This window comes from Triticum dicoccoides, chromosome 2A, assembly GCF_002162155.2.
Source record: "Triticum dicoccoides isolate Atlit2015 ecotype Zavitan chromosome 2A, WEW_v2.0, whole genome shotgun sequence".
NCBI classification, from domain to species: Eukaryota; Viridiplantae; Streptophyta; class Magnoliopsida; order Poales; family Poaceae; genus Triticum; species Triticum dicoccoides.
The window spans coordinates 443,385,886-443,457,974 of record NC_041382.1 but is presented as its reverse complement, the minus strand read 5'-3'; the positions used below and the strand labels follow the sequence as shown (position 1 = coordinate 443,457,974).

The 72,089-nt window shown below is 44.9% G+C and overlaps 2 protein-coding genes across 3 annotated transcripts; one reads left to right on the top strand and one right to left on the bottom strand.

The window, feature by feature from the left end:
* Positions 1–53,979: 53,979 nt before the first annotated feature.
* Positions 53,980–55,471, top strand: LOC119354833 (protein phosphatase 1 regulatory subunit INH3-like). The gene is made up of 2 exons (XM_037621580.1): positions 53,980–54,513; positions 55,082–55,471. The coding sequence occupies exon 1, from the start codon at positions 54,115–54,117 to the stop codon at positions 54,496–54,498; it is 384 nt and encodes a 127-aa protein (XP_037477477.1). The 5' UTR covers positions 53,980–54,114; the 3' UTR covers positions 54,499–54,513; positions 55,082–55,471.
* Positions 55,472–59,794: 4,323 nt separating this feature from the next.
* Positions 59,795–62,337, bottom strand: LOC119359446 (probable ribonuclease P/MRP protein subunit POP5). 2 transcript variants are annotated; one of them, XM_037625634.1, is made up of 4 exons: positions 62,056–62,335; positions 60,890–61,096; positions 60,631–60,768; positions 59,795–60,168 (listed from the first exon to the last, which is right to left on the bottom strand). In XM_037625634.1, exons 2-4 carry the CDS (start codon positions 61,059–61,061, stop codon positions 60,020–60,022), a joined length of 459 nt encoding a protein of 152 aa, XP_037481531.1. In that variant the 5' UTR covers positions 61,062–61,096; positions 62,056–62,335; the 3' UTR covers positions 59,795–60,019. The 2 variants fall into 2 exon arrangements, with proteins under 2 accessions (XP_037481531.1, XP_037481532.1); XM_037625635.1 differs by having other exon boundaries at positions 60,062–60,168; positions 60,638–60,768; positions 62,056–62,337.
* Between the last annotated feature and the right edge of the window lie 9,752 nt (positions 62,338–72,089).

Below are 72,089 nucleotides of genomic sequence, written 5' to 3'. Positions count from 1 at the left end.
AGTCATGGCAAGACAAGCATACACCCATCAAGAAGGCACAAAATTCAAGCTAGACATGGCAAGAACAATAGCATAGCATGCATGGATCAACTACAACATCACCGGCAAAATTGCAAACAAGTTGACAATCTGCCCAGATTCACAAAGTAGCAAAAGTAGAGCTCGAATTACTCAAGCTAGGGTGCTCCATAATTGCAAACAAATACATGGATGGATAGAGCACTATAAGATTAACAAAACATCCTTACTGATCATCCTCTAAAGAGGCACGGATCACTAGGAAACAACATGAACATATGGCAACATGAGATAAACAGCTCCAGGACTTAGGGAAATCACTAAGTCCCTGAAAACAGACTTAGCAAGTGCACCACTTTGCAAGCTTGCACAAGTCACCACACACATCACAAAAATACATGGGTTGCACCTCTGGAAAGATGACAAAACCCTTAACAAAACACATGTAGAGCATCAGGGCATATCATGCACACATTAATCATGGCAAAAATGACAAAAACCTAAACGGAGTAACAGATCTGACAATTATCTCAAGTAGCCCTCTTCTAACATCATTTCGGGCATCAAGATGAGCTCAAATGAAAATGATGCAATGGAATGAAATGATGTACTCTCTGAAGTGAACATTTTGATATGCTATATGCATGAATCGGAGTTACGGATGCAAAGTTACGGAGCCGTGAACATGAGCACTTGAACTAAAATTATCAGGGACTTAGACGAAATTTTACCCTCCAGATCTAGGGTTTCAGCGGGCACACGAACCGAGGTTCGCCGGCGTGAGCTAGAGGTCGCCGGCGAGGTGGGTTTGTTGGCAGGGAGAAGAGGGGAGGCGAGGCCGGGGCCGGATCCGGCGAAGGAGGGAGAAGGCGGCGCCGGGCGCGGGCGGCGGCCGGTGAGGCGGCGCGGTCGAGGCGGGAGGAGCCGGGCGGAGCGGCGTCCGTCGGTGGCGTGGCTCGCCGGCGGCGCGCGAGCGGCGAGGTAGGAGAAGGCGGCGGGGCGCAGGCGAGGCGGCTCGGGCCCAGTCGCTGGCCGCGAGGGCCGACCGTGGGCCGGGAGGGCCGCGGCGGCGGAGGGACAGGTGGCGAGGCCTCAGTGGCCGCGGGCGGCGGCGGCGGCTGTCCGGACTGGGACGGACATGTCCAGCACGTCGGAGGGGAAAAATTAGGGTTTCGGGGGAAGAGGAAGATCCGGATTCGGAGGGGTGTATATATAGGCATAGAGGGAGCTAGGAGAGTCCAAATGAGGTGCGGTTTTTGGCCACGCGATCATGATCGAACGCTCTAGATGATGGAGAGGGTTTTGGTGGGTTTTGGGCCAAATTGGAGGGGTGTTGGGCTGCAACACACACGAGGCCTTTTCGGTCCCTCGGTTAACCGTTGGAGTATCAAACGAAGTCCAAATGATACGAAACTTGACAGGCGGTCTACCGATAGTAAACCAAGGCCGCTTGGCAAGTCTCGGTCCAATCCGGAAATGTTTAATCCCCACACACAAAAGAAAGCTAGAAACGACCACCAGAGGAGAACGAAGCGCCGGAATGCAAAACGGACAACGGGGAAAATGCTCGAATGCATGAGACGAACACGTATGCAAATGCAGTGCACATGATGACATGATATGAGATGCATGACAACGAGAACAACACACGGAGACAAAAACCCGAACCCGAGAAAATAAAATAACTTAACGCCGGAAACAGCAAGAGTTGGAATACAAATTGGGAAAGTTACATCCGGGGTGTTACAGGAACGTGGTAGCAGCATCTACGATATGACATAAAGTTTTGCGAAATACATAAGGATCTGAATATGGCAAGACCCGTTGACTACAACCTCTCTCACAAGCATAACATGACCAAACCCAGAACTCTTTGAGTGTTTATCACATAGTGATGTGAACTAGATCATTGAGTCTAGTAGACTCTTGGATGTTGGTCACATGGCGATGTGACCTGTGAGTATTAATCACATGGCGATGTGAACTAGATTATTGACTCTAGTGAAAGTGGGAGACTGTTGGAAATATGCCCTAGAGGCAATAATAAATTAGTTATTATTATATCATATTTCATTGTTCATGATAATCGTTTATTATCCATGCTAGAATTGTATTGATAGGAAACTCAGATACATGTGTGGATAAATAGACAACACCATGTCCCTAGTAAGCCTCTAGTTGACTAGCTCGTTAATCAATAAGATGGTTACGGTTTCCTGACCATGGACATTGGATGTCGTTGATAACGGGATCACATCATTAGGAGAATGATGTGATGGACAAGACCCAATCCTAAGCCTAGCACAAAGATCATGTAGTTCGTATGCTAAAGCTTTTCTATTGTCAAGTATCATTTCCTTAGACCATGAGATTGTGCAACTCCCGGATACCGTAGGAGTGCTTTGGGTGTGCCAAACGTCACAACGTAACTGGGTGGCTATAAAGGTACACTACAGGTATCTCCGAAAGTGTCTGTTGGGTTGGCACGAATCAAGACTGGGATTTGTCACTCCGTGTAAACGGAGAGGTATCTCTGGGCCCACTCGGTAGGACATCATCATAATGTGCACAATGTGACCAAGGAGTTGATCACGGGATGATGTGTTACGGAACGAGTAAAAAGACTTCCGGTAACGAGATTGAACAAGGTATCGGGATACCGACGATCGAATCTCGGGCAAGTATCGTACCGCTAGACAAAGGGAATTGAATACGGGATTGATTGAATCCTCGACATCGTGGTTCATCCAATGAGATCATCGTGGAACATGTGGGAGCCAACATGGGTATCCAGATCCCGCTGTTGGTTATTGGCCGGAGAGTTGTCTCGGTCATGTCTGCATGGTTCCCGAACCCGTAGGGTCTACACACTTAAGGTTCGATGACGCTAGGGTTATTAGGAAGACTTGTATGTGATTACCGAATGTTGTTCGGAGTCCCGGATGAGATCCCGGACGTCACGAGGAGTTCCGGAATGGTCCCAAGGTAAAGATTTATATATGAAAAGTTGTTGTTTGGGTTCCGGGAAAAGTTCGGTTTTTTTCGGTATTGTACCGGGAAGCTTTCGGAAGGTTTCGGAGGATTCCGGAGGGGTCCGGAGGTCCGGAAAATGTTCCACCACGTCCAATACAGCAGCATGGGATGTAGGGGGGCGCCCTAACCTTAATGGGCCAAGGGCACCAGCCCCCCCAAGGCCCATGCGCATGGGAGAGGGGAAACCCTAAGGGGGAGGGCCTCCACTTGACTTGGGAGGCACTCCTCCCCCCCTTGGCCGCCGCCCCCAACCCTAGATGGGATCTAGGGGGGCCGGCCCCCTCTCTCCCCACCTATAAATAGTGGAGGGGTGGGAGGGCGGCCACACCCTGGAACCTGGCGCAGCCCTCCCTCCTCCTACCTTCTCCTCCTCCTCCATGGTGCTTGGCGAAGCCCTGCCAGAGAACCACAAGCTCCTCCACCACCACGTTGTCGTGCTGTTGGACTTCTTCCTCAACCTCTCCCTCCTCCTTGATGGATCAAGGCGTGGGAGACGTCTCCGTTCCGTACGTGTGTTGAATGCGGAGGTGCCGTCCGTTCGGCGCTAGGATCATCGGTGATTTGGATCACGACGAGTACGACTCCATCAACCCCGTTCACTTGAACGCTTCCGCTTAGCGATCTACAAGGGTATGTAGATGCACTCTCCTTCCCCTCGTTGCTAAATTACTCCATAGATTGATCTTGGTGATGCGTAGAAAATTTTAAATTTCTGCTTCAATCCCCAACACCATCATCGTAGGTGCTTCATGTCGTGCTAGCACTGCTCCTCAAGACCTCAACCCAAAGCTTACATGTTGAAATACGAATCTGATATGATGCTCATATCACTAAAACAGAGAGTGTTTAATTGGTCACCTAATGTTCCTATATTCGTTTCGAAAAGCATGTGCGCCACCCACTGGTCCAGATAGTTCCACTTTCCTGATTTTTCTCTTGATGCTTAGGGTTTTCCCCTTTTATCTACTCTACTATGATCTGCGTAGGTGCTTTCCGTCGTACTAGCATTACTCCACCTTTCAAGCTAAACAACACAACACTCAGAATTTGAAAGCTTAGTTGTTCAAATATGATTGTGATATGATACTGATATTAGTTAACCGACACATTTAATTGGTTAGCTAAAGGTCCCACTTGAGTTTCCAAATGCATGTCGCGACATATAGAGAGACATCATAATTGCATTTCTTTGTCACTTGTTGACTGTACTTTCTTGTCCATACCAAATCTTAGTTGTTATTTCAAAGCAAACATTGGTTGCTAACTACCCTTTGCGCGGTTTGCAGCTTCAGATCTACCATCCCACTGCCACGGTCAACACTGTACTCATCATGCTTATGTTTTCCCCATTTTATGATGACCACAATCAGCCTACGTGGTTCGTGTCGTAATAGCATTGCTCCACCCATCGAGCTAAACAAGCTTAGTTGTACAAATTCATATCTGATATTATTGCTGATATTAGTAAAACTGAGAGATGTTTAATTGGTTAGCTAAATGTTCCTACTTTAGTTTCGAAATGCATGTGAGCCACATATGGAGATATCGGAAAGAATAGTATTTCTCTATGCGCTCTGGTTCATCATGGGTGGCCAACCGACATTGTATTGAAAGACTTGTAATATCTTCAATCTGCTTGCTCTTCTGCTCTTCTTTAAGATGATACTCTTCTCTTGCGGTCGATTGGTCAGGTCGAGTTGTTCTCCCTTAGTATATTTTGAATCTGTCAGGTCAGGTCGACTTGTTCTTATTTACTATATGTTGAAGCTATCATCTGCGAAGTGTCATCACTTCTGGAGCTCTCACATTTTGAGTAGTAGGCCGCATTATATTAATGCATACAACAAATTACAGCATGCATGGCATCTTTTAAAAGAATTGCAGAGATAGCACAAAGGGGTTTACAGGGAGGCAGTATTGGATTAGAATCACTTCTGCATTACAAAGAAAATCTCACTTGTTTTTATGTTTTCATGCATGTCAGATATTGAACATTATCAAAATGAATATGAGAATGGGCACACGAGAGTAATATTGCGGAACGATCCACTGGCTAACAAACTTGGCATGGTGGAGGATGGCATATCTTATTCACCCATCAAGGTGCTTGCTCTAACTTTGCAAAGTTGTATTGGTCGCACATATTTTGCATCTGACCTCTTGCACTACTTCTACTTTGTTACACCATCTGCTTAGTTTAAGCATCATATATGAGTATATGCCATACCTATCCATTTTCTGTACCTATTCCATGTGTCGTCACACTATGTTTTTCCAATCAAATATTGTTCTTTCGTAATAGATGTCCAAAAGGAAGAGGGTGAGTGCAGATCCTCAAGGAGTACAAACTAGGTATTTGGAAAAGGTAGTGATACCTGTTAAATCAGATAGATCAGCAGCCACAGAAAACACAGGCCCAACTGTACCACACTTTACCCCCACTCCAGTGGCCAAACCCCTATTAGAACTATTGGGAGCCCGGCGTCAGGTATTGTCTATGATATCAATTCAAAATTTGAACTCCTAAATTTATGCTTGTGCCTTACCTTCTCTCTTGTATGAAAACTAATTTCAGATGAATCTCCTTGCTCAAAGGATCATACGGTCTCAAAAAATAATGGGCTCTGCATTGCTCTTGTCAGTACCTCTCTCCCTTTTGCCTTGTAACGCTGTACTTAATTAATTGCTATTTGATTATGTATCATCAGTCTGCACCTGAGCTTCATTATCCTCTGTTTCTTCCAATATTATTTGATCTATATTTACTCTTTGCAAAATGTAGAATAATGGCAATGCTTATAAAGAATTTTCTTTGGGGAATTTATTGAATTATCCTTCCATCAACATGGAGAAGGGCTTTGTCCAGCCCGTGTTAACATGTAATGTAAGTTCATCCTTCTCAAGCCTTCAAACTTTGTTCTAGTATAGATTTGGATAGGCACCATTTCCTCCATGTTGTTTGCTTTGCTGTTTACATCTGATTGGATGTTTGCAACAACTACCAGTTTCAAATTGTAGTTGTAAAAACATGTTACTTATGCAGAACAGATCCATTTATTTGCTTATATAATTGTGAAACCTGTTACATGTCTCCTTGTTTCTCTTTCAGACTCACATCTCTTATGCCAGGCAGAACTTCAGGGAAGATAGTGAGCCAAACCATCTTGAGGATAGTGAGATGACCCCAAGGTCCTGTCTTGATGAAGACAGTGAGTTGAAGCTACTCACCAGCAGGTGTGAGACAACCTCTGTGCAGTCGTTGCCTCAATCAGTTCGAATTCTTCAGTCTCAACTTAAAGCGGAAAGGCTTGCTTCAGCTCAGCTCCGACTTGAAGTCAGAGATGCAATGAAGATGTCAGAGGACTGTCGTGCGCACCATCATGCCTTAAATCTAGTGTTGATGCATCTATCGTTGACACAACTGAGGTATACTCAGCTTCTTCAGCTGTTTGGGGGGCCCGACCTGGCCAGGCCTAGTGCCTTCTGAAGTGCTCTCAGTTTTGTATATTCTTTTGTCGGTGCGTTTATTTGCACTGGTGGCAAACTTTGATGCCCAGTGGATGTAATATGTGTGATAGCCGTGATAGCCTAGCGTAAGTTGCTTGCTTATTTATTTCCTTGTTGTCTTGTTTATTTGTTTGCTTGTAGTCATTGCAGTTCTTTTTCTGCGGTTTGCTAGTGGCTGCAATAACCTATTTTTTAAAACTAGGCCACAATAACCATGGGCTAATATTTACTATAGTGACGTTGGGCCTCCTACGGGTCGTAGAAACAGTGGGCCTCCTACGGGCCGTAGAAACAGTGGGCCTTCTACGGGCCATAGAAACAATGGGCCTTCTACGGGTCGTAGTAACAATGGGCCTTCTACGGGCCGTATCATCAATGGGCCTTATACGGGCAGTATGATCGATTGGCCAAACATGGGCCAATAACAGGCCGCATTATGGTCATAAACGGGCTAGAGTTGGAATCGTCCGTTTATGGGCCGACCATAACGGGCCATCATTAATAGGCCGTATTGGATGACGCTATGAAAATGGCCCAACGTATTAACGGACCACAAACGGGCCGACTGTAACCACGGGCTGAATTTGGCCCACAAGCAGAAAATGACAGTAACGGGCCGTAAGTAAACGAATGCTGGAAATGAGCCCAAGAATAAATGGGCTCTGAGAAGGCCGAAAGATAACATGGGCTAGAAACGGCCCAACGGAATAACGGGCCGTTAATGGGTATAAAGTGATACACTGTTCATTATGGGCCAGTTTCACCACGGGCCGTTAATGGGTGTAAAGTGATACATTGTTCATTACGGGCCAGTTTCACCACGGGCCGTTAATAGGCCAAGAGTTACATAGGGCCTCATATGGGCCGAAAGATGTCATGGGCCATACATGGGCCAGAAGTGAAAATGGGCTGGAATCATATTGGGTGGCCCAGATGACGCTACTGGGCCTAATTCGGATAGGGCGTAACAGGCCTTGGGTTAGCGGGCTGTAAATGGGCTATATGCGAACAGGCCGTTAACATGCTTTACATGGGCCGGCCCGCCACCTTTTGACCAGGTCAAACGGGCCGGCCTTTTCACGGGAATGGGGCTCTGTTGGGCCATGCCATGTGTCGACGTATCATAGGCGCCTTCTATCCAATGAGTGGAGGACATCTGTCCCAATGATGAGCCGACACGTGTTTCCTCCAGCCAATGATGATTTTACATGTGGAAAATCCCCATTGGTCGGGGCTGTTAACGGGTTATCGGATCCAAAACCCGACCTGATAGCTTAACGGCGTTCCGTTACGGTGGATGCCACGTGTCGGTCACCCTTGACGAAAGCACTTCTGTGATGCGGGATTTATCGTCATGGAAGTGGACACTTCCATGATGATAATTTTGGTAATGTCATGGAACACTTCTACGACAGCACATGTATTATTATCTTGATTCTGTCATAAAATCATCATGGATGTACATGCATGATAGAAAATGCGACCTACTGTGACAAACACGTATCATCACGGAAGTGTATTTTTTTGTAGTGTAGGGCGCTGGACCGCCACTTCATCACATGACGTATACATGGTGGATACACCCAGAGAGGGCAATGGCAAAGAGATAGCGGAGGATGCCCCCTCCAAGCAACCCCGGCGCCGGTGTCAGCGGCGCCGCTCTAAGTCCCGCCATAGCAAAAACAGTGATAACAGCGCAAGAGGAAATAATAGTCCAGTCGACTCTAGAAGATACGACAACTGCACCACCCCGGTGGCAGAGCACGATCAAGATGCAAACTGCAAACATAGTACGGATCCGACGTCCGACCACGCCGCCGTCAAGGATAAGCCTCATCAAACCCCGTCTGGGGAAGAAAACAGTCCGGAGAAGATGCACACATCATCCTGGAAACGCACTTGGAGCAAGAAAACCTCCGTAGAAGGCTTATTGCCACAGCGAGGAGCCTGAAGAAACAGAAGCAAAGGCTCAAGGTCGCACAAGATACGCTCAACAGCAAGTGGAACAAAGTAACAAAGTATGGTGGAAGTTACCATAAAAATACCTATCCAAAGCGCGAGCTATTACCAGAATTCGACGATGAGGCCTTAGAGCCCATACAGCCGAAAAGTGATACGGCCAACCGGCCGGATCCACCACCTTGTGAACGCGATAGAGCGGCTAACAACGTCGCACATAAGTCAACACACGATCTACGTGAGAACCTGCATCAAAAATCCGGCGCGACCAGATCTATCTATGGATCTAGGAAGCGCGCTACAGTACAAAACCAACACCGAATACTACAGCCGTCCAAACACCATGGCGCATCCCATTACAGGGGTGCCGCACACCCCTTATGTTTCACTGATGAGGTGCTAGATCACAAATTCCCAGAGGGATTCAAACCGGTGAACATAGAGGCGTACGACGAAACCACAGACCCTGGAGTCTGGATAGAGGACTTCATCCTCCATATTCATATGGCTCGTGGAGATGATGTCCATGCCATTAAATACTTGCCCCTCAAGCTTAAAGGGCCAGCTTGGCACTGGCTGAAAAGCCTCCCCGAAAACTCAATTGGAAGTTGGGAGGAGCTCGAGGACGCTTTTCGGGCCAATTTTCAAGGGACTTATGTCCGACCTCCGGATGCAGACGATTTAAGTCATATAATCCAATAGTCCGGAGAGTCCGCCCGAAAGCTTTGGAACAGGTTCCTCACCAAGAAGAACCAAATCGTCGACTGTCCGGACGCCGAAGCCTTAGCAGCTTTTAAACACAGCGTCCGAGACGAATGGCTCGCCAGACACCTCGGTCAAGAAAAACCGAGAACAATGGCAGCCCTAACAAGCCTCATGACCCGCTTTTGTGCAGGCGAGGACAGCTGGTTGGCCCGTAGCAGCACCAGCGACCCAAGCACATCCGAAGTCAGGGATGGCAATGATAAACCACGACACAACAAAAACAAGCGTCAAATTAAAGAAGGTAGCCCAGATAACACGGCGGTAAACGCCAGATTCAGGGGCTCCCGACCAGGTCAGCGGAAAAATCCTTTCAAGGGCAGCAGAGAAGGACAATCTGGCCTAAACAAAATTCTTGACAAACTCTGTCAGATTCATGGCACCGCAGAAAAACCTGCAAATCATACCCACCGAGAATGTTGGGTCTTCAAGCAGGCCGGTAAGCTAAACGCCAGACACAAAGGGGAAGAGACACCAAGCAAAGACGAGGATGAGCCTCGCCAGCAAAGCGTCGGAGGACAAAAAAAAGTTCCCAGCAGAGGTTAAAACAGTAAACATGATCCATGTGACAAAGAGGAGAAGCAAGCATGCACTCCGGGGCACACGCGCCATAGAGCCCGTCACCCCTAGGTTCAACCCCTGGTTGGCCTGCCCGATCACTTTTGATCATAGGGATCACAAGACAAATATCCGGCATGAAGGACTGATGGCCTTGGTGTTAGACCCAATAATAAATGGGTACCATTTCACACGAGTCCTCATGGACGGCGGCAGTGATCTAAATCTGATATATCAAGACATAGTCCGCAAAATGGGGATAGGCCTGACACAAATAAGCCACAGTAATACTACCTTCAAGGGAGTAATACCAGGCCAAGAGGCCCGCTATACGGGCTCCTTACTACTAGAGGTGGCATTCGGTTCTCCCGATAACTTCTGAAGCGAAAGGTTAACTTTTCACATTGCTCCATTCCGAAGTGGCTATCAAGCACTCCTAGGAAGAACGGCTTTCGCTCGTTTTAACGCAATACCGCATTATGCTTTTCTCAAGCTTAAGACGCCCAGTCCACGTGGCATCATCTCAGTTAGCGGAAATACCGAATGTTTTCAACATACGGAAGAGTATGCGGCGGATCTAGCAGCCGCAAACTAGACGGCCTCACCAACCAAAAAAATGGCAGGTCGTCAAGACCACGGACACGGTCAAATGAATCCGGCGTTCCACCGTATATACATGAGATTGGTTTGGTGATCAAATCCTCATAAATGATATCAAGGGCTTCCCGCGTGTAATCAGGGCCAGCCCGGCTCAACTTGGCTTCTCTTGAATATTGATAGTTCATTGATAATACCAACTCTTCTTTTTTTGGCACGACAACTTTCACCTAAGTTCTTTCCTTTTGCAAATGACAATTGTGCTACACCCGTCCAAGACACGGCACAACGGAGACACAGGCGCAGACGTGCAGCAGGGACCCGCCCAAAGGTTTCTTTTTAGATTAAGACCCTATGTAAACCTTTTTTACTGTCTCTTGTTGCTCACATCCTCCGGATACTCCACACAACCAAGAAGGATGTTGGAGTTATTGGCATGTGGCCACGCCAGGATTTTGCACGTACCTGGACACATGGGGTTTCTTATTAAGGGCATTGTTTAGCCCGGTATATGTTATAAAGACCGAACACCTTAGGGAGTGTTCGGCGTCGTGAGTTTGGCCCTATATGCATCAGCTCCGAATCATGTCTTTGGTCAAATGTTGGGTTTGCCCGGCTCCCAAGTTTTGGTACCTTACGTTCCGTTATATCGGCTAGCACTGGGAGAACTACTGCGATTGTGCCCTGGTTCATCCGGATGAGCACCTTAGTAGAGAAAGTCGAAAACTTACTGTCATGATATAGCGAGAGACTGGTCAACCACTCGATGACTCATCGGAATCTTCGGGATTCCTCCACATTAACGATGGGCCGTTTCCTGGTCATATACATACGCGCCCCGTATTCAGACGAGCGTAGAAGTACCAGGGGCTATATAGTAGCCCCACTGTCAAACTCCTATGGCTAGGTGAAAGTGTTAAAGCAATATAGTCTGATTGCCTCGTTTGCTACGCTATCACCTCCTTAACGGACCAAGGCGTTGGATCAAGTGTGGATATGCGTCTTTTGCGAACACCCCCGCATTATATGCGTGGGGGCGGAAGCCGACGACTGCAAACTTTCAGGTTATACACATATATACATAAACGGCCGCACAGGAGGCACCATAGTACTTTCGGGCAAAAGTATAAATACTGCCTTGATAATTCAATAAAACATTGTTTTTACAATGGGAATACATGTCACTTGAACATAACATTCTTCGAGCACTGAGCCTCTATCGAACGAGCGCCTTCAAGAACTTCTTCAAAGTAGTGCTCGATAGCCACTCGGCCTACGGCCGAACCCTGTGTCGCGACAGTGGTGGCCTCCATCTTCGCCCAGTATGTCTTGACACGGGCGAAGGCCATCCGCGCACCCTCTATGCACGCTGATCTCTTTACAGCATCGATGCGCGGCACAGCACCAAGGAATTGTTGCACTAAGCTAAAGTAGCTATTCGGCCTTGGCCCTCCCGGCCACAGGTGATCCACAACGGACCTCATGGCAAGTCTGGACAACCTATGGAGCTCGGCCCACTCGGCCAATCGCTCATTTAACAGTAGCGGACGGACTGGAGCGTGAAACTGTGACCAGAACAACTTTTCCACTTCGGGACCTTTCTGATCCTTGAAGTACTCGGCCGCATCAGCAGCACTTGCAGCCAAATCCATGTACGCATCCGCAGAACCCCATAGCCGGTCCATAGGAGCATACTTCGGATATCCGAACTTAGTCCGCAATGAGAAGGGTTTCCCAGACACGATATCTGCAGCTTGATTCAGCTCCTGAAAGTGCTAGTGATCGACTAGAGGGGGGTGAATAGGTGATTTTTATGAAAGTCTTCAAAACATGGAAGTTTCAAAGACAAGCGGTAGAAATAAACATATTACCATACAGCGGGAGGTAGACTACACTAGGCAAGCCATAGTCAAGTATTCAATGAAGTGAAAGCACAAAGACTAATAGCAACTAGGCAGTATGGACCAGGATGGAAGATAGTATGAAGCCAATCAGAACAAGCAGTCGCTCAGTGAAGATAGAAGATAATGCAGACAGGCAATGACTTCACAAGGACCAACTGTAAATAAAGAGATGGGAAGGATAGAACCAGTAGCTCGTTGAAGACAATGATTTGTTGGACCAGTTCCAGTTGATGTGACAATTGTACGTCTTGTTAGGGAGGCTGAGATTTAACTCAGAAGACCGTGTCTTCACCTTATTCCCCTTGAGCTAAGGACACCCAGTCCTCGCCCAATCACTCTGGTAAGTCTTCAAGGTAGACTTCCAAACCTTCACAGACTTCGTTCACCGGCGATTCACAATGACTCTTGGATGCTCAGAACGCGACGCCTAACCAGCTGGAGGATTCACAATCCTCAAGTGTAATAAGTCTTCAGATCACACAGACAGGAAGACTTAAGTGATGCCTAACACTCTTTGGCTCTGGGTGTTTAGGGCTTTGTCCTCGCAAGGATTTCTCTCTCAAAGGCTTCGAGGTGGGTTGCTCTCAAACGACAAAAGCCGTGCACTAACTCTGAGCAGCCAACCAATTTATGGTGTAAGGGGTGGGCTATTTATAGCGACTAGGCAACCCAACCTGATTTGTCCAAAATGACCCTGGGTCACTAAGGAACTGACACGTGTTCCAATGGTCAGATTTCAAACACACACGGCAACTTTACTTGAGCTACAAGCAAAGCTGACTTATCCAGCTCTGGATAAGATTTCCTATCATAGTCTTCGCTCGAAAACATAGGATTTTGGTTAAGCATCACTTCAGTCATTCTGACTGGTTCACTTAGACCCCACTTAACAGTACGGTAGTTCCTATGACTCAACAAAGAAGAAAAAGAACGACGAAACAACTAAGTCTTCGCGCTCCATAGTCTTCACGCGATGTCTTCTCTTGTCATAATCTTCAATGTGAATGTCTTCACATACCACCTTTGACTTCAATGTCTTCATACATTTTTAGGGGTCATCTTCGGTAGGAAAACCGAATCAACGAGGGACTTCTACCTGTGTTATGCTGCAATTCTCACAAACACATTAGTCCCTCAACTAGGTTTGTCGTCAATACTCCAAAACCAACTAGGGGTGGCACTAGATGCACTTACAGCTCCTCCTTCATTGCTCTAATTTTGGAGCGGGAAGGATAGAACTAGTAGCTCGTTGCAGACAATGATTTGTTGGACCAGTTCCAGTTGCTGTGACAACTGTACGTCTGATTAGGGAGGCTGAGATTTAACTCAGAAGACCGTGTCTTCACCTTATTCCCCTTGAGCTAAGGACACCCAGTCCTCACCCAATCACTCTAGTAAATCTTCAAGGTAGACTTCCAAACCTTCACAGACTTCGTTCACCAGCGATCCACAATGACTCTTGGATGCTCAGAACGCGACGCCTAACCGGCTGGAGGATTCACAGTCCTCAAGTGTAATAAGTCTTCAGATTACACAGACAGGAAGACTTAAGTGATGCCTAACACTCTTTGGCTCTGGGTGTTTAGGGCTTTGTCCTTGCAAGGATTTCTCTCTCAAAGGCTTCGAGGTGGGTTGCTCTCAAATGACAAAAGTCGTGCACTAACTCTGAGCAGCCAACTAATTTATGGTGAAAGGGGTGGGCTATTTATAGCCACTAGGCAACCCGACCTGATTTGTCCGAAATGACCCTGGGTCACTAAGGAACTGACACGTGTTCCAACGGTCAGATTTCAAACACACATGGCAACTTTACTTGAGCTACAAGCAAAGCTGACTTATCCAGCTCTGGATAAGATTTGCTCTCATAGTCTTTGCTCGAAGACATAGGATTTTGGTTAAGCATCACTTCAGTCATTCTGACTGGTTCACTTGGACCCCACTTAACAGTACGGTGGTTCCTATGACTCAACAAAGAAGAAAAAGAACGATGAAACAACTAAGTCTTCGCGCTCCATAGTCTTCACGTGATGTCTTTTCTTGTCATAGTCTTCAATGTGAATGTCTTCACATACCACCTTTGACTTCAATGTCTTCATACATTTTTAGGGGTCGTCTCCGGTAGGAAAACCGAATCAATGAGGGACTTCTACCTGTGTTATCCTGCAATTCTCACAAACACATTAGTCCCTCAACCATGTTTATCGTCAATACTCCAAAACCAACTAGGGGTGGCACTAGATGCACTTACAATCTCCCCCTTTTTGGTGATTGATGACAAACTGGTTGAAGTTTTCAACGGGGATAAAAGTATGTGAAATTGTAAAGGATTTAAGTATTGTCTTCATAAGTAGCAGAAGGGCTCCCCCTGAAGATGTGCATATACGTATTTTGCTTTTGAATGCAAATGCACATGGCAGGTTGTGCTTGCAGAGCTCCTCTTCTACTTATGAAGACAATTCATCATGCATGAAATGATATAACGAAGATAATGACATGCATAATGAAAAATGGATGTCTGCAAAATGACTTCATGCGGAATTTATCGTCGCACATGCGGAATTTATCATCGCATCACATAGTGTCAAAAAAGGTAGCAGACGACCATCAATTTTAAGTGTTACAACTCAAAACAAACCAAATGTTTCAAAAGCGAGAGTTGTAAGCACTTGGCAAAAGTATCAGAAAGTAAAGCAACCACCCATATGGACCCGCTTGAAGACTATCAACTCATATGCTTCTCCCCCTTTTGTCAGTAGTGACCAAAAATGTTTGAAGACATAGAGCTTCTACTCGTTCCCATGAGGAGTAGGCGAAGCAGCAGGGTCGTTGTTGAGGTCCGGTGGTGCAGAAGAACTTGGTGCAGTGTCGAGACGCGCTGAAGGTGGAGGTGGTGAAGTGGCATCATCTTGATCATCGATAACTCTGGCATTCACCGTTGCAGCTGAGGAAGAATAGTCAGAGTCTTCAAGGGAGGGAGTCCGACGCAAGTGAGCATTCCTTGGAGGAGTGGAGTCAAACTTGAATCTTTCTGTGAAGCCATCGTCTTGAAGATCTTCTTCAGCAGTGAGCAAAGTCAAACTCTTCCAGGACCTTCGACATGTTTCATGTGTAACAAAGGCATTCTTGGTGGCAAGATTGCGAATGCGATTGACGTCCACCAAGAGGCTTTGCATCTGACGCTAAAGCCAGTCATGATGCTTATCCTGTTTCTGATGTAGAGCGACGAGAAGCTCTCGGTCGTTGAGAACACAAGATCGCTTCCGAGGCCGTTGGGCAATGGTGCTTTCAGTGGCTTCAGTTTGGGCGCGAGGGGCACGTGTGTTGCCAGCCAAGGGATAAACACGAGAGACTGCCTGAACTCCTTCAATGGGCTGGGTGAAGCTTTAACGATCAACATTGTGAAGATAAATTTGATCCTTTGCATGCTCTGGGTAAATAGCTTCAACAGACAGATCAACCTCTGGCAAGAATACAAGATGATTGTGCGCAGACGGCTGATAGTTGAAGGCAGAGTGAAGCTTGATAAGACACATTACCCATGGAGCATAGAACTTCAGACCAAAGATGTCGGAGCCAAATGCAGCCAACTGCCTGATGAAGAAGTCTTGAGCATTGAAGCTTATGCCATTGAAGATATAGGAAACCAAAGTCTTCAGTGCTCCTTCAAGCTTCGCTGCAGATGAATGTGCTTTGACAGGCCATATAGTCTTTCTGATGATATGGTAAATGGTGCGGGGCAGATACTCTAGGTCTTCAACAAAGAATTCGGTTGGGTATTCAGCGTCGCGTGGCAAAGGCTTCATCATGCTCAGCATTTAAGTCATGTTGGGTTCTGGCTTCTGGAAAATGCTCTCCAAAGCATTCTGGTGTTGTTGACAACCTGGTTCATAATATTCGCCAGGAGTGGGAAGGGTTGTAAGATCAATGATGTCTTGGGCTTTAGCTTCATGATGAACATCTCCTGTCATCCACTCAGGGATCCAAGTCTTCGGTTCCCTGTCGTATCCACGAATGTGGAGGGTAGCATAGAATTGAAGCAGACGTTCTTCATTCCAGTGTTACTTGGCAGTCACAAAGTTGAGCAGACCCGCATCATGAAAGCAGTCAAGGGCTTCTTCAAGGCATGGCAGACCAGTAATGGCTTCACAATCAAGATGCATATGAGGGAAGATGCGTCCCTGATTGTACAAGATGCATGGATAATAGCTTCGCTGCTGATAACTCCAGAACCGGTCCAAAGAGATTCTTGGCCTTCTGTAGGGGTTTTTGTCACTGTCGAAGAATGTGTTGTCTGCCTTGAATCCATTCAGATTAAATGATCCTAGTGAAGTTGCAGTACCTAGAAACCGTGGTAGCCTTGGCTTTGGCTTCTGGACCTGAGGCCTGTGCTCCACATGATAGGTAAACTAAGGTCCGGGAGCAGGCGGAGGAACCAGGATTGGCCATCGGACGGTAACAAGCTGTCCAGGATCATATGCTTGCTCGATGGTGTGTGGCCTTGGAGGAGGTACAGGATCAGAGGTATTGTCTTCAGGCAGCGGATTTGCTTCGGGCGCTGCATTGGCTTCAGGTGCATTCACTTCTGGCACCACATTAGCTTCAGGCGCCACATTAGCTTTAGCCATGACAACGTCATTGGCTTCAGTGTTGATGTTGGTGGCCGCCTCAGTATTGGTAACCTCCACTTCAGGAGCTGGAGGGTCGGACACGTTCTCCTCGAGAACAACTTCAGGGTTGGACGGGGGTGTACCAACACGTTCTTCTTCTCTTGGTTCTTCTTCATGGTCATCGGCTGATGCAGCCGGAATATCTTCAGCCGTTTTGGCTTCAGATTCAGAGATGTTCGTAGTAGGAGAGGCTTCAGGAAAGACTTCGCGTGAAATGGATTGGCACTCTTCTCCTTCTAGAACACTTGACAATGTGACGTGGGGCCTTGGTCCTTTGCGAAGCCTACGAAATGCTGGCGATGCCTGTGGAGATGGAGTTGGTTGGGCCTCAAAGTCTTCATTGTCAATCACCGGAGTGGTGACCTGTGGTGGGGGAGTGACTGGTGTTTCTTCATCACGAGAGGATTCTTGAGGGTGATCATCCCATGAGTCATCCTGAGCAATTGGCGTCAATGGACGACCAATGTTGATGAGTTCAATGTTCGTGAGAACAGGTGATGATACCAAATTGTGCTCGATCTGAGGAAGGACTTCATTATCTTCAACATTGTCGTGAGGACTAATGTCTTCAGCTGTGGTGGGGTCAACAGCTGGATTCTCTTCAGCTTCAGGAGCCTCTGTGGAAGCAGGCTCATGAACTACCAAACGACGTTCTCGATGTGCAGAGGAAGGACCAGCAACAGAAATTGGCTCGACAACAAGGGGCTCTGTGGAAGCAGCCCGATCTCTCTTCTTTGTTTTTCTTTTCTTGGTTGGGGGAGCATCATCAGTGGTGGCTTTGGTCTTGCGCCTTCTGGCTTCGGCTTCAGCTGCTCTAGTTTTCTTGAATTCTAAAGCCACTATGGGGACCTTAGGCTTCGAGCCTGTCATACTGGTTGGGAAGACAATGCGAGGTTCTTCCTGCCTTGATGCTTCTGGTTCGGCCACAGCTGGCTTCTTCTTCTTCTTGGCAGCCATTCTGGGGTCGATGCCTGGTCGCCCCAAAGCCTTGCGCTTTTCAGCTTCATTGTAGCCTTGAACACATTTGGCAGCAAGATTCTTCATGCGCTCATGAGAACCTTTTTCTTCTTCTTGTTTCTTATGGAACGCCTCCTTGAGCTCATGCATCATGACCTTGAAGTTTTGAATGTCTTCAACATTGAGCTTGGCCATGTGCTTCTTGAACTGAGCCTTTTCATAGTCAATTTTGTGCTTCAGCTCAACAATCTTCTGTGCAAGAGCCAGCTCAGGAGCAATGGCTTCGTGGAAGGAGACGCTAAGGCCAATTGGAAGCTAAAGATCATCAAAATTGAGATCTGGGCTGTCAAACCACTCATCAATAAACTTGTATAAGATTTCCACATAAAAGAGGGGAAGATCATTGAAGATTTCCGCCTCTTGCTTGGTCTTTATCAGTTGCTCTAGAGCGTCATCGCCAAGATCGTCGTCGCTGGATAGATCAATGGCGTCATTCTCATTTCTCAAAACAGCAGCAGGAGTCAGTGCTTGACCAGTGGGTTGCATGGGCTTTTTCAACTTGTCAGACTTGGAGATGCGTGAGAGATCTTCAGACTGCACACTGACTTCAGGAGGTGAAGTGGCCAGAGGCTTCGCCCGTGAGACCTTTGGTGCAGAAGAGGGCTTTGAAGCCTTTGGTTTCTTTTGCTTCACAGGCTTCGGTGGTGCAGGTGCTTCATCAGAATCAGTGTCATCTGCCGAGTGATCCACGGCTGCCCCTTGAACCTGAATGTGAGTGATGAGACCTTCTAAGTTGTAGAAGGGCCCAATAAGATTGGGTTCAGCTTCGCGTGTGCCGTCAGCACGTGGTGCACAGGGGACTGGGTTGAAGTCTAATCCCAAAGACTTCTTGTTTTCCTTGGCCGAGTTCTTTGTAGCCTGATAGTTGCGCTTGAACAGATTATCTTCACAACACCATAACAGAGAGGATGGGTCGGCATTAGCAGGCTGAGGTCCACGAATCATGCAGGGGTAGAAGGCTTGAGCAATAGCTTCAGACTTCGACTTGGGCTGAAGACCTTTGCATATTATATCTCCCTAGGGGCCCTTTAAGGCATTCTTCTCAGCATACTCCTTGGTGACGAATCTATACTTGAACCATTCCTCTGCCCAATGTCTTCGAATCCATTGGATTTGGTTCTTGCGTTCTCCATAGGTTTCTTCTGGATCCGACTTGTATAACTCATAGAGATCCGGTGGCAGGTCCTTAGCAGTGTTTCCATGGCATTGTCTGCCGCCCTTCCTGACTGATTTTTGAGTTTTCATGAAGTTTAGACTGAAAGGCTTCAACACTGTCGAAGTCTTCCCTCTACTGGTCAGACAGGAACTGGCTTTAGGAGAATTTATATGACACTATAAGAACTCTGCAAATGAATGCAGACTATGAGAACCAAGGGATTCTCCCACGGACATGTACCTGTGACAACATTAGAGATGCGAGGGAAGGGGAAGAGGTCATATGCATTCTTAGAAGATTTTGAAGATAAATCAGTTTAGAAGACATTGACCTCATAGTGCGAAGACATTCACTCATATGTAGTGAGTTTGTTCCAGATTTCTACGAATCCACAAATAAGTACAAGTGATGAATCTAACTACTTCGTGAAGCATAAGTGAACATACTAGGCATGCTATGTGATGCAGAACAGGATAGATCCAACTCTGTAGCAACAAAAACCACTTGTGGTTGGAAAGGATGAATCTATCGGATCAAAAAGACTGTAAAAAGAGGTTTTATTTACCACACGAGGAACTGCTAGACGGAGTGGGAGAGGAGGCCGAGTAGTTCGATCTTCCGTGCCCTAACTTGGTGACGGAGGACACCTACGGCGACGACGGAGAAGACGATGTCCGTGGCCGGTGTGATGACGGTGTTGGTGAGGTCGCGGCAGCTAAGCGCTTCGTCGCCGGCGTCGTAGAGGGCTAGCGATGGCTCTAGGGTTTGTGCGAGAGTGGAAGAAGAGATAATGACTGGGGTGAGGCATGTATTTATAGGGACAGGGGCGGCACAGTGTTATTATGCAGGTGCCCCTGGCGATTCACATCTGAAGGACATGTGGCAATCATGCAACACATAGGAGGTTGTTCCACGTTCCCACGCACGACTGGATTGTCGGGTGGTCGTTCCCGCTTCTCCGGGTTTCAGGTAAAAAGGATTGAGCATTTAAAACAGATTTAATGTTTGTCTCTGTATATTCTGCTGACAAGGACGCATCGAAGACATTCGACAGTTTCAATAGAATGCATATGATTTGGATAGATAGACTTAAGACGGGAGCATAGAAAGGTCAGGGTCCGATCACATTCACTTAGTTCAAAAGATTCAACTAGAAGACATAGCTATAAGTGAATGATGTAGAGGACAGAAACCAAATCAGTACATTGAAGATAAACATGAAGACATGATAACATTGAAGACAAACAAAATGCGAAGACTTTGCAAATGTAACGCCAACAGAAAGTATTCCAAACACAAGTTTGGTGGTGGCGTTACCCACCGTATAGGAAGTATTAGACCCAGACACGGTGCACAATTATCGTGGCGCTCTGAAGTCAAATTCCGCGTTAATGTATTCACACTTAGAGTGTAAGTCTTCATTTGTTGAAGATATACGTTACTTCGTGTGTTTGCACATCTAAGTCATCAACATGCATCAGTGTTAGGATGTGTGCATGATCACATGACATTTGAGGATTCCAAGATATTTAGCTCACACCGCAACTTACAAAACCTTTTCTCATCCAAGGACTTTATGAAGATATCTGCCAGTTGCTCTTCAGTGCTGACGTGAATGATATCAATATCTTCCTTCATGACATGATCTCTGAGAAAGTGATGACGGATCTGAATGTGCTTTGTCTTCGAGTGCTGAACTGGGTTGTTGGCGATCTTGATGGCGCTTTCATTGTCGCAGTAGAGTGGCACTTGCTTCAGATGAATGCCATAGTCTTTGAGTGTTTGCTTCATCCATAGAAGCTGAGCGTAGCAAGATCCAGCAACAATGTATTCAGATTCAGTAGTGGAGAGAGATACACAGTTCTGCTTCTTTGAAGACCAACACACAAGTGATCGTCCCAGAAAGTGACATGTGCCTGATGTAGACTTGCGATCCACCTTGTCACCAGCATAATCAGCATCCGAGAATCCAACTAGATCAAACTCTGAGCCCTTTGGATACCATAATCCTAGTGTTGAGGTGTAAGCCAAATATTGAAGAATTCGCTTCACAGCTAAGTGATGTGATTCCTTTGGTGCCGCTTGGAATCGGGCACACATGCAAACACTAAGCATGATATCTGGCCTAGATGCACATAAATAAAGCAAAGAACCAATCATGGAGTGGTATACCTTTTGATCGAACTCTTTACCATTTGCGTCGGAATCTAGATGACTCTTGGTAGGCATTGGCCTCGTATAACCTTTGCAGTCTTGCATTCCAAACTTCTTCAGGCAATCTTTGAGGTATTTCTCGTGAGATATGAAGATGTCGTTGCGTTGCTGCCGTATTTGAAGACCAAGGAAGAACTTCAGCTCACCCATCATGGACATCTGATATTGCTCTTGCATCATGTATCCAAACTCATCACTGTATTTCTGATTAGTGCAGCCGAAGATAATGTCATCCACATATATTTGGCACACAAATAGTTCACCATCATATGTCTTCGTGAAGAGAGTGGGATCCAGGGAACCAGGTTTGAAGCCTTTGCTCTTCAGGAAGTCTTTGAGTGTGTCATACCAAGCACGAGGGTCTTGTTTGAGGCCATACAGTGCCTTGTTGAGCTTGTAAACCATGTCAGGATGTTTTGGATCTTCAAAGCCAGGCGGTTGTGCAACATACACTTCTTATTCAATCTTGCCATTGAGAAAAGCACTCTTCACATCCATTTTATATAAAAGGATGTTATGATGATTTGCATAGGCTAGCAGTATGCGTATGGCTTCAAGCCTAGCCACAGGAGCAAATGTTTCATCGAAGTCAATTCCTTCAACTTGAATGTATCCTTGAGCAACAAGACGAGCCATGTTTCTGACAACTTGACCATGCTCATCTTGCTTGTTGCGATATATCCATTTAGTGCCTATGATATTGTGCTTACGAGGATCAGGACGCTTGACTAGTTCCCATACATTATTCAGCTCAAACTGTTGAAGCTCTTCTTGCATAGCTTAATCCATTCAGGTTCCATGAAGGCTTCATCAACTTTCTTGGGTTCTGATATTGAGACGAATGCAAAGTGTCCACAAAAATTTGCTAGCTGTGTTGCCCTTGATCGAGTGAGTGGACCAGGTGCATTGATGCTATCAATTATCTTCTCAATTTGTACTTCATTTGCAACACGAGGATGAACTGGACGAAGATTTTGCTCTTGCTGATCATTGTCATCGTTTGAAGGATTGTCTTCAGGCTGAGCATTGTCTTCAGTTTGATTAGGTATAGAAATGATAACTTCCTCTTCAGGTTGTACTTCAGACGGTATGATTTCTCCAGTTCCCATAAGCTTGATGGATTCACTGGGTGGAATTTCATCTAGCACATTTGGCAGGTGCTCTCTTTGCGAGCCGTTAGTCTCATCGAACCGCACATCCACAGTTTAAACCACTTTATAGTGAAAGAGGTTGAAGACTCTGTAGGAGTGTGAATCCTTTCCGTAACCAAGCATAAAACCTTCATGTGCTTTCGGTGCAAATTTTGAAGTGTGATGAGGATCCTTGATCCAGCACGTGGCACCAAATACTCTGAAGTAACTGACATTTGGCTTCTTACCAGTGAGGAGTTCATAGGATGTTGTGTTCAGAAGCTTGTGAAGATAAACACGGTTGATGACATGGCATGCAGTATCAACGGCTTCAGGCCAGAACTTCCTTGGAGTCTTGTATTCATCGAGCATCGTCCGAGCCATCTCAATGAGTGTTCTGTTCTTGCGTTCCACGATGCCATTCTGCTGCGGCGTGTACGGGGCTGAGAACTCATGAGTGATGCCCAATGTATCAAGATAAGTGTCGAGGATGGTGTTCTTGAATTCAGTGTCGTTGTCACTTCGGATGTGCTTGATCTTGACACCATAGTTATTCATGGCTCGATTTGCGAAGCATCTGAAGACATCCTGCACTTCGGTCTTGTAGAGAATTATATGCACCCATGTATATCTTGAATAATCATCAACAATGACGAAGCCATAGAGACAAGCAGTAGTAGTAAGAGTTGAGTAGTGAGTAGGACCAAAGAGGTCCATGTGTAGCAGTTTGAAGGGTTGAATCATTGTCATGATTGTCTTCGAGGGATGCTTGGCCCTCGTCATCTTTCCAGCTTCACAGGCACCGCATAAGTGATCCTTCTTGAACTTGATGCCCTCGATGCCTATGATATGCTTCTTATTTGCAAGAGTGTGCAAATTCCTCATGCCAGCATGCCCTAGCCTCCGATGCCAGAGCCAGCATTCTGAAGCTTTTGCAATAAGACATACGGCGAGTTGTGGTCCTGCTGAGAAATCTACCATGTACAAATCATCTTTCCGATACCCTTCAAAGACTAGAGACTTGTCAGATTCCATTAGAACTAGGCAACGATATTTTCCAAATATCACAATCATGTTCAAATCGCAAAGCATTGAGACGGGAATTAAGTTGAAACCAAGGGATTCAACAAGCATCACTTTATCCATGTGCTGATCCTTTGAGATTGCAACTCTACCTAGACCCAATACCTTGCTTTTGCCAGTATCAACAAATGTGATGTGACTTTTGTCAAATGGACGTAGAGTTGAGTCCATGAGAAGACTTTGCTTGCCAGTCATGTGATTAGTACATCCACTATCAATAATCCATTCTGAAGCAGTTGGTGTCATACCCTACAGTGCAGTTAGGGGGATAGGCTTCACGAAGAGAATTGTGAAGCATAAACATTTGACGAGCAAGTGGATTATGAAAGCTTAGATCGAGGTTAGGACTGATAGGGCAAGTAGCAAACGACTCAGGAACAAAATACATAATAAGACCATTTGGGCATTTGATCTTGCGCCCTACAAAATGTTTAAGGTCCCCAGCAATAGCTTCAGACGCATTTGATTTTCGGCTGGAGACCCTTCCCTGCAAAAGAGAGTTAAGCTTTCTTAGCCACCCACATCTTCAAGGGTGGCTTTGAAGCAATGAGTCTAAGTGCAGCATCTGAGAACTTTGGCTTTGGAGCCCTAGCAAATAGTCTTGCAGGTAGACAATAGTACTCATAAGAATAAGCAGAGTAGTTCTTAGTCTTATGAACATGGCAGTTTGATGAAACGCGCTCATATTCATAGGCATGAGTATGGTTTCCCCGCAAAACCTTTGCGTTAGCGTGACTCAGGTGAGTCCTCTGTCTGTATGAAGCCTTTGGACCATATGAAACATGTGGTCTAGGGTTTGTCTTCTTCACTTGTGGTGTCATGACGACATTCACAGGAAGATTCTCCATACACTTTTTCGGCACCCAGACTTTCTTCATAGGTGGCCCATTCCTGCAGTTAGTACCAATATACCTGGCAAACACTTCATCATTCTGATTCTTAAATAGTTTATAGTTTGCATCAAAGGATTCATCAATGACAATGGGATTAGTACAAGTGAAGCTAGATAGGGTGGATGGATCCACTAAAGGTTCCTTTGCAGCAACCCATGTGGTTTTGGGGTACTGCTCAGGTTTCTAGTAAGAGCCATCAGCATTCATTTTCCTTTCGAACCCAACACCCTCTTTCTAGGGTTTCGGTTCAGGATCTGCCTTTTGAGGACATCACATAGTGTCTCATGCCCTTTAAGACTTTTGTACATCCCTGTTTCAAGCAATGTCTTCAACCTAGCATTTTCATCAGCAATAGCAGTGGTATCCTCGGCAGAGGGGTTAGTTACCACATCAACAGTTGAAGATATTAAAATAGTAGAAGCAGTAGAACATCCAGCAACAGAAGTAGTGTTATCACGCTCAATGCATTTAAGACATGGTGGTTCAAATCCTTCATGAGCGGAACTGATCTGTTTGGCTCGAAGTGAGTCATTTTCCTTTTGAAGATCTTCATGAGCCGCTCTCAATTTCTCAAGATCTTGCTTCCTTTGAAGATAATCATAGGAAAGCTTTTCATGAGTTGTTGAGAGCGTTTCATGATGACTTTCAAGTTCCTCATACTTAACATGAAGATTTTTAATGTCTTCAATTAAGGACTGAGATCGAGTCATTTCAGCGTCTAACAGGTCATCGCTTTTGTCTAATAGTTTTTGAATATGTTCCATAGCTTTCTGTTGTCCAGTTGCAATTTTAGCAAGTGTTTTGTAGCTGGGTTTGGAACCAAAATCAGAGTCATCTTCACTGGATGTTTGATAGTGAGTAGTGCGTGAGTTTACCTTGGCATCGCGTGCCATGAAGCAGTAGGTGGGAGCAGAGTTGTCCTTATCATCAGCATCGGCGTCGGTGATGAAGTCATTGTCTTCAGTGTTGAAGATGGACTTGGCAATGTAGGCTGTAGCCAGACTTGCAACGCCAGAATCGGACACCTCCCCAGACTCCACCTCTGCCTCCTTAGAAGCAGACTCCTCCTCTAAATCCATTTCCTTGCCAACAAACGCATGAGCCTTGCCAGATGAGCTCTTCTTGTGTGATGAAGACTTTGAGGAAGACTTGGAAGAAGACTTTGAGTATTTCTTCTTCTTCTTGTCGTCAGAATCATATTCCTTGCTCTTCTTCTTGTTGTTGTTCTCATTGTCCCACTGCGGACACTCAGAGATGTAGTGACCAGGTTTCTTGCACTTCTGGCATGTTATCTTCTTGTAGTCATGAGCAGAAGCTTCATCATTCCTTGAGCTGGATCGTGAGGACTTTCTGAAGCCTTTCTTCTTGGTGAATTTCTAGAACTTCTTCACAAGCATAGCAAGCTCCTTTCCAATGTCTTGAGGATCATCAGAACTATAGTTAGATTCTTCTTCAGATGAGGAAACAACTTTTGCCTTCAGAGCACGAGTTCGCCCATAGTTGGGATCGTAGATGTCTCTTTTCTCAGAAAGCTGAAACTCATGTGTGTTGAGCCTTTCAAGTATGTCAGACGGATCGAGGCTTTTGAAGTCAGGGTGTTCTTGAATCATCAGGGCTAGGGCGTCAAACGAGCTGTCAAGTGATCTTAGGAGTGTCTTAACGATTTCATGCTTGGTGATCTCAATAGCGCCGAGAGCTTGAAGCTCATTTGTGATGTCAGTGAGTTGATCAAACGTGAGCTGAACATTCTCATTGTCGTTTCTCTTGAAGCGGTTGAAGAGGTTGCGAAGGACACTGATCCTTTGATCTCTCTGGGTTGAGACGCCCTCGTTGACCTTGGCGAGCCAGTCCCAGACTAGTTTAGATGTTTCCAGAGCACTCACACAGTCATACTACCCTTTGGTCAGTGGAGTCCAGTTGAACGAACTTCTTGACATCATCAGCGGTGACACCTTCACCAGCCTTGGGGACGCCATTCTTGACGACATACCAGAGGTTGACATCAATGTCTTCAAGATGCATGCGCATCTTATTCTTCCAGTAGGGATATTCAGTTCCATCGAAGACGGGGCACGCAGCGGAGACTTTGATTATCCATGCAGTCGACATAGCTAAACTCCAGGTGGTTAAACCGAATCACACAGAACAAGGGAGTACCTTGCTCTGATACCAATTGAAAGTGCTAGTGATCGACTAGAGGGGGGGTGAATAGGCGATTTTTATGAAAGTCTTCAAAACATGGAAGTTTCGAAGATAAACGATAGAAATAAACCTATTACCATATAGCGGAAGGTAGACTACACTAGGCAAGCCATAGCCAAGTATTCAATGAAGTGAAAGCACAAAGACTAATAGCAACTAGGCAGTATGGATCAGGATGGAAGATAGTATGAAGCCAATCAGAACAAGTAGTCACTCAGTGAAGACAGAAGATAATGCAGACAGGCAATGACTTCACAAGGACCAACTGTGAATAAAGAGATGGGAAGGATAGAACCAGTAGCTCGTTGAAGACAATGATTTGTTGGACCAGTTCCAGTTGATGTGACAATTGTACGTCTCGTTAGGGAGGCTGAGATTTAACTCAGAAGACCGTGTCTTCACCTCATTCCCCTTGAGCTAAGGACACCCAGTCCTCGCCCAATCACTCTGGTAAGTCTTCAAGGTAGACTTCCAAACCTTCACAGACTTCGTTCACCGGCGATTCACAATGACTCTTGGATGCTCAGAACACGACGCCTAACCGGCTGGAGGATTCACAATCCTCAAGTGTAATAAGTCTTCAGATCACACAGATAGGAAGACTTAAGTGATGCCTAACACTCTTTGGCTCTACGTGTTTAGGGCTTTGTCCTCGCAAGGATTTCTCTCTCAAAGGCTTCGAGGTGGGTTGCTCTCAAACGACAAAAGCCGTGCACTAACTCTGAGCAGCCAACCAATTTATGGTGTAAGGGGTGGGCTATTTATAGCGACTAGGCAACCCAACCTAATTTGTCCAAAATGACCCTGGGTCACTAAGGAACTGACACGTGTTCCAATGGTCAGATTTCAAACACACACGGCAACTTTACTTGAGCTACAAGCAAAGCTGACTTATCCAGCTCTGGATAAGATTTGCTATCATAGTCTTCGCTCGAAAACATAGGATTTTGGTTAAGCATCACTTCAGTCATTCTGACTGGTTCACTTAGACCCCACTTAACAGTACGGTAGTTCCTATGACTCAACAAAGAAGAAAAAGAACGACGAAACAACTAAGTCTTCGCGCTCCATAGTCTTCACGCGATGTCTTCTCTTGTCATAGTCTTCAATGTGAATGTCTTCACATACCACCTTTGACTTCAATGTCTTCATACATTTTTAGGGGTCATCTTCGGTAGGAAAACCGAATCAACAAGGGACTTCTACCTGTGTTATGCTGCAATTCTCACAAACACATTAGTCCCTCAACCAGGTTTGTCGTCAATACTCCAAAACCAACTAGGGGTGGCACTAGATGCACTTACAGCTCCTCCTTCATTGCTCTAATTTTGGAGCGGGAAGGATAGAACTAGTAGCTCGTTGCATACAATGATTTGTTGGACCAGTTCCAGTTGCTGTGACAACTGTACGTCTGATTAGGGAGGCTGAGATTTAACTCAGAAGACCGTGTCTTCACCTTATTCCCCTTGAGCTAAGGACACCCAGTCCTCGCCCAATCACTCTGGTAAATCTTCAAGGTAGACTTCCAAACCTTCACAGACTTCATTCACCAGTGATCCACAATGACTCTTGGATGCTCAGAACGCGACGCCTAACCAGCTGGAGGATTCACAGTCCTCAAGTGTAATAAGTCTTCAGATTACACAGACAGGAAGACTTAAGTGATGCCTAACACTCTTTGGCTCTGGGTGTTTAGGGCTTTGTCCTTGCAAGGATTTCTCTCTCAAAGGCTTCGAGGTGGGTTGCTCTCAAATGACAAAAGTCGTGCACTAACTCTGAGCAGCCAACTAATTTATGGTGAAAGGGGTGGGCTATTTATAGCCACTAGGCAACCCGACCTGATTTGTCCGAAATGACCCTGGGTCACTAAGGAACTGACACGTGTTCCAACGGTCAGATTTCAAACACACATGGCAACTTTACTTGAGCTGCAAGCAAAGCTGACTTATCCAGCTCTGGATAAGATTTGCTCTCATAGTCTTTGCTCGAAGACATAGGATTTTGGTTAAGCATCACTTCAGTCATTCTGACTGGTTCACTTGGACCCCACTTAACAGTACGGTGGTTCCTATGACTCAACAAAGAAGAAAAAGAACGATGAAACAACTAAGTCTTCGCGCTCATAGTCTTCACGTGATGTCTTTTCTTGTCATAGTCTTCAATGTGAATGTCTTCGCATACCACCTTTGACTTCAATGTCTTCATACATTTTTAGGGGTCGTCTCCGGTAGGAAAACCGAGTCAATGAGGGACTTCTACCTGTGTTATCCTGCAATTCTCACAAACACATTAGTCCCTCAACCATGTTTGTCGTCAATACTCCAAAACCAACTAGGGGTGGCACTAGATGCACTTACAATCTCCCCCTTTTTGGTGATTGATGACAAACTGGTTGAAGTTTTCAACGGGGATAAAAGTATGTGAAATTGTAAAGGATTTAAGTATTGTCTTCATAAGTAGCAGAAGGGCTCCCCCTGAAGATGTGCATATACGTATTTTGCTTTTGAATGCAAATGCACATGGCAGGTTGTGCTTGCAGAGCTCCTCTTCTACTTATGAAGACAATTCATCATGCATGAAATGATATAACGAAGATAATGACATGCATAATGAAAAATGGATGTCTGCAAAATGACTTCGTGCGGAATTTATCGTCGCACATGCGGAATTTATCATCGCATCACATAGTGTCAAAAAAGGTAGCAGACGACCATCAATTTTAAGTGTTACAACTCAAAACGAACCAAATGTTTCAAAAGCGAGAGTTGTAAGCACTTGGCAAAAGTATCAGAAAGTAAAGCAACCACCCATATGGACCCGCTTGAAGACTATCAACTCATATGCTTCTCCCCCTTTTGTCAGTAGTGACCAAAAATGTTTGAAGACATAGAGCTTCTACTCGTTCCCATGAGGAGTAGGCGAAGCAGCAGGGTCGTTGTTGAGGTCCGGTGGTGTAGAAGAACTTGGTGCAGTGTCGAGACGCGCTGAAGGTGGAGGTGGTGAAGTGGCATCATCTTGATCATCGATAACTCTGGCATTCACCGTTGCAGCTGAGGAAGAATAGTCAGAGTCTTCAAGGGAGGGAGTCTGACGCAAGTGAGCATTCCTTGGAGGAGTGGAGTCAAACTTGAATCTTTCTGTGAAGCCATCGTCTTGAAGATCTTCTTCAGCAGTGAGCAAAGTCAAACTCTTCCAGGACCTTCGACATGTTTCATGTGTAACAAAGGCATTCTTGGTGGCAAGATTGCGAATGCGATTGACGTCCACCAAGAGGCTTTGCATCTGACGCTAAAGCCAGTCATGATGCTTATCCTGTTTCTGATGTAGAGCGACGAGAAGCTCTTGGTCGTTGAGAACACAAGATCGCTTCCGAGGCCGTTGGGCAATGGTGCTTTCAGTGGCTTCAGTTTGGGCGCGAGGGGCACGTGTGTTGCCAGCCAAGGGATAAACACGAGAGACTGCCTGAACTCCTTCAATGGGCTGGGTGAAGCTTTAACGATCAACATTGTGAAGATAAATTTGATCCTTTGCAGGCTCTGGGTAAATAGCTTCAACAGACAGATCAACCTCTGGCAAGAATACAAGATGATTGTGCGCAGACGGCTGATAGTTGAAGGCAGAGTGAAGCTTGATAAGACACATTACCCATGGAGCATAGAACTTCAGACGAAAGATGTCGGAGCCAAATGCAGCCAACTGCCTGATGAAGAAGTCTTGAGCATTGAAGCTTATGCCATTGAAGATATAGGAAACCAAAGTCTTCAGTGCTCCTTCAAGCTTCGCTGCAGATGAATGTGCTTTGACAGGCCATATAGTCTTTCTGATGATATGGTAAATGGTGCGGGGCAGATACTCTAGGTCTTCAACAAAGAATTCGGTTGGGTATTCAGCGTCGCGTGGCAAAGGCTTCATCATGCTCAGCATTTAAGTCATGTTGGGTTCTGGCTTCTGGAAAATGCTCTCCAAAGCATTCTGGTGTTGTTGACAACCTGGTTCATAATATTCGCCAGGAGTGGGAAGGGCTGTAAGATCAATGATGTCTTGGGCTTTAGCTTCATGATGAACATCTCCTGTCATCCACTCAGGGATCCAAGTCTTCGGTTCCCTATCGTATCCACGAATGTGGAGGGTAGCATAGAATTGAAGCAGACGTTCTTCATTCCAGTGTTGCTTGGCAGTCACAAAGTTGAGCAGACCCGCATCACGAAAGCAGTCAAGGGCTTCTTCAAGGCATGGCAGACCAGTAATGGCTTCACAATCAAGATGCATATGAGGGAAGATGCGTCCCTGATTGTACAAGATGCATGGATAATAGCTTCGCTGCTGATAACTCCAGAACCGGTCCAAAGAGATTCTTGGCCTTCTGTAGGGGTTTTTGTCACTGTCGAAGAATGTGTTGTCTGCCTTGAATCCATTCAGATTAAATGATCCTAGTGAAGTTGCAGTACCTGGAAACCGTGGTAGCCTTGGCTTTGGCTTCTGGACCTGAGGCCTGTGCTCCACATGATAGGTAAACTAAGGTCCGGGAGCAGGCGGAGGAACCAGGATTGGCCATCGGACGGTAACAAGCTGTCCAAGATCATATGCTTGCTCGATGGTGTATGGCCTTGGAGGAGGTACAGGATCAGAGGTATTGTCTTCAGGCAGCGGATTTGCTTCGGGTGCTGCATTGGCTTCAGGTGCATTCACTTCTGGCACCACATTAGCTTCAGGAGCCACATTAGCTTTAGCCATGACAACGTCATTGGCTTCAGTGTTGATGTTGGTGGCCGCCTCAGTATTGGTAACCTCCACTTCAGGAGCTGGAGGGTCGGACACGTTCTCCTCGAGAACAACTTCAGGGTTGGACGGGGGTGTACCAACACGTTCTTCTTCTCTTGGTTCTTCTTCATGGTCATCGGCTGATGCAGCCGGAATATCTTCAGCCGTTTTGGCTTCAGATTCAGAGATGTTCGTAGTAGGAGAGGCTTCAGGAAAGACTTCGCATGAAATGGATTGGCGCTCTTCTCCTTCTAGAACACTTGACAATGTGACGTGGGGCCTTGGTCCTTTGCGAAGCCTACGAAATGCTGGCGATGCCTGTGGAGATGGAGTTGGTTGGGCCTCAAAGTCTTCATTGTCAATCACCGGAGTGGTGACCTGTGGTGGGGGAGTGACTGGTGTTTCTTCATCACGAGAGGATTCTTGAGGGTGATCAGCCCATGAGTCATCCTGAGCAATTGGCATCAATGGACGACCAATGTTGATGAGTTCAATGTTCGTGAGAACAGGCGAAGATACCAAATTGTGCTCGATCTGAGGAAGGACTTCATTATCTTCAACATTGTCGTGAGGACTAATGTCTTCAGCTGTGGTGGGGTCAACAGCTGGATTCTCTTCAGCTTCAGGAGCCTCTGTGGAAGCAGGCTCATGAACTACCAAACGACGTTCTCGATGTGCAGAGGAAGGACCAGCAACAGAAATTGGCTCGACAACAAGGGGCTCTGTGGAAGCAGCCCGGTCTCTCTTCTTTGTTTTTCTTTTCTTGGTTGGGGGAGCATCATCAGTGGTGGCTTTGGTCTTGCGCCTTCTGGCTTCGGCTTCAGTTGCTCTAGTTTTCTTGAATTCTAAAGCCACTATGGGGACCTTAGGCTTCGAGCCTGTCATACTGGCTGGGAAGACAATGCGAGGTTCTTCCTGCCTTGATGCTTCTGGTTCGGCCACAGCTGGCTTCTTCTTCTTCTTGGCAGCCATTCTGGGGTCGATGCCTGGTCGCCCCAAAGCCTTGCGCTTTTCAGCTTCATTGTAGCCTTGAACACATTTGGCAGCAAGATTCTTCATGCGCTCATGAGAACCTTTTTCTTCTTCTTGTTTCTTATGGAACGCCTCCTTGAGCTCATGCATCATGACCTTGAAGTTTTGAATGTCTTCAACATTGAGCTTGGCCATGTGCTTCTTGAACTGAGCCTTTTCATAGTCAATTTTGTGCTTCAGCTCAACAATCTTCTGTGCAAGAGCCAGCTCAGGAGCAATGGCTTCGTGGAAGGAGACGCTAAGGCCAATTGGAAGCTGAAGATCATCAAAATTGAGATCTGGGCTGTCAAACCACTCATCAATAAACTTGTATAAGATTTCCACATCAAAGAGGGGAAGATCATTGAAGATTTCCGCCTCTTGCTTGGTCTTTATCAGTTGCTCTAGAGCGTCATCGCCAAGATCGTCGTCGCTGGATAGATCAATGGCGTCATTCTCGTTTCTCAAAACAGCAGCAGGAGTCAGTGCTTGACCAGTGGGTTGCATGGGCTTTTTCAACTTGTCAGACTTGGAGATGCGTGAGAGATCTTCAGACTGCACACTGACTTCAGGAGGTGAAGTGGCCAGAGGCTTCGCCCGTGAGACCTTTGGTGCAGAAGAGGGCTTTGAAGCCTTTGGTTTCTTTTGCTTCACAGGCTTCGGTGGTGCAGGTGCTTCATCAGAATCAGTGTCATCTGCCGAGTGATCCACGGCTGCCCCTTGAACCTGAATGTGAGTGATGAGACCTTCTAAGTTGTAGAAGGGCCCAATAAGATTGGGTTCAGCTTCGCGTGTGCCGTCAGCACGTGGTGCAGAGGGGACTGGGTTGAAGTCTAATCCCAAAGACTTCTTGTTTTCCTTGGCCGAGTTCTTTGTAGCCTGATAGTTGCGCTTGAACAGATTATCTTCACGACACCATAACAGAGAGGATGGGTCGGCATTAGCAGGCTGAGGTCCACGAATCATGCAGGGGTAGAAGGCTTGAGCAATAGCTTCAGACTTCGACTTGGGCTGAAGACCTTTGCATATTATATCTCCCTAGGGGCCCTTTAAGGCATTCTTCTCAGCATACTCCTTGGTGACGAATCTATACTTGAACCATTCCTCTGCCCAATGTCTTCGAATCCATTGGATTTGGTTCTTGCGTTCTCCATAGGTTTCTTCTGGATTCGACTTGTATAACTCATAGAGATCCGGTGGCAGGTCCTTAGCAGTGCTTCCACGGCATTGTCTGCCGCCCTTCCTGACTGATTTTTGAGTTTTCATGAAGTTTAGACTGAAAGGCTTCAACACTGTCGAAGTCTTCCCTCTACTGGTCAGACAGGAACTGGCTTTAGGAGAATTTATATGACACTGTAAGAACTCTGCAAATGAATGCAGACTATGAGAACCAAGGGATTCTCCCACGGACATGTACCTGTGACAACATTAGAGATGCGAGGGAAGGGGAAGAGGTCATATGCATTCTTAGAAGATTTTGAAGATAAATCAGTTTAGAAGACATTGACCTCATAGTGCGAAGACATTCACTCATATGTAGTGAGTTTGTTCCAGATTTCTACGAATCCACAAATAAGTACAAGTGATGAATCTAACTACTTCGTGAAGCATAAGTGAACATACTAGGCATGCTATGTGATGCAGAACAGGATAGATCCAACTCTGTAGCAACAAAAACCACTTGTGGTTGGAAAGGATGAATCTATCGGATCAAAAAGACTGTAAAAAGAGGTTTTATTTACCACACGAGGAACTGCTAGACGGAGTGGGAGAGGAGGCCGAGTAGTTCGATCTTCCGTGCCCTAACTTGGTAACGGAGGACACCTACGGCGACGACGGAGAAGACGATGTCCGCGGCCGGTGTGATGACGGCGTCGGTGAGGTCGCGGCAGCTAAGCGCTTCGTCGCCGGCGTCGTAGAGGGCTAGCGATGGCGCTAGGGTTTGTGCGAGAGTGGAAGAAGAGATAATGACTGGGGTGAGGCGTGTATTTATAGGGACAGGGGCGGCACAGTGTTATTATGCAGGTGCCCCTGGCGATTCACATCTGAAGGACATGTGGCGATCATGCAACACATAGGAGGTTGTTCCACGTTCCCACGCACGACTGGATTGTCGGGTGGTCATTCCCGCTTCTCCGGGTTTCAGGTAAAAAGGATTGAGCATTTAAAACAGATTTAATGTTTGTCTCTGTATATTCTGCTGACAAGGACGCATCGAAGACATTCGACAGTTTCAATAGAATGCATATGATTTGGATAGATAGACTTAAGACGGGAGCATAGAAAGGTCAGGGTCCGATCACATTCACTTAGTTCAAAAGATTCAACTAGAAGACATAGCTATAAGTGAATGCTGTAGAGGACAGAAACCAAATCAGTACATTGAAGATAAACATGAAGACATGATAACATTGAAGACAAACAAAATGCGAAGACTTTGCAAATGTAACGCCAACAGAAAGTATTCCAAACACAAGTTTGGTGGTGGCGTTACCCACCGTATAGGAAGTATTAGACCCAGACACGGTGCACAATTATCGTGGCGCTCTGAAGTCAAATTCCGCGTTAATGTATTCACACTTAGAGTGTAAGTCTTCATTTGTTGAAGATATACGTTACTTCGTGTATTTGCACATCTAAGTCATCAACATGCATCAGTGTTAGGATGTGTGCATGATCACATGACATTTGAGGATTCCAAGATATTTAGCTCACACCGCAACTTACAAAACCTTTTCTCATCCAAGGGCTTTGTGAAGATATCTGCCAGTTGCTCTTCAGTGCTGACGTGAATGATATCAATATCTTCCTTCATGACATGATCTCTGAGAAAGTGATGACGGATCTGAATGTGCTTTGTCTTCGAGTGCTGAACTGGGTTGTTGGCGATCTTGATGGCGCTTTCATTGTCGCAGTAGAGTGGCACTTGCTTCAGATGAATGCCATAGTCTTTGAGTGTTTGCTTCATCCATAGAAGCTGAGCGTAGCAAGATCCAGCAACAATGTATTCAGATTCAGCAGTGGAGAGAGATACACAGTTCTGCTTCTTTGAAGACCAACACACAAGTGATCGTCCCAGAAAGTGACATGTGCCTGATGTAGACTTGCGATCCACCTTGTCACCAGCATAATTAGCATCCGAGAATCCAACTAGATCAAACTCTGAGCCCTTTGGATACCATAATCCTAGTGTTGAGGTGTAAGCCAAATATTGAAGAATTCGCTTCACAGCTAAGTGATGTGATTCCTTTGGTGCCGCTTGGAATCGGGCACACATGCAAACACTAAGCATGATATCTGGCCTAGATGCACATAAATAAAGCAAAGAACCAATCATGGAGTGGTATACCTTTTGATCGAACTCTTTACCATTTGCGTCGGAATCTAGATGACTCTTGGTAGGCATTGGCCTCGTATAACCTTTGCAGTCTTGCATTCCAAACTTCTTCAGGCAATCTTTGAGGTATTTCTCGTGAGATATGAAGATGTCGTTGCGTTGCTGCCGTATTTGAAGACCAAGGAAGAACTTCAGCTCACCCATCATGGACATCTGATATTGCTCTTGCATCATGTATCCAAACTCATCACTGTATTTCTGATTAGTGCAGCCGAAGATAATGTCATCCACATATATTTGGCACACAAATAGTTCACCATCATATGTCTTCGTGAAGAGAGTGGGATCCAGGGAACCAGGTTTGAAGCCTTTGCTCTTCAGGAAGTCTTTGAGTGTGTCATACCAAGCACGAGAGTCTTGTTTGAGGCCATACAGTGCCTTGTTGAGCTTGTAAACCATGTCAGGATGTTTTGGATCTTCAAAGCCAGGCGGTTGTGCAACATACACTTCTTATTCAATCTTGCCATTGAGAAAAGCACTCTTCACATCCATTTTATATAAAAGGATGTTATGATGATTTGCATAGGCTAGCAGTATGCGTATGGCTTCAAGCCTAGCCACAGGAGCAAATGTTTCATCGAAGTCAATTCCTTCAACTTGAATGTATCCTTGAGCAACAAGACGAGCCATGTTTCTGACAACTTGACCATGCTCATCTTGCTTGTTGCGATATATCCATTTAGTGCCTATGATATTGTGCTTACGAGGATCAGGACGCTTGACTAGTTCCCATACATTATTCAGCTCAAACTGTTGAAGCTCTTCTTGCATAGCTTGAATCCATTCAGGTTCCATGAAGGCTTCATCAACTTTCTTGGGTTCTGATATTGAGACGAATGTAAAGTGTCCACAAAAATTTGCTAGCTGTGTTGCCCTTGATCGAGTGAGTGGACCAGGCGCATTGATGCTATCAATTATCTTCTCAATTTGTACTTCATTTGCAACACGAGGATGAACTGGACGAAGATTTTGCTCTTGCTGATCATTGTCATCGTTTGAAGGATTGTCTTCAGGCTGAGCATTGTCTTCAGTTTGATTAGGTACAGAAATGATAACTTCCTCTTCAGGTTGTACTTCAGACGGTATGATTTCTCCAGTTCCCATAAGCTTGATGGATTCACTAGGTGGAATTTCATCTAGCACATTTGGCAGGTGCTCTCTTTGCGAGCCGTTAGTCTCATCGAACCGCACATCCACAGTTTCAACCACTTTATAGTGAAAGAGGTTGAAGACTCTGTAGGAGTGTGAATTCTTTCCGTAACCAAGCATAAAACCTTCATGTGCTTTCGGTGCAAATTTTGAAGTGTGATGAGGATCCTTGATCCAGCACGTGGCACCAAATACTCTGAAGTAACTGACATTTGGCTTCTTACCAGTGAGGAGTTCATAGGATGTTGTGTTCAGAAGCTTGTGAAGATAAACACGGTTGATGACATGGCATGCAGTATCAACGACTTCAGGCCAGAACTTCCTTGGAGTCTTGTATTCATCGAGCATCGTCCGAGCCATCTCAATGAGTGTTCTGTTCTTGCGTTCCACGATGCCATTCTGCTGCGGCGTGTACGGGGCTGAGAACTCATGAGTGATGCCCAATGTATCAAGATAAGTGTCGAGGATGGTGTTCTTGAATTCAGTGTCGTTGTCACTTCGGATGTGCTTGATCTTGACACCATAGTTATTCATGGCTCGATTTGCGAAGCATCTGAAGACATCCTGCACTTCGGTCTTGTAGAGAATTATATGCACCCATGTATATCTTGAATAATCATCAACAATGACGAAGCCATAGAGACAAGCAGTAGTAGTAAGAGTTGAGTAGTGAGTAGGACCAAAGAGGTCCATGTGTAGCAGTTTGAAGGGTTGAATCATTGTCATGATTGTCTTCGAGGGATGCTTGGCCCTCGTCATCTTTCCAGCTTCACAGGCACCGCATAAGTGATCCTTCTTGAACTTGATGCCCTCGATGCCTATGATATGCTTCTTATTTGCAAGAGTGTGCAAATTCCTCATGCCAGCATGCCCTAGCCTCCGATGCCAGAGCCAGCATTCTGAAGCTTTTGCAATAAGACATACGGCGAGTTGTGGTCCTGCTGAGAAATCTACCATGTACAAATCATCTTTCCGATACCCTTCAAAGACTAGAGACTTGTCAGATTCCATTAGAACTAGGCAACGATATTTTCCAAATATCACAATCATGTTCAAATCGCAAAGCATTGAGACGGGAATTAAGTTGAAACCAAGGGATTCAACAAGCATCACTTTATCCATGTGCTGATCCTTTGAGATTGCAACTCTACCTAGACCCAATACCTTGCTTTTGCCAGTATCAACAAATGTGATGTGACTTTTGTCAAATGGACGTAGAGTTGAGTCCATGAGAAGACTTTGCTTGCCAGTCATGTGATTAGTACATCCACTATCAATAATCCATTCTGAAGCAGTTGGTGTCATACCCTACAGTGCAGTTAGGGGGATAGGCTTCACGAAGAGAATTGTGAAGCATAAACATTTGACGAGCAAGTGGATTATGAAAGCTTAGATCGAGGTTAGGACTGATAGGGCAAGTAGCAAACGACTCAGGAACAAAATACATAATAAGACCATTTGGGCATTTGATCTTGCGCCCTACAAAATGTTTAAGGTCCCCAGCAATAGCTTCAGACGCATTTGATTTTCGGCTGGAGACCCTTCCCTGCAAAAGAGAGTTAAGCTTTCTTAGCCACCCACATCTTCAAGGGTGGCTTTGAAGCAATGATTCTAAGTGCAGCATCTGAGAACTTTGGCTTTGGAGCCCTAGCAAATAGTCTTGCAGGTAGACAATAGTACTCATAAGAATAAGCAGAGTAGTTCTTAGTCTTATGAACATGGAAGTTTGATGAAACGCGCTCATATTCATAGGCATGAGTATGGTTTCCCTGCAAAACATTTGCGTTAGCGTGACTCAGGTGAGTCCTCTGTCTGTATGAAGCCTTTGGACCATATGAAGCATGTGGTCTAGGGTTTGTCTTCTTCACTTGTGGTGTCATGACGACATTCACAGGAAGATTCTCCAGACACTTTTTCGGCACCCAGACTTTCTTCATAGGTGGCCCATTCCTGCAGTTAGTACCAATATACCTGGCAAACACTTCATCATTCTGATTCTTAAATAGTTTATAGTTTGCATCAAAGGATTCATCAATGACAATGGGATTAGTACAAGTGAAGCTAGATAGGATGGATGGATCCACTGAAGGTTCCTTTGCAGCAACCCATGTGGTTTTGGGGTACTGCTCAGGTTTCTAGTAAGAGCCATCAGCATTCATTTTCCTTTTGAACCCAACACCTTCTTTCTAGGGTTTCGGTTCAGGATCTGCCTTTTGAGGACATCACATAGTGTCTCATGCCCTTTGAGACTTTTGCACATCCCTGTTTCAAGCAATGTCTTCAACCTAGCATTTTCATCAGCAATAGCAGTGGTATCCTCGGCAGAGGGGTTAGTTACCACATCAACAGTTGAAGATATTAAAATAGTAGCAGCAGTAGAACATCCAGCAACAGAAGTAGTGTTATCACGCTCAATGCATTTAAGACATGGTGGTTAAAATCCTTCCTGAGCGGAACTGATCTGTTTGGCTCGAAGTGAGTCATTTTCCTTTTGAAGATCTTCATGAGCCGCTCTCAATTTCTCAAGATCTTGCTTCCTTTGAAGATAATCATAGGAAAGCTTTTCATGAGTTGTTGAGAGTGTTTCATGATGACTTTCAAATTCCTCATACTTAACATGAAGATTTTTAATGTCTTCAATTAAGGACTGAGATCGAGTCATTTCAGCATCTAACAGGTCATCGCTTTTGTCTAATAGTTTTTGAATATGTTCCATAGCTTTCTGTTGTCCAGTTGCAATTTTAGCAAGTGTTTTGTAGCTGGGTTTGGAACCAAAATCTGAGTCATCTTCACTGGATGTTTGATAGTGAGTAGTGCGTGAGTTTACCTTGGCATCGCGTGCCATGAAGCAGTAGGTGGGAGCGGAGTTGTCCTTATCATCAGCATCGGCGTTGGTGATGAAGTCATTGTCTTCAGTGTTGAAGATGGACTTGGCAATGTAGGCTGTAGCCAGACTTGCAACGCCAGAATCGGACACCTTCCCAGACTCCACCTCTGCCTCCTCAGAAGCAGACTCCTCCTCTAAATCCATTTCCTTGCCAACAAACGCATGAGCCTTGCCAGATGAGCTCTTCTTGTGTGATGAAGACTTTGAGGAAGACTTGGAAGAAGACTTTGAGTATTTCTTCTTCTTCTTGTCGTCAGAATCATATTCCTTGCTCTTCTTCTTGTTGTTGTTCTCATTGTCCCACTGCGGACACTCAGAGATGTAGTGACCAGGTTTCTTGCACTTGTGGCATGTTCTCTTCTTGTAGTCATGAGCAGAAGCTTCATCATTTCTTGAGCTGGATCGTGAGGACTTTCTGAAGCCTTTCTTCTTGGTGAATTTCTAGAACTTCTTCACAAGCATAGCAAGCTCCTTTCCAATGTCTTGAGGATCATCAGAACTATAGTCAGATTCTTCTTCAGATGAGGAAACAACTTTTGCCTTCAGAGCACGAGTTCGCCCATAGTTGGGATCGTAGATGTCTCTTTTCTTAGAAAGCTGAAACTCATGTGTGTTGAGCCTTTCAAGTATGTCAGACGGATCGAGGCTTTTGAAGTCAGGGTGTTCTTGAATCATCAGGGCTAGGGTGTCAAACGAGCTGTCAAGTGATCTTAGGAGTGTCTTGACGATTTCATGCTTGGTGATCTCAATAGCGCCGAGAGCTTGAAGCTCATTTGTGATGTCAGTGAGTTGATCAAACGTGAGCTGAACATTCTCATTGTCGTTTCTCTTGAAGCGGTTGAAGAGGTTGCAAAGGACACTGATCCTTTGATCTCTCTGGGTTGAGACGCCCTCGTTGACCTTGGCGAGCCAATCCCAGACTAGTTTAGATGTTTCCAGAGCACTCACACAGTCATACTGCCCTTTGGTCAGTGGAGTCCAGTTGAACGAACTTCTTGACATCAGCAGCGGTGACACCTTCACCAGCCTTGGGGACGCCATTCTTGACGACATACCAGAGGTTGACATCAATGGCTTCAAGATGCATGCGCATCTTATTCTTCCAGTAGGGATATTCAGTTCCATCGAAGACGGGGCACGCAACGGAGACTTTGATTATCCATGCAGTCGACATAGCTAAACTCCAGGTGGTTAAACCGAATCACACAGAACAAGGGAGTACCTTGCTCTGATACCAATTGAAAGTGCTAGTGATCGACTAGAGGGGGGGTGAATAGGCGATTTTTATGAAAGTCTTCAAAACATGGAAGTTTCGAAGATAAACGATAGAAATAAACCTATTACCATATAGCGGAAGGTAGACTACACTAGGCAAGCCATAGCCAAGTATTCAATGAAGTGAAAGCACAAAGACTAATAGCAACTAGGCAGTATGGATCAGGATGGAAGATAGTATGAAGCCAATCAGAACAAGCAGTCACTCAGTGAAGACAGAAGATAATGCAGACAGGCAATGACTTCACAAGGACCAACTGTAAATAAAGAGATGGGAAGGATAGAACCAGTAGCTCGTTGAAGACAATGATTTGTTGGACCAGTTCCAGTTGATGTGACAATTGTACGTCTTGTTAGGGAGGCTGAGATTTAACTCAGAAGACCGTGTCTTCACCTTATTCCCCTTGAGCTAAGGACACCCAGTCCTCGCCCAATCACTCTGGTAAGTCTTCAAGGTAGACTTCCAAACCTTCACAGACTTCGTTCACCGGCGATTCACAATGACTCTTGGATGCTCAGAACGCGACGCCTAACCGGCTGGAGGATTCACAATCCTCAAGTGTAATAAGTCTTCAGATCACACAGACAGGAAGACTTAAGTGATGCCTAACACTCTTTGGCTCTGGGTGTTTAGGGCTTTGTCCTCGCAAGGATTTCTCTCTCAAAGGCTTCGAGGTGGGTTGCTCTCAAACGACAAAAGCCGTGCACTAACTCTGAGCAGCCAACCAATTTATGGTGTAAGGGGTGGGCTATTTATAGCGACTAGGCAACCCAACCTGATTTGTCCAAAATGACCCTGGGTCACTAAGGAACTGACACGTGTTCCAATGGTCAGATTTCAAACACACACGGCAACTTTACTTGAGCTACAAGCAAAGCTGACTTATCCAGCTCTGGATAAGATTTGCTATCATAGTCTTCGCTTGAAAACATAGGATTTTGGTTAAGCATCACTTCAGTCATTCTGACTGGTTCACTTAGACCCCACTTAACAGTACGGTAGTTCCTATGACTCAACAAAGAAGAAAAAGAACGACGAAACAACTAAGTCTTCGCGCTCCATAGTCTTCACGCGATGTCTTCTCTTGTCATAGTCTTCAATGTGAATGTCTTCACATACCACCTTTGACTTCAATGTCTTCATACATTTTTAGGGGTCATCTTCGGTAGGAAAACCGAATCAACGAGGGACTTCTACCTGTGTTATGCTGCAATTCTCACAAACACATTAGTCCCTCAACCAGGTTTGTCGTCAATACTCCAAAACCAACTAGGGGTGGCACTAGATGCACTTACAGCTCCTCCTTCATTGCTCTAATTTTGGAGCGGGCTTCCTTGGCAGCCACCAGGGCCTTCTCCAGGCCCGGCGCCTTCGCCGGGTTTTTTTCTTCAAGAAGTTGGTAACGGTCAGCGGTATCTTTTAACTCTACAGCCATCTTGGCTATTTTTTCCTTGCTCTCGCAATGTGCGGCCTGTTCGGCCCTTAACTCTTCGGCCGCCTTTAGAGCGGCCGCATTGCTACTCCTTACTTGCTCCTTGGCTCAGGCAAGCTCCGCCCGAAGGGTCTCCACGGTGGTAGCTCTATCTGCAGTCACAACACATTAAAGATACTGGCATCATGCTGCTCTTATTATGTGATGATCACCAGAAAAATCACTCACCCTGTGCCTCATCAAGCCGCTTGTTGACAAGCACGATGTCAGCGTCTGCCGCATCAAGTTGCCGCTTTAGCTCGGCAAACCCATCAGTCCGGCTAGCCACCGGAGCTTCAGCCACCTGCACATAAAGGCGGTCTGGTTGTTACCTGGGACTATGATCCTTTGTTTGCCGCCGTTTTCGACGACAACCAGAGTCTCAGGGGCTACTATCTGCATAGGGCATACCTAACGTATACGGTACTGTTAAAAACATACATTATTTCACGTACCTCGAAGCCTTTCAGCAGACTCATAAAGGCTTCATGCAAACCGCTTTCAGCGGATAAAATCCTTTCAATTATCGCACCCATTAGCATACGATGCGCTTCCGAGACGGCCGCTTGCCCCAGAAGATCCTTCAGCGCGTCCGACCGCACACTGTACGGACCTTTGCTGTCACTCTCCTTAGGAGCCGGATACTGGGATTCCGGGTAGCCAAAGGGTTGTCCTGTGGCCCTAGTGGATCCGGGGATACCCTTCGCGATGACACTTCAAGGTCGCCCGCTTCTTGAGGCGGGGTGTCCGGGGGAGGCGTTTCGCTCTCCATCATTTCCGGAAGAAGATCCCCCGAAGATGAACTCTGTCGAGAAGGGCTACGATCCGGACTACAATTTATAAGTATCGGTTATTGTCTTCAGAAGTATGGTAGGATGTTTGCACTATTAAGTACTTTTCGATTACTTACAGCTTGGTAGAGGGCTGATCCCCGCGCGGACATTGTGCGGCAAGAAAACCCTCCGAGGTAGGACCCTCTGATGAAGATTTCTTTTCCCGTTTGGAAACCTTAGTTTCCAGATCTTCAGAGGTAGTCCTCTTCCTTCCCCGGGGGGAGAGAATGTCAGATTCCTCCCTTTGATTGTCCTCCCTCGCGGAGGTGCTCATTCCCCCGGTTGGAATAAGTAGCGAGTGAGGCCCACTTTCACCCTCTTTATTCCCCCCATCATCTTCCTTTGAGGACATTGGATAAGGCGCCGGCTCGAGCATCTTGTCCAGTACCGGATTGTCCAAGCCCTCGAGAAGGGGGGCCGAACACCTGATCATCATCGCCTTTGTAATCTAGTCCTGGTCAAAAGGCGGCTCTTTAGAATGATGTCATGATGAATAAAAGGACAACAGGTTCGGCATGGGATTACTTACTTGGGTAGCGGGGCGGTTGCAGCTCAGGCCCGCATCCTCGGTGGTGTCCGGACACTCTATTTGAGGTCCGAAGAACGATTTGTACATCTCTTCACGCGTCATGCCGAGGAAATGTTGAATAGCACGCGGTCCTTCCGGGTTGAACTCCCACATGCGGAGGGTCGGCGTTTGCAAGGCTGGATTCGATGAACTGGCATAACTTGCATTACCATAACCAGACTGAAATCTCTCTCAAAGAGATCTTGGAGGCAGCTCTGCAGTATTGGCACGTCCTTTGTTGGACCCCAGCTCAGCCCCCTGGTGACCCATGACATCAGCTGTGGTGAAGGGCCCGAACGAAAGGTGGGGACAGCTACCCACTTGGCACTTCGGGGAGCTGTGACGTAAAACCACTCCGGCTGCCACAATCCGGACACCTCTGGAAAGGAACTCTCTGGCCATGGAGCGTCAGCAATTTTGCTTATTAAAGCACCTCCGCACGCTGCATGCTGCCCCTCGATCATCTTCGGCTTCACATCGAAGGTCTTGAGCCATAGGCCGGAGTGAGGGGTAATGCGGAGGAAGGCCTCATATATGACAATAAATGACGAGACGTGAAGAAGGGAATCCGGGGCCAGATCATGAAAATCCAGCCCGTAATAGAACATGAGACCCCTAATAAAGGGATCCAGAGCGAGGCCTAGTCCTCGGAGGAAGTGGGAGATGAACACAACGCTCTCGTTGGGTTCGGGAGTAGGGACGACCTGCCCTCGGGCGGGCAGCCTATGCGAAATTTCGGCAGTCAGATACCTGGCCTCTCTCAACTTCTTGATGTCCTCCTCTGTGACGGAGGAAGGCATCCACCGACCTTGAAGGTTGGATCCGTACATAGTTGAAGGTCCGAAGCACCTGACCTGAGCTTTGGGTGTTAGAACTCGAGGCGGGGAAGGATTCGATTGAGCGCGGGAGGAAAAAAAGAAAAATCTTTGTCCCCTTTATAAAGAGGGTGAATATCAGGCGTCCTCCTCATGGCCGTTTGAGACTTACCTAAGATCTAGGAGTCATACCAGCAAGCACGGTTGGGTTACCCACATTTATATTAATGAGAATCCCGTGATAAGGGGGACACGATCTCTTCTTTGACAAGACGTGTCAAGGAAACCGCCTCGCTTTATGTGCGGAGCTGGTTAAGAAAAACGGTTCAAATAATGACCGGGCCGTGACGTGATATCATGCTATCAAAACATGTCAGTAGATTAGATTTGTGGAAATATTATTCTCCCTACGGTGGTATGTGGAACCTATTTTGCAGGGTCGGACACTATCCTTATATTTCAAACTCTTCCATGGTGTATTCGGGGGGGGGGGGACCCGCCTTGCAATGCCGAACACAATACTGCGTGTCGGACTCATCGTCATTGAAGACTGGTTCAGGGGCTACTGAGGGAGTCCTGGATTAGGGGGTCTCCGGACAGCCGGACTATATCCTTTGGTCGGACTGTTGGACTATGAAGATACAAGATTGAAGACTTCGTCTCGTGTCCGGATGGGACCCTACTTGGCGTGGAAGGCAAGCTAGGCAATACGGATATGTACATCTCCTCCTTTGTAACCGACCTTGTGTAACCCTAGCCCTCTCCGGTGTCTATATAAACCAGAGGGTTTTAGTCCGTAGAACAACATACAATCATACCATAGGCTAGCTTCTAGGGTTTAGCATCTCTGATCTCGCGGTAGATCAACTCTTATAATACTCATATCATCAAGAACAATCAAGTAGGACGTAGGGTATTACCTCCATCAAGAGGGCCCGAACCTGGGTAAACATCGTGTCCCCTGCCTCCTGTTGCCATCCGCCTTAGACGCACAGTTTGGGATCCCCTACCCGAGATCCGCCGGTTTTGGCACCGACACCCACCAAGTGTGTCGTCGGTGTATACCTGGCCATGGGATACCAGACTCGACCTGGCCCGATCTTGCCCATGGGCCAGGCCTGGGCCTAAGTTTTAAGCCCGAAGGACACGCCAGGCCGGGCCTGGGCCTAAGTTTTGAGTCCGAAGGACACACAGGGCCGGGCCCAGGCCTAAGTTTTGAGCCCGAAGGACACATCGGGCCGGGCCCCAGGCTTGCATACTTGCGTTTTAGGGAAGAGGCTTGATCTGAGGCCCGACGGACTTTTTCACTGACTGGCCGGGTTTGGGCCTGGAAACTAGGCCCGACGGCCGCCTTGGGCCAGGCTCGGGCCTAGGTTTTCTGTTTCGGGCTTTGTTAGGCCCGTCCCGAAGCTCGGCCCGAAGCCCAACCTGGCCCGACGGATGGCCAGGTATACTTCGATGTAGAAGCGGTGTAAGATTCTCGGGTAATCGAGGCTAACGAGAAGAATATAAAAAAATGTAGTGGACATGAAGTCTCCCAGTCACTTGAATACAGTACATAAGCTTACGGGGTCTATGGTTTCACCAGAATACTTTAGATCGCAATTAGGAGAGATGGGCCTTGCCGAGAACACCAATAATATTACGACTCTAAAGATTATATGTGAAGTAAGAAGAATTGGAGGGAGTTTTATTGTGTTACATTAAAAAAAGGTATCTTTTTTTTGAGCATTTTGGCTCTCGGAAGCACATGCTTCTAGGTGAACAGTAATGCAAAAAACATATATTAAATGTTTTTAAAAAAACTGATCTTTTTATGCATGTTAGTGGTAGTGTCGCAAGTGTTAGGATTAAATTATTTATGTAATTGAGGTTAATCCTCGCTTGTACATACCGCACGTATGGTTACCGGTTCGGCGGCCGTCACGGTGTTTCCACACATCCCACTCTCGGGCGCGTCCCTTGCAATGCGTCTTCTCCCCTTATATATAAGATGTGACTATCAATGGAATTGATGCGGTTGATTCATTCTTACTTCTGTCTCTAAACACGTTATCAGCATTTTGCCCTAACAGAGAGCAATTAGGCCACAAAGAAAAGAGAAGGCTGGCGGCGCTGGCGCACGCAGACCCCGTCGATGCCTTGCGCGATCCCCGGCGGCCCTGGTCTAGGTCTCGGCGAGGAAGGCCCTCGGCGGCTCGGCCCCAGCGCGGAACAGGGCGACGACCGATGCGGTGCGCGACCCTGGCGGCAAGGCCTCCCGGGCTCCCGGCGCAAGGGCAACTGCCACTCAGCGAACGGCGCTGAGCAGCGATTCGTTCGGCTACCGCCTTGTTCCAACGGAGTCATCCTGTGCAACAACGGCAAGACTACCGGGTGCGGCGGCGCCGCATCGACCAACGGCGTGGCGGAGCGTTATTGTGCGATGTGGAACGGACAAGAAGTGCCTCTCCATCGGCACTGGACGCGAGGCGCACCAGGCTGCCCACGGCCACGGGAGCATGCATGGATCTGGAGTTATCATATTCAATCTGATCATCTCATGACTAACAATTGCCCGTTTAACAATTGATTGTTTCTCTTGTATGTTCATGTACTCATGCAAAAAATCGATTTGTCCGAGCGTATACACGGGAAGAAAGGAAGCACCATCGCCCGGTCGTCGTTCTCGGCATCACCGATGGTTGGAGACGCGTGCGTGACCTAGCGATGGAACGACAAGTCGGGGAGGCGCTCACTAGGTGCAAGGCGAGGAGGCGGCTGCGAACGCGGCCTCTTGACGAGGCTCTCAACGTCAATGGCCAGTGCTCGGCATGGCGACAACATGGATAGTGCACGCGTACTGCAAGACAAGCGGTTACGCGATGCGATGGCCGGACGCTGCGGCGTTTCATGAACCGATGGCAAGGCTCGGCGCGGCTGCGCAGGACGACGGTGGCGCACGCGACTGGGAGTGGCTGTGGGTTGAGAGACACAACGGCAAGGCGATGCGACACCATGGCTGGCTGCGTGGCACGGCGCACGTGGTGAGTACAAAATGTGCGGTGACGCACAAAGATGCGTCATCGGCAGAAATGGATGCCGGCAGGGCACGGCGTCGTCGGCAGCGCACCGAACAGTGTGACGGCAAGGCATAAATTGCTGGCCGCACGGTGAACAAACATCGTTGGAAAAACGGGCTGCAGCAGTGTCGCGTCGGCGGCGTGTGGCGGTATGGCAACGCCGACAACTCGCAAGCGCTGGCGCCCGATCTGTGCGGTGGCTCGATCGGGAGGATCGTGTCATGGTGGCGGTTGGATAGAATCCCTAACCGCTCACATCCACAGCCGCTCGAGTGGACTAGACAGGCCCATGAATAAAAGAAAAAAAAATGAAAATGCAAAAAAAGTGGCGTATGCCCACTCGTTTGGGGTATGCAGACTCGGTCCTTGACCGTTTTGTTTACCTCATTATTCTTTTCTGCTATAGCTGCTAGCTATGCAGTTTTTGTTACTATGTGTTTTTACAGTAATTTATTTGATATATTTACTGTATTATAAAGCGCATTACCAAATCAACATATGAGATTAGGCGAATTTATAATCACTATATGTTGAGAATTTACCTAGGAGTAAATTAATAAGCATGATGATTTCATGCAGGATAGGTTGGACATATCCAAGAAACTGTTTTCCTGTGTTTGCCATTGATGGCTTCAATAATCAAATCTAGGCAATGAATGTCAAGATTAACTTGGCGGCCCGGAATCTCAGTTCCCACATAACCACACCCGCTCAGGGACTCCGGCTATAGTCACTATAGCAAAGTATGTTACATTGCACTTCACTGCACCATGATCTATAATAATAGGGTATCTGGTACCCTAGAGCTCTTTTGAGGAGCAATGTGATCAATATATGATGATGATGATGCTTGAAGTGCATAGGAAATGGATGCTCGTCCGATTCCATGAATTTGAGTCAGTGACAACATACAACTCTAATGTGCACAAAATCAACCGAGAGTTGAGATTCTGCAATAGTGCGGTTTCAGATGCCAATCTCATCGATGAAATGTGTTCCACTTTTAATCCTTTTATGAGGATTTTGACTGAATTGTTTTGTCAATGGTGAAGGAAAGTGAAGACATGATGAGAAGCAGAATATGAATGGAGCACAAAAGGGCAAAAGTCATTTCTTGGAGAATGACAAGGTCAGTAGCCTCGGTCGCTACACATGTGGTTATACGACTCACAATGCAAGGAAATGTGATACTTCCATGCATTTGGTGGATTTGTACATCCATTAATTGGCTAAGGGCAAGAGGCCCATGGGAACAAGCGTGAATCTCACTTCACTTGCAATAACAATGATTTTCCAATGGTTGAAAGTTCCCAGATGTTCCTGGGAACACGGGCAACTAGGATCATACTCAGAAAAAGGAAGGTCCACTATTGAGTATCGATGACATGTTAGTGGACTTCAATTTTATTGACATATATGGAGACCGGATTCAATCTCTTTTGTCAAGCACTGTAATGATGTCTATAGACATATTACATGTTGTAAAATGAATTATGTCCATCAACATAATATGATAGCTATGTCATCAGACATGATGCTTGTGGTATGTCCTCTAACATATATAGTTTATGGTGTATGTATTATGTCCATATGAGTTCAATCATATGTTGAAGTTGGTTTCTTTCTCTTTAGAAACTTAACGAAATAATCCAATTGAGAAGGAAATGTGTTAAGTGGAAACTGGGTCTACTAACACGATATTTTGGGAGAATAAGTGTTTCCATTGCAAGCTCTTGATAAGAGTAATGGAAGTGTCATGAAAATTGTGGTCGTGATACGGTAATTGTTGGTTCTGGTCAAGCCACAGTTACACTCCCTATGGGTACTACATGGTAATCATGGGTGCATTGATGTATCTAGATTCTACTCATACCTTGTTGAGTTTTAAGGATATCCGCAATGGTTTCTATGTTGAAACACATAAAGCGAGTGAGGTTGGAAGCCTACTCATGACTCAGCAAAAGGGTTTTGAATGAAATCCTAAACTAAATGTCTTCTCTATCTTTTGGATTGTACTATACATACATTAAATTAGATACACATTTGGCGTATAATATAATTTTTTAGAATCTTGATAAGTTCAAGATATGGCAACATTGCCTGGGTCTCCCTAGTATTGTGATGATGAGAAAATTATTGATGGTCCAATTGGACACAAATCTAACCGTGCGAATTTTCTAAATTCATTGAATTGTGTATGCACGATGTGTCCAAACCAGGAAACTGATCACAAGGCCATCTTATCTCATGAAAGAGGATGGGCCACTAGATTTCCTTGGATAGGAGATATATATGTGATCCAATTCAACTGTTATATGGGATATTCACATATTTTATAGTGTTCTTGGATGCATCAGTGAGATGGTCCAATGTGTGTCTTATTATAAAGGGACCATGCTTTTGCATAGTTGATTGCTCAGATCATTAATTTGAGAGCAAATCAATCCTAGCACGGGATAAAATCCATCAGAATGGACAATGCTGCGAAATTTAGTTCGTGAGCATTTGATGATTACTGCCTATATTGAGGCATAACTGTGGAGCCTATTGGTACTTTGTGTACATACCCAGATTGGTCTTGCGGAATCACTTGTCAAGAGGATAAGTTGATAGCAAGATTGCTCCTACAGAATTGTAATCTCCCAACATCTAGTTGGGGACATTGCAGTTTTACGTACTGCATATACAAATTCGACGAACTGCATATTATATGGTCTCCCTATTGCAGTTAGTACGTGGAAATGAGTAAGTATTTCCCATCTGCGATAATTCGGTTGTGTGGTATACATACCGATTTCACCACCGCAGCTTACATATATGGGCCCTCATAGAAATTGGGGATCTATGTGAGGTATAATTCTCCATCAATCATAAAGTACCTGTAGTCCTAAGAAGGGGACTTGTTTATGGCCTGGTACGATGATTGTATTTTGATCAGGACATTTTTCGGCATTAGGGGGGATATGGACCACATTGAATGCCAGAAAATAGATTGAGATGTGAATAGACATCTAGTCCTGAGGTCCACGTACGAATGAGTCTAAACTGGAGGTTCAGAAGATTATCAATTTGCAAAGTATCGCAAATAATCTGCCGGTTGCATTTACTAAGTTTATAGGTGTCACAAAGTAAAATGTTCCCATAGTGAATGTGTCAGAAAGAGTGGATGTGACCCATAGGTCCACTCGGCCACCGAAGAGGGGGAGGAATCTAGACACAAGAGGACAAGGCTTCATGGAAGCGTCCAAGGGGAATGAGGAATCCTCAAACAGTAATTACAGGTCAACTTCATGTTGATATTCAACCAAGGGTTGAAAGACACCCTGAAGGATGTTGGACACATCCAAGACCCAGCACGAGTGTGCACACAAATGTTTGTGTTGGGACATCGGAAGGCCTTGACTCAATTGTTGTGGGAAATCACAAAGAGTCAAAAGGTAATGATGAAATCTCCACTCTGGATATGGATTCGGGAGAATCATATAATAAAGACTACATTATGTCGATATTTATTTATCCTCGTGAATTGCGAAAGACATTGGATTGGATCTAGAACCAAATTCCATGCATGGTTGAGTGTCTAAAACGCTTTAGTTGATCCAAAGGAAGGCAGCAATTGAGGATGCACTCGCTCTCAAGAAGAGGGGGTATTGACCTGATCAGTAATACCCACTCCTCTGAATTTGTTCCCCGGGGGAGCAAATGGTTTTTTTTGTTCATGAGAAATGAAAACCAAGAGGTGGTGAGACATGAAGCGAGGCTTGTAGCACATGGGTTCACGCAGAGACCCTTCATCGTTTAAGATGAAACATGTTCTTCTGTTGTGAGTGGAATAACGTTCCGATATTTAATATCACTGGCAGTGAATAATGAATTTGTTTATCAAACTGATGGATGTTGTGACTGCATAGTTGTATTAGTCACTTGATTCAGATGTCTCTATGATAATTCTTGATGGAATTAAGATTCTGAATTTATTCACAACATGTATTGTGGAATCTTCAAAGGTCATTTTATGACTTGAAGTCAGCAAGGATGTGGTATAACCGACTGAGTGAGTTCCTTTGTTAGAAGGATTACTCAAACAATGATAGTTGCTCATGTATACTCATCAAGGAATCCAAAGAAGGATTTGTATAGTTTATGTGTATGTTGATGATCTGAATATCATTGGAACTACACAAGAAATACATGAGACAAGCAAATCATCTTATGACGGAGTTTAAGATGTAAGATTTGGTTGAGACCAAACTTTGGTTGAGTTTGGAACTTGAGCGTATTCCTTCAGGAATACTTATTCATCAGTCTACATGTATCCAAAAGATTGTTGAAAGTTCAACATGGATAAGTCATATCCATTAAAGAACTATGGTTTTGAGATCTCTGGATTACTAGAGATAAGGACACATTAAGGCCTAATGGCAGTGATGAAGAGATATTCGGACGTGAATTTCCGTATCACTGTGCAATAAGAGCACTGGTGTATCTAGCAAACTGCACCAGGCCTGGTATATCATTAGCAGTGACTTTATTGGCTAAATACAATGCATCACTGATTAAATGGCATTGGGTTGGTGTGAAGAATATTTTTAGATATCTTCTAGACACCATAGATCTTGGTTTGTTCTATGAAAAAAATTAAGATATGACCATGGTTGGATATTGTGATGCTGGGTATATATTTCATCCCCATAATCCTAGATCATAGACTAGTTTTTGTCTCCTTGAATGGAGGCGTGACCTTCTCTTGGAAGTCGAGAAGACAAACTTTAGTGGCTGCATCCACTAGTCATTCTGAAATCATCGATTTGTATGAAGCATCACGTAGATGTATGTGACTTCTCAGAATGATTAACTTTGTTGAAAGTTCAGGTAGGGTTGATTGGTAGGAATCACCCACCATTATCTACGAAGATAATGTTCTTTGTATTACTAGATGCAGAAAGGTTATAAAGAGCAACATTAGAATATGTATGGCTCCAAAAGTATTCTATTCCACATGAGCTGAAGATAGGTGGAAGATAAATAACTTGCAAATGAAGTCACGCTATAATTTTGATGATTTATTCACAAAGTGTTTACCAAGTTCTTCATTCCAGAAATATGTTGTTGGAATTGATATGAGATGACTTTGTTATTTGCAAGGTTCAGGGGGGAGTGTACTCCTGAACAACAACCTGTTCGGAATCTCTGGATTTTTGATATTGCACTCTTTTTCTTTATGAGTTTTTCCTATATGGTTTCTCATAGAAGGTTTTTAATGAGGCAATAGTAATACAAACATTGTAATGTGCCATTTTCTTCTTATTTTTCCACTGGGTTTTTGGAAGAAGTTTTTTATGGCATATTGTATATTTCTCCTTAAATTTTCCCGCAGGGTTTTTGAAGGGGATAATTCCAGAGATGATCAGTCACAAGGATAAGCAAGGATTAGGGGGAGTGTTAGGATTAAATTATTTATGTAATTGAGGTTAATCCTCACTTGTACATAGCGCACGTACGGTTACCAGTTCGGCGGCCGTCACGGCGTTTTCACACATCCCACTCTCGGGCGCGTCCCTTGCAATGCGTCTTCTCCCCTTGTATATAAGATGTGACTATCAATGGAATTGATGCGGTTGATTCATTCTTACTTCTATCTCTAAACAACAAGTATGTTTGACAATTTTCATATAAAACGGAATAGCAGTGTTTCGTCGATGAAAAAAACAAATTTGGGATAATATTTTAGCATTTGGTGTTTTTTTTACACATGCCAAAATGCTTAATCTTTTTGCCTCAAAATTTACAGGTAGCATTTGGATGTGACTAACAACAAATAAAAATGTTGCCTTGATTTTTTTTAACATTTCAAAAATTAATTTTGGGCCGGGGAGCACGTGCTCTCGGAAGCCAAATTGAATTTCCGAACCTTATTTTTTTTGTTAATACTCGTGCAGTTTTAAGTTGGAATTTCTGACAGAAACGTGGCGAACTGGTACAGTATAATCAAATGGGAGACAAATGTGCTCTACGCCCTCAAAAGGAAAAAAAAAAGTGTGTTCTACGCCCGGACTTCCATCGTTCCAATTTCCCAAGGGGGCACCGCAAACCATGAACGAAAAAAAAAATCCAAGGGAAACGAAAGGGGGGGAAGTTTAGACAAGCGAGAGAGTAAGGAAACGAGGAGAAATCGCAGATCGCTATGGCTACCCGCGGGCCGCCTCCGTCGTCGTCGTCGTCATCCGGATCCGTGACCGTGACGATCGACCCCTCCCCTTCCTCCTCCGCCCCCGCGGCCGCTCCGCCGCCGCCGGAGACGGTGGTCCTGCGGCTGAAGCGGCGGGCGAAGAAGAAGGTGTCCTGGAAGGAGGGGACCGTCGACAACGAGTCCCTCGGCCGCAAGAGCTCCAAAAAGTGCTGCATCTTCCACAAGGAGGTGCCCTTCGACGAGGACTGCAGCGACAACGAGGCGGACGGCGGCCGCCGGAATCCGCATGGGGACGCCGGGGAGGGGACCAGCGGCGGCAAGGGCGGCTGCTCTTCCTCCTCCCACGGCCATGACCACGGCCACAGACACCACCGCTGAGCTCCGGTTCGATAGGTATGATTTGGGGATCGTTGATGCTTGTTGGTCGATTTGTTGTGGTTGATTTTGAGATTAGATGTTTGGGAGTTCCCAATCTATGATCATTCTCGGAAAAATACTGTTGCAAGGTAGTATAATCAACAGACAAATTGGAGGATCAGTTATGGCATTCATTTAGCAAATCGAAACATCAAGGCTCCTCGTTATTTTGTGTCTAGACTCCAGAAGTATTTATTTGATCTCAGGCTTTGTATACCTGTAAGGATGATTGTCCATAATAGGGAGCTAAAGCACACTGCTCCGGTGTGTTCTACTCCCTCCGTTCCCAAATACTCGTATAAGTCTTTCTAGAGATTCCACCAAATGACTACATACGGAGCAAAATGAGTGAATCTACACTCTAAAATATGTCTACATACATCTGTATATTGTATTCCATTTGAAATGTCTAAAAAGACTTATATTTAGGAACGGAGGGAGTAATATAGAGTATATGTAGCTTCCATGATCATAAACCTGCAACTAGAACTGCAAACCATGCCACACAATTTGCTGATTAGGCTATGTCTGGTGTTATCCGCAGGCAACTTCTGATGGGCCTCCTTGTCTACGCTTGATGTCGTCAAGGGAAACATTGCTTCTGTGTGCCAAGAACTTTAGGTGAAAAGCTAGTTTTACCATATCCTCAAACTTGCAAGAGGATGCACCTTCTATATCAAACTGTACTGTTGCTTACATGCAAACTAATGTTATAAGATGTATAAATGAAACACCTGTTATCACTGTCGCGATTCGGTGAGTTCAAAAATTGTCAGGATGTTCTTGAATATTCTTTTTGGCACCTCATTATCCTTGTGGCTGGAATAGCGCCATGTTGTGTGTTTCTAAAGTGATGGTTGCTTGTCTTATGAGATGCTTTATTGGCCTGTCTCAGTTGTAACATGCCCTGATAATCAGGATACATGTAACGTTCGTGACTTTTCTGTTGAATGTTCCTGTCATCCAAAATCAACGTATGGTATTCTAGTAATGCTTTGAATGTGAAGTTGCTTGTCAATTTTGTCATATAAATTTTGAAGTTGAATTGAGGACTGAGTGTCGCTCGGGTGGCTAGCTGAGCAGGTGAGCTCGCTGCCCACCAGCGTTCGAGTCCTGGTAGGTCTTTTTTCTTTAAAGTTGAATTTGAAGCTGAAAACTCGACTTGTTTATTACACAGAAACAGATACTAGTATTTATGGTAAACATGGATTTATGTTTGAGTCGGTTAAAAGGACGTGCCAGATTGTTGCTTGAGCTTTTCTTGCCCTCAGCCGTTGTGGAGCAGCTCCGATTCATGGTTTTGCTCTTATCTAGTATTAATATGAAGGTACTGAATTGATCAGGTAAGATAACAATTAATAAGTTCGCATTATTGTGGGTTTGAAAACACCAACCGAACTATGTTTCCTTCCATTCCCTCTGCCTTTCTTTCCCTCTTGCAAAATTTGTTTTGTACTCCCTCTGTTTTTATTTAGTTCGCATATTAGCTTTGGTCAAAGTCAAGCTTTACAAACTTTGACCAAGTTTATAAACAAAAGTATTAAGATATACAATAACAAATCAACAACATTAGATTTATTATTGAATGTACTTTCACATCGTATAGATTTATTATGATAAATGTCTATTGTTTTCTACAAACTTGGTCAAACTTTACGAAGTTTGACTTCAATTAACTTTAATATGCAGAGTAAATAAAAACGGAGGAAGTAGTTTATCAGTGGTGATGTGCTAGGATGTATCCCCAGTCTTATTGAAGCTAGGTGGCGGAGAGCAATGAGAAATGAAAATAGATTGCACTGCAGCAAATGCTAGCTGGTTAACCTGTGGGATTTCTGTTTACTAGTACTAGTACTATATTTATTGACCTAGCAAAAATTTATTCTCGCTTTGCCTCCTTGGAGAACATTGTACCGCTCAGTTTCTCTTTTTCATCAGTGGAACTATAATGGAGCATATGCTCTTGTTCCAGAGCGTGAACATCAGATTCAACAAACATGAAAACGCTTGATAAAGTGTATCAGCTTACAGAAACAGGAAAACTAAATTTCCATTGGTGTCTGTTCGTGCTTTACCTCGTATTGAGGCTATATCAGACCACGCACCCAGTCTCTTAACTACCGGTTTGCCACGACCATCATAGAGGCAAGTTCAAGTTTGAACTTGGGTGGTTGCTTTGGGATGGCTTCCATGACATGGTCAAGGAGGTGTGGGAGAAACCGGTGGCCGGGCATACCCCAACTCACAAATGGAATAACAAAATGCATGCATTACGCAAATTTCTTGGTGGTTGGGCTAGGCATACGGTGGGTATACTCAAAAAAGAGAAGCTTCGTCTTTCATCTATCATTGATGAGTTAGAAGCTTTGGCAGAGGTTAGACCTCTATCTGAGCATGAAATTGAGATCAAGAGTCATTCGAATGCACAGATAGATAGATTGCTGTGTGAAGAGAACTCAAATGGTACCAACATTCTAACTCTCAATTTATCTTGAAAGGTGATTCGAATAGTAGAAATTTCCATGGAGTCGCCAATGGCAGACACCGGAAAAAAATTATTCATTCCTTACAACAGGACGAGGGCACGATTGAGGAGCATGAGCAACTTAAATCTTATATCACTAATTATTATAAAAAAATTGTTCGGAGCCCTAGAGGAAGGAAACTTCTCGATAGATGAGTCTCGAACAGATAACATCCCGTAGGTCTCTGATAAGGAAAACGGCCTTCTAACAGCCACATACTCCGAGAAAGAAATTAGAAAGGTGGTTTTCCTAATGAAGCATAACAAAGCCCCGGGACCGGATGGTTTTTCCACTGAGTTCTATCAGAACTTTTGGGAGTCATCAAACCGGATCTCCTACTTTTGTTTAGCGACCTACATGCTAGCCAATTAGAATTGTTTCGCTTAAACTTCGACGAGATTATTTTATTACCTAAGGTTAATGAGGCTGAAAGGATACAACAATATAGACCTATTTGCCTCCTTAATGTTAGTTTTAAAATATTCATGAAGGTTGCGACTATTAGGCTAAATTCGGTTGCTGAACACGTGATTCGTCATTCACAGACTGCATTTATGCAAGGTAGACACATCTTGATGAAGTTGTTATCCTTCATGAAACAGTCCATGGATTACATCGGAAAAAGTTGAATGGGGTGGTACTCAAAATAGACTTTAAAAAAGGTTATGACAAAGTCAAATGGCCCTTTCTTCAACAGACTCTCAGAATGAAAGGATTTTCTGCAGAGTGGCGTGCTATGATCCATAGCTTTGTTTCTGGAGGTAGTGTTGCCATTAAGGTCAATGATGATGTTGGACATTATTTTCAAACAAAGAAGGGATTGCGACAAGGTGACTCGGTATCGCCCATGCTATTCAATATAGTGGCGGATATGCTAGCGGTCATAATTGAGCGTGCGAAGGTTGATGGTCAATTTGATGGGGTAGTAAATCATATAGTTGATGGTGGTCTCTCTATATTTCAATACGCTGACGATACAATTCTCTTCATGGATCTTGACCTTGAGAAAGCGAGAAATCTGAAATTAATTTTATCAGCATTCAAGCAACTCTCGGGTCTTAAGAGCAATTTTCATAAAAGTGAATTGTTTTGTTTTGACAAGCCTCAAGATTAGGCCCACCTGTACGCTGAACTGTTCGGATGCGGGTTGGGTTAGTTTCCAATCACATATTTAGGGATACTGATACATTATCGGAGACTCACAAATGCTGAATGGAAACACGTCGAGGAGAGACTGTAAAAAAGGCTTAGCAGTTGGAAAGGTAAATTGTTGTCTCTTGGTGGAAGATTGGTCCTCATAAATTTAGTACTAAATAACATGGTACTATATATGATCTCCTTCTTCCAGTTGCCGAAAGGAGTTTTACATAGATTGGACTATTTTCAATCAAGATTCTTTTGGCAAGGAGATAGCGAGAGAAAGAAATATAGACTAGCTAAATGGAGTGTGGTCTGCCGTCCCAAAGACCAAGGCTGGTTGGGCATTCATGACCTTGAGGTTAAGAATAGGGCCCTTCTTGGCAAATGGCTGTTTAAATTACTGACCGAAGATGGTGTATGGCAAACCCTTCCGAGAAGGAAATATATGGGTTCCAAGGCGGTATCCCAAGTATACTGGAAGCCCGGAGATTCTCAATTTTGGGCGGGTCTAATGGCCACGAAGAAATATTTCTTCTCTTATGAATCCTTTTCGATTAAGGACGGCTCGAAAATTAGATTCTGGGAGGACAAGTGGCTAGGGAATGCCACACTCCAGGAACAATATCCGGCTCTATACAACATTGTGCGTCACAAGGGTGATATTATCGCCACGGTAATGCAATCATTTCCACCAAATGTGGCATTCAGAAGAGATTTAATTGGACCTAGATTCCAATCGTGGTACATCCTGCTACATCGGTTGTCCACGGTGCAATTGTCACATGGGTCTGATATATTTCGATGGAACCTACATGGGAATGATCAATTCTTAGTGGAGTCTATGTATAGAGCATTAATCCAGTCTGATGTGCCAGTTGATAATAACAAGAAGATCCGGAAGATGAAGATACCTCTGAAGAATAAAATCTTTGCATGGTATCTTCGTCGCGGAGTCATTCTTACTAAAGATAACCTTATTAAGAGAAATTGGTATGGAAGTCCGCAATGTGTCTTTTGTCATCATGATGAGACAATAAAACATTTGTTCTTTCAATGCAAATTAGCTCGTCCTATATGGTCAGTCATCCAAATAGTTTCTGGCTTGTATCCTCCTTGTATTGTTGCTAATGTATTTGGCAACTGGTTACATGAGATTGATCACAGGTTTAGAACTCTTCTTAGGGTGTGAGCGCTTGCCGTTATTTGGTCGCTTTGGCTATGTAGAAATGATAAGGTTTTTAATAATAAAAGCACTTCTCTGATGCAGGTTATCTACAGATGTACCGGGACTCTGTTTATGTTCCTCTCTGCAACGCGTGGAGAATCGAGACCTGTTTATGGAGGTGTGTACATGATTGGAGGATACGACGAGGGATATTTTTAGCCAACATGAGTGGCAGCATGGTCTTAGGATTGGCCCACCTCCGCGTTAGCCGTTATATAGACTCTACATATTTCTTAGTATTTCGCCTTTTTATTTTTCTTTTGTGCGAGAGGATTTTATTTGTCTATATGCATCTTAGTTGTGCAGAGGCCGGGTATAATGCTTAAACCTTTTAAAGCCCCCCTTTTCGAAAAGAAACAGGAAAACGTTGGCTAAACTGCATCATTCTTTTTCGCCATACCGGATGCTACATGATTAGTCACACAACATTTCTTCCACAAGAACATCGTTTTCCCTAAGCTCTCTCTAGAGTAGGCCTTTTTGGCGCATGGATGCGGTGTTGCACACTTGGACAGAGCGGCAACAATGTCGTTTGTCTAGATTATTATGAGTTCTTTTTCCAGACTGCTGGCACGGAACAAACGTTAACTTACTAACTATCTAATCCTTTAAGTTTGGCAAAGCAACTCTGCATGGATTCGATAATCTCCTGCGTCATACGGTCACCAGCAGCCAGCTTGTACTGCTCAAACTTCGCTTCTTCGCACTCCAGCGCTGCTTTCTTGCAGGCCCTGATACTTCCTGGATAGGAGGAGATTGATGGTCAGCTCTGAACTGCCACAGTTGGCCTACCAAAACATTCCTTTCTGTTAGGGATCATAACAAAATAACTAGTACATCCAAGGATATGAGGATGAGCATCAAAACTATACATGGAGTAGCATCATCAGACCAAAGTTTGCGCAGAGACAAAACACTCAGAACCTAAGTCTGGGCTCTATACATGGAAAAACATACATCATCAGGCCAAAGCTTGTGCAGGGAATACATCAAAACCAAGTCTCGGGGTCTCGGTGAGATAAATAGTTTCAACAAACTCAAAAAATACATGCATGCATAAAAATTAGAAAGGAGGTCATGTGATTGCTAACTGAACTTTACCTTACACTCAAAAGTACTAAGAAGCAGGTTGTTAAATATACTCATTGTGCGGCAAACCGATTGTTAAAAAGAAAAGAACAAAGACATGAATTATCCACTCACCACTCACATCCAAGAGGTTGAACGACACTGGGATCTTCCCAATGCTCCTCACCATTGTGATAGCAGCCCACACTTTCTGGTGATCTTCACGCGACACTCGGATTACGCAAAGCTTCGTCACAGGATTTACATACTTCACTGCAGAAGATGACCAGAGCTCAGAACTACTTCTAAGAGTCTAAACAGAACTGGAAAACACACTGCAGACACTTATAATGCTGCCTAGAGGAATTGATGATGCTTTAGAAATTATTAGCACCTTGCAATGATCCAAGAGATGCAGCTAGGCCGCATTCCCCAAAATTGAGCTGGATGCTGTCTCTGATCACTTTGGTTATGTTGAACTGGGTGAGGATGACAGGATCAGCCTCTCCTCTGCTAGCGTCGATGAAGACCTCCATCACCATGTACCTGTTCTTGAAATGAACCATTGTGTAAAACCACTTGTGCCCCTGCTTATCGTAACCTGGATTTTCATGAAGATGAACGATGATCAAAATTCAAACAACGGCACCTCTTTAAGAGAACCAATGCAGTAAGGAGCATAGCCAGGTCATTAAAAGAGTTATCTTCGCCACTATACCATCAAAAGTACACACCGCTACAGTTTTCCGTTTGGGTATTGAGGTTTCAAAAAAATTCAAAGAACCACCCTTGTTCTTCTGTTTTGCAAACCTATAATTTACATTAGGCAATACACATAAACAAAACACCACCCACGATTTCATGTGTTCAAAAAACATACCCATCTAATAGAGACTGGTAAACAAATGCAGTCAAGGCTAATGACTATTTACGATTCCAAATAAAAAAGGCATTTGATCTAATAGATAAGTCCACTCATTCCTCACTGCTAAGTCCTAACTTGCTGCTATGAATCAATGGGCTTTTATAATGGATCATGTTCCGTTCTCATAATCAGATTCTCAGACGGTGGAAACTCGACATAACACTAGCAGATTCATGGAGCCAGGATTCGAGAAAGTCCCAGGCCAAAATTCAAGTAGCTAGAAGTTAGAACTATTACAAAAAGTACTCCATGGCAAAGCATAAACAGATTAAAGGAATATGGCTCCATGAAACAAATTTGAACTTCAACACTTGATGATCCAACAAAGTAGATTAAACATGACCAAGAAAACATCTAATAGAGCAGGGACACAAAAGATACTACCAGATCAAATCATTGATTTCACTGTTTGATATGAGCTTTACATGGCCTACAGAAAGAACCTACACCTTGAATAAACAGTATTTCTATAACATGAATTGATAAGAACATATATCAATGCAAGCCCTCAGAAAGAAAATTTGACAAATCAGGGAAATCACCTAGATAGACTAGACTAGTGCTGCGATAGTTAGGGGAAAAAACGACCAGGCTAGTGCTTGATGGGGATTGGGGTTGGGTCTTGGGGAAATCACCTGTTGATGGCAAGCTCGCAGAATCGCGGGTAGCGCAGCGGAGGGCCGGGGTCGAGAGGGGCCGGCGCTCAGAGCGGCGGCGCAGCAGTATAATAGAGGCGGGGAGCACTGGAACGTACGCAGTTTAGCAGGGCCGGAGTTGAGAGGGGCCAGCGCTCGGAGCGGCGGCGCAGCAGTAGTCCTAGCAGAGGCGCTCTGGCGCAGCGCGCGGAGGCAGCCAGGTTCCGGACCCGGACCGCGCCCCCAGCCCGCAGGCCGCGCCTGTCTGCTCCCCTCTCTGGGCCGTCTATTGGTGGAGAGTCTGGGCTGAAAGTGCGTGAGAAAGGATAGGTAAAATGGGAGAGCCTAAAAAAAAGGATAGGTAAATAGGCACTGGCACCCCGGGGTCAATCTCTCTCTCACACAAAAAGTAAACGTATATTGTCCTAAAAATAAGTAAACGTATGTTCACTGGTCGCAGATTTCAATGTACCACTCGTTCATATCTAACCTGTGCTATATGTTTGCTAATGGTGTGTTTAGTTGACGAACCAAGTGGGACGGAATGTAATGGTTCCATTCCTCTAGAATGGGCCGGTTCCGTTCCCGTGTTTGGTAGAAGCAATTAGACGGAATGGAATGGTTACGTTTTATTGTTTGATAGGAGAGACGGAATGGAATGTATTTGGTGTATATTATCACTCGTATGCTTGTGCTTATAACAATTTGATGAACTTTGATATCTAATGACGCATACGGTCAAAATCATCAACTGAAAATTGCTAAAAAAATCCTATAAACATTGAATTGGTGTTCATACGCGCATACAGATGGGGCGGGTGCTACTGCTTGCCGAGATCCCAATTGGCAGACCATCGAATGCCCATGCCGGCTACCCCTTTTGGCCGATGTGCCTCTATTCCATGCGAGCCGCCGCCGCCATTATTCCTTCTCGCTCCTCCCTGTCTCTCTCTTACCTGTGAGCCGTTGCTGTCGCCAGGAGCGTCGTTGCTAGCCCGCCGCCGCTGTGGAAGGGAGCGCCGTTGCTCTTTCCGTCCGCCGCCACCATACACGGGAGAGAGAGAGAGAGAGAGAGGTGAGGCTGCCTGGCGGCGTCTCAGATCGAGAGCGCGAGACAGACGAGGGGTGGCGGCGCCGAGAAGGAAAGGGTTTCGGTGTGAGTGAGAGTCACGGGAGGGGTGAGAGCGAGCGGTTCTGTGTCGTCCGGCCGATTCGGAGGTATGACTTCATTCCGCATAATCAGCGAATATGTTGTTCCATGGAACGAGTGGGTTCCGATTCGTTCGATGGACCGAACACGGGAATGGGCCCTCGGGACGGAACCAACCCATGACATTCCACCCGATGATTGAAACCAAACACATCCTAAGTGTTTGGTTGATGTGGAGCATCCTAGAGTCATCCCATGGACCTACCTTTGCCTCCTACGACACCAGATGGACCAATGACTAGAGCTCGAGCAAGGGCTATCGAAGCTAAGGTGAACTTGTTCCTTTTCGAACTAACACATTTCACATGTGAGACATGGCTACTATCTCAAGCGGAGACCTTGTGTGTGATCAAGTACTTGAAAGGAAGCCACGGAGCAACTACATCCAATGGACAAGATGGCAAGGACATCAAGTGCGAGGACCAAGAGGAAGAGCTACCAGGAAACCACAGCCACCGGATGACCGGTACTCATGTGTCGCCCTAAGTTATGACTGTTACATGATGAATATTATCCATCGTTACCACCGATCCAATGCCTACAAGCTTTTCACATATTGTTTCTTACTAAGTTACTGTTGTTCCTGCTACTGCCACAATTACTATAGAACTATTGCTGCTACCGTTACTGTTACTATTACTATTATTGCTACTGCTATCAAACTACCATACTATTGTGCTACTGATCACTCTGCTGTAGATATTTAGTCTCCATGCGTGGTTGAATTGACAACTCAACTGCTAATACTTGCAAATATTCTTTGCCTCCCGTTGTGTCGAATCAATAAATTTGGGTTGAATACTCTACCCTCAAAAACTGTTGCGATCCCCTATACTTGTGGGTTATCAGAGACTACTTTGACACCTCAATGGCAACTCCCGAGGATGATATTCGAGCCATGATGGACACCCGCTCTTCTACAATGCTCTCATCATCGAGAAGGCGACACTCAAGCCGACACTCTTCGGATACATCTTCAGATTCAAGTCACCCAAGACGTTGCTCGCATCATCGTCAAGACCATGAAGATCGCCAAGCACCACAAAACCCATTTCATGGTAATTGCTTGCAAGGCCGCCTTCAAGAGCGCGAACAACAACATCGACAAGAACAAGCCACCGTGGACCAAGAGCAAGCTCCAATACGCCAAGATCACCAAGTAAACTAAGATGGCGACACCATTCGACTAGAGCAACAACACCGTAACGAGCAAGCCCTTGAAGCCCAACATGCTCTTAATGAAGCAATCCAAGTCGTCCGCACACGTAATCGGGAACAAGAAGAGGCCATCCGACGAGAGCGACAAGAAGAAGCCGCACGCCTCGAGGAGCGCCAAGAAATGAGGAACCATGCAAGAATACCACGTCCTCAACGTCAAGCTAATAAAGCGGAGCATGTGCAACAAGCAGTCAAAGACCCTCAACCACGGCAAGAGTGCCTTCACAATCGACCCGCACGCATCAAAGAACAACGCTATGACAAGCTCAAGTTCACCTTGCCTAAGTTCTCCAGAATCAATGACCCCGAAGACTACCTTTCATGGGCATTGAAGGTCGACAAGATCTTTCGCTTACACAACTATGAAGAAGAAAAGAAGATCACCATGGCATCTCTTGAGTTCCAAGACTATGTCCTCATTTGTTGGGAGCAAGTCATTGAATGGCGTGAAGCAAAAGGTGACCCACCAATCACAACATGGAATCAAATGAAGGATGTCATGCGAGTGCGCTTTGTACCCACGTACTATAGCCACGACCTATTCAAGAAATTGCAACTACTCGAGCAAGGCACCAAGTCTGTTGAAGAGTACTACAAGGAAATGGAGATTGCCATGATTCGAGGCAATGTCACCGAAGATGAGGAGCAAACTATGGCACGATTCTTGAATGGACTAAACCATCCTATCAAGAAGATTGTGGATTTCCAACCGTATTAATATTTGAACCTCCTCGAGCTAGTGCACCAAGCTACCAAGGCGGTGTGACAAGTGCAAGATGACTATAAATACGCCAAGTACTCTTCCAAGACCTACGGTTCATACAATCAAGATTCAACGACTACAACGCCTTCTACCTCGACAAAACCTACACCAAGCAACGGCGGCAAGTCAAGTTACAAGCAAACTTCGACATCTTCACGTTGTCCTCCTACTACAAGCAATCTCAAGCCGAGAGCTTCATCATCACCTACTCCAACGGATGAGACCGTCCAGACAAGTTCCATCAAGTGCTTCACATGCCAAGGCCGAGGCCACAAGACATTTGAGTGCCCCACTCGGTGCACCATGATTGCCAACGACGACGACACCTATGACTCCATGAGTGAGGAGAAATGGAAGCACTTGAGCACGTGGCCATGCACTGACGAGTGAATGAAGACGAAGATGACCAAGTATTTTGTGACAATGATTTGAGCCCCGCTCTTGTTGTCTCCAAGGTCTTGACACTTCAACATCAACAAGACGAAGACCAACATTGACACATCTTCCACACCAAAGCGGGCATCAATGGACGTTCCATGAAGGTCATCATCGGCGGAGGAAGTTCCACAATTTGGAAAGTGAAGAGCTATGTTCCAAGCTACAATTGGTCAAGACGAAGCATCCTCGTTCCTACAAGGTCCAATGGCTTAGTGACTCCGGCACCATTCAAGTGGAGCACACCATTCAAGTCTCCTTCAAGATTGGCGCATACGAAGACACATTGGAGTGTGATGTGGTTCCCATGTCCGTTTTTCACCTCCTACTTGGACGACCTTGGCAATTTGACCGCGACGTCATCCACAATGGGCAAACCAATCACTATAGCGTCAAGATGAAGGGAAATGAGTATGTGCTACGACCCATGTCGCCAAGTCAAGTGATCGCCGACAAGCAAGATCCCACACATCATGGAGAGAATAGTGAGAGAGTGAGCCACCAAAAAGAGAGTGAGCGCCACAAGCCAGAAAAGAGTGCTTCCATGATGAGCGACAAGAAAAACTTAGTGCTTTTAGCTACCAAAAGAGACATTAGAGAAGTGTGTGAGAACCCATCGAGTGTTATACACCATGTCCTAGTGTGCAAATACGAAGCGACAAGAACTAACATCTCTCACCATCAACCTCTAGTGTTGTCTAATCTATTGCAGGAGTTCGCGGATGTATTTCCTGATGAGCTACCACCTGAACTACCTCCACTTCGTGGCATCGAACACCGGATTGACCTCATCCCCAGTGCACCTTTACCGAACAAGGCACCATATCGCGTCAACCCCGGAGAGAACAAAGAAATACAAAGGCAAGTACAACACCTCATTGACAATGGGCATGTACGTGAGAGCTTAAGCCCTAATTCCATTCCGGTTATTCTTGTGCCTAAGAGGGGTGGTAGTTTTCGCATGTTTTCCAATTGTTGTCCCATAAATGCTATCACCGCATGCTATAGGCATCCCATTCCATGCCTTGACGATATGCTAGATGAGCTTCACGGAGCCACCATTTTCTCAAAAATTGATCTTAAAAGTGGCTACTAGCAAATTCGCATTTAAGAGGGTGATGAATGGAAAACCGCTTTCAAAACTAAGTTTGGCTTGTATGAGTGGTTAGTCATGCCTATGGGCTTATCCGAAGCACCTAGCACTTTCATGCGTGTGATGCACTATGTTCTTCACAAATACATTGGAATATTTGTTGTGGTCTACTTTAACGATATGCTTGTGTTTAGCGTATCTCTAGAAGATCATGTCACCCATCTTAGGGCCGTTTTGCAAACTCTTAGAAACAAGCGCCTTTATGCTAGTATGAAGAAATGCACATTTGGTGTTGACAAGCTTGTTTTCTTGGGTTATGCTTTTGTCATCTAAGGGTGTTCATGTCGATGAAGCAAAAATTGATGCTATTAAAACTTGGCCACAACCAACCAACTTGCAACAAGTGTGTAGCCTTGGCTTAGCCTGATTCTATCATAGATTCGTTAAGGACTTTAGCACCATTGCATCACCATTGCACGTATTGAGTAAGAAGAACTGATGACCCACAAGTATAGGGGATCAGTCGTAGTCCTTTCAATAAGTAAGAGTGTCTAACCCAACAAGGAGCAGAAGGAAATGACAAGCGGTTTTCAGCAAGGTATTTTCTGCAGGCACTGAAATTATCGGTAATAGATAGTTTTGTGATAAGATAATTCGTAACGGGTAACAAGTAACAAGTGTGGCAAAGGTGCAACAAGGTGGCCCAATCCTTTTTATAGCAAAGGATAAGCCTGGACGAACTCTTATATAAAGGAAAGTGCTCCCGAGGACACATGGGAATTACTGTCAAGTTAGTTTTCATCACGCTCATATGATTCGCGTTCGTTACTTTGATAATTTGATATGTGGGTGGACCGATGCTTGGGTGTTGTCCTTACTTGGACAAGCCTCCCACTTATGATTAAACCCTCTCGTAAGCATCCGCAACTGCGAAAGAAGAATTAAGATAAATCTAACCATAGCATGAAATATGTGGATCCAAATCTAACCATAGCATGAAATATGCGAAAGAAGAATTAAGATAAATCTAACCATAGCATGAAATATGCGAAAGAAGAATTAAGATAAATCTAACCATAGCATGAAATATGTGGATCCAAATCAGCCCCTTACGAAGCAACACATAAACTAGGGTTTAAGCTTCTATCACTCTAGCAACCCATCATGTACTTATTACTTCCCAATGCCTTACCCTAGGCCCAAATCATGGTGAAGTGTCATGTAGTTGGCGTTCACATAACACCACTAGAGGAAAGACAACATACATCTCATCAAAATATTGAATGAATACCAAATTCACATGATTAATTATAACAAGACTTCTCCCATGTCCTCAGGAACAAACGCAACTACTCAAAAAGCATGTTCATGTTCAAGATCAGAGGGGTAATAAATATCATTAAGGATCTGAACATATGATCTTCCACCAAATAAACCAACTAGCATCAACTACAAGGAGTAATGAACACTACTAGCAACCCACATGTACCAATATGAGCTTTTGGGATAAAGATTGAATACAAGAGGTGAACTAGCGTTTGAGAGGAGATGGTGCTGGTGAAGATGTTGATGAAGATTGACCCTCCCTTGATGAGTGATCATTGGTGATGATGATGGCTTCGATTTTCCCCTCCGGAGGGAAGTTTCCCCGGCAGAATAGCTCCGCCGAAGCCCTAGATTGCTTCTGCCCAGGTTCCGCCTCGAGATGGCGGCGCTTCTTCCCGAAAGCTTCCTTATGATTTTTTTCTACATATAGCAGAAGATGGGCACCATACGATGGCCAGAGGGCCCACAAGACCTGGGGGAGCGCCCTGGGGGATAGGGCGCACCCTCCAGGCTTGTGGCCACCTGGTGGGTGCCCTACTGTAACTTCTTCACCCAATATTTTTTTATATATTCCAAAATAATTCTCCATAAAGTTTCAGGACATTTGGAGTTGTGCTGAATAGGCATCTCAGATTTGCTCCTTTCTGGTCCAGAATTCCAGCTGCCGACATTCTCCCTCTTCATGTAAATCTTGTAAAATAAGAGAGAAAAGGCATAAGTATTGTACCATAATGTGAAATAACAGCCCATAATGCAATAAATATCGACATAAAAGCATGATGCAAAATGGACATATCAACTCCCCTAAGCTTAGACCTTGCTTGTCCTCAAGCGAAAGCTGAAATCAATAATTATGTCCACATGTTTAGAGATAGAGGTGTCGATAAAAATAAAATACGGACATGAGGGCATCATGATCATATTTAGAACAACAACATATTGTCATATAACTTCTTATGATAAAGTGATAAATCTTTCACAAGGTAAAGTATGAACCAAAAACTTCATTGAAAAGTAACAAACTATGATCTCAGTCATTGAAGCAATTACAATTTATCATAATATCGTTAAGAGTCAATGCAAGAGCTTTTATATAGCAAGTCCACATACTCAACCATCTTTTAGTCTTTCATAATTGCTAACACTCACGCGATATTTATGAGATCAAAGCCTCAACCGGACACAGAGAAAGATAGGGGCTTATAATTTCGCCTCCCAACCTTTTACCTCAAGGGTAATGTCAACAATAATAATTTATGATCACCTACATCCGAGTGGATATGTATGTCTGGATCTTTCCCCAACACATAGTGCTTGCCAAAAAGAAAAGGTGTAAAAAGAAAAGGAAAAAAATCACCATGACTCTTGTATAAAGGTAGAAGGTAAAAGTAAAAGATAGGCCCTTCGTAGAGGGAAGTAGAGGTCGTCATGTGCTTTTATGGTTGGACGCACGAAATCTTAATGCAAAAGAACGTCACTTTATATTGCCGCGTGGGATAAAGAACTTTATTATGCAGCCCCATCGCTTTTATTTCTTCCATATCACAAGTTCATATAAAGTTTATTTTCCTCACACTAAAAGATCATACATGTTTAGAGAGCATTTTTTATTGCTTGCACCGATCACAACTTACTTGAAGGATCTTACTCAATCGAGGCATATATAGTGGACTTTCATGGAAAAACCGGGTTAATGGGTTTTGGATGCACAAGTAGTGTCTCTACTTGGTGCAAAAGATTTGGCTAGCATAGGATGAGAAGCAAGCTCAACATGTTAGAGGATCCATGACAATATAACTTCTATTCGGATATAAGAAAACATAACCCACTATGTTGTCTTCCTTGTCCAACATCAACCTTTTAGCATATACTATTTTAATGAGTGCTCATAATCACAAAAGATGTCCAAGATAGTATATTTATATGTGAAACCTCTCTTTCTTTATTACTTCCTGTTAATTGCAACAATGACCAATACTATGTTTGTCAACTCTCAAAAAAAAATATTCATCATACTCCTTACATGTGAAGTCATCCCTCTCCATAAGATCATTATATAATCTTTTTTACTTCTTTTATTCTTTTCTTTTCTTTTCTATGATCAAAACAGGAAAGCAAAAGCCCTCAACTCAAAACTACTCTTTATTATATAACCCTCAGACTTGGTTGCACAGATAGATCAAAAAGCAAAACTCAAAGACTAGATCATACTAAAAACTTTTATTCTATTAGATCAAGATATAACCAAAAGGATCGAACTAAGATAAACGATAAAGGTAAAGATGTGATGGTGATACGATACCGGGGCAGTTCCCCCAAGCTTGGCACAATCCAAGGGGAGTGCCCATACCCATGTACTCAAGTATCCTTCTTCGGGGGTGGTGGTGAAATATTCTTGGAAATAATCCCCTTCAGGATGCGATTCTCTTCTTCGAGCTTATAATTTTGCTGCTTGAGATCCATAATTTCCTTGCGGAGTTTTTCTTTGACAGTTAGAGCACCGTCCACACATGGATGCATCCTGGCTGCGGAGGAAAAAGCAACACTCTTTTTCAAGTTATTGTAAGAGATAAATTTAGCACCGGGAGGTTTGACCGAATCTGGAAGGACTAAGCTCGTGAATTCTTCATGCCCGCCATTAGGTTGAGGGAGAGAGGTGACTTCTTGCTCCTCTTCCATGGCATCCACTCTTTTCAAGTCAGCTTCCATCTCTTCCTCCGTTGACCACCCAAAGGGATTAGCTTCGCTGTATTCTCTTGGATCCGGTGTCAGGTGAGAGACACGACTCTCCCCGACGGACTCTTGCGAAGGCATCTTGCTTTGAATCTGCTGCAGAAATAGCTTGAAACAAGAACAGAGGATATTGCCATGATACGGTGGTCAAAACCTTCAGGCGATTATATAATGAATTTTTATCGTGCAAAACAAGTATCCTGGGAGAAAATGGAGTCTGGATGGCACACGAGGTGGCCACAAGCTTGGGAGGCGCGCCCAGGGGGTAGGGCGCGCCCCCAAGGCTTGTTGCCTCCTCGTGCACTATTCAGACTACTTCTTATTTTCCTAATTTTTAAAATATTCCAAAACGGAGTAAAATTGCCATTGGAAAACTTTTGGACTCGGTTTACTTACTGTATCACATACCTATTCCTTTTTAGGGTTCTAGAGCATTTTGGAAGGTTTCCTTTATGTACTCCTCCAGTGTTATGTGAATAATATTAGTTTCAACCTTTATGGGTGTACCTGAGATATAACGTTTGATTCTTTGCCCATTCACCACCTTCGGGTTATTGCCTTCGGCGTTGTTGATCTTGATGGCACCGGAATGATAAACTCCCTCGATAATGTAAGTCCCTTCCCATTTAGAGAGAAGTTTTCCTGCACAAAAACTTAACCAAGAATTGTATAACAAGACATGGTCACCTACATTAAACTCACGCTTTTGCATCCTTTTGTCATGCCATCTTTTAACTTTTTCTTAAACAATTTGGCATTTTCATAGGCCCGTGTTCTCCATTCATCGAGTGAACTAATGTCAAATAACCTCTTCTCACCAGCAAGTTTAAATCATAATTGAGTTCTTTGATTGCCAATAAGCTTTATGTTCTAGTTCGAGAGGTAAGTAACATGCTTTCCCATAAACCATTTTATATGGAGACATACCCATATAATTTTTGTAAGTAGTTCTATAAGCCCATAGTGCATCATCAAGTTTCTTCGACTAATTCTTCCTAGATCTATTAACAATCTTTTGCAAGATCAATTGTGTTTCTCTGTTACTTAATTCTACTTGACCACTAGACTACAGGTGATACGGAGATGCAATTCTGTTATTAACATCATACTTAGCAAGCAATTTAAGGAAAGCACCATGAATAAAATGTAAACCACAATCAGCCATTAAATATCTAGGGACCCAAAACCTCGAGAAAATAACTTCTTTAAGCATTTTAATGGAAGTGTTATGATCAACACTACTAGTTGGAATAGCT

Bases quoted from the DNA above. Each gene is read 5' to 3' on its own strand.
- LOC119354833 (XM_037621580.1), top strand. From the start codon at position 54,115: ATGGCTACCCGCGGGCCGCCTCCGTCGTCGTCGTCGTCATCCGGATCC.
- LOC119359446 (XM_037625634.1), bottom strand. From the start codon at position 61,061: ATGGTTCATTTCAAGAACAGGTACATGGTGATGGAGGTCTTCATCGAC. The intron at 60,769-60,889 runs GTGCTAATAATT...CATCTTCTGCAG, and splicing joins ATCTCTTGGATCATTGCAAG to TGAAGTATGTAAATCCTGTG. The intron at 60,169-60,630 runs GTGAGTGGATAA...CCTCCTATCCAG, and splicing joins CAACCTCTTGGATGTGAGTG to GAAGTATCAGGGCCTGCAAG.